Raw genomic sequence first — 70,515 nt, forward strand, 5'->3', positions numbered from 1 at the left:
CAATTTCCTAGCTATTGTGAATAGAATAGCAATGAACATGGGTATCTCTGTAGTATCTCTGTAGTAGGTTATGAAGTCCTTTGAGTATGTGCCCAGGAGTGGACCAGCTAGCTGGGTCATACGGCAGTTCTATTTCTTGGTGGGGTTTTTTGTTTGTTTTTGTTTGTTTGTTTGAGACAGGGCTCATTATGTAGTCTTGGCTGGCCTGGCACTTGCTATGTAAACCAGTCTGGCCCTGAACTCACAGAAATTTGCTTGTCTCTGCCATCTGAGTACTGGATTAAAGGTGTCCACCACCACACCTGATTGTTTCTTGGTTTTTGAGAAACCTCCAAATTAATTTTCAAAGTGGCTTCACTAATTCACACTCCCACCAACAGTGTATAAGAGATCCCCTTTCCCCACATCTATATCAGCATTTGTTGGCTTTTGTATCCCTGATAGAATCATTCTGATTGGGGTAACACAGAATCTTTTTAAAATTAAAAAAAAAATTTATTTATTATTTTTGTTTTATGTGTATGTATGTATTATGTGCCTGCATGTAGGTAAGTGTACCTGTGTCAGGCAGTGCCCTCGGAGGACAGAAGAGGCTGTTGGATTTCCTGGAACTGGAGTTATGGACAGTTGTTAGCTGCCATGTGGGCCCTGAGATTCGAACCCAGGTCTTCCGCAAGAACAGCCAGTGCTCTTAACCAGTCTGAGCCATCTCTCCAGACCCCAAAGATACAATCTTAAAGTCATTTTAATCTTGCATTTCCCCAATGGCTAAGGATGTTGATCACTTTTTAAAAGAGTTTACTAGCTGTTTGTATTGCTTCTTTTGAGAAAATTCTGTTCAGATTCATGGCTCATTAAAAAAATTTTTTTTTAAATTTATTTTTTTATTTTTTATTTTTGGTCTTTTTGAGATAGGGTCTCCCTGTAGCCCCAGCTGTCCTGGAACTCACTATGTAGACCAGGCTGGCCTTGAACTTACAGAGCTCCGCCTGCCTCTGCCTCCCAAGTGCTGGGATTAAAGGCATGCGCCACCATGCCTGGCCCTGTTCTTTTTATTTTATGTGTATGCATGTATTGCCTGCATGTAGGTAAGTGCCCCTGTGTTGTGCAATGGTCAGAAGAGGCTGTCGGATCCCCTGGGACTGGAATTACGAACAGTTGTTAGTTGCCATGTGGGTGCTGGGATTTGAACCCGGTTTTCTGCAAGAACAACCAGTGTTCTTAACCCACTGAGCCATCTCTCCAGCCCCCTCACAGCCCATTTTTAATTGAGTTGCTAATTTTCTTAATGTTTAGGTTTTAGTTTATATATTCTAAACATTAATATTCTGTTGGATGAATAACAGGCAAAGATTTTTCTCTGTCTGTGGGCTGTCTCGTCATTCACTTGACAGTTTCTTTTGCTGTATTTCTATAGTCTCATGAGGTATCATTTGTTAGTTGTTGGTCTTATTTCCCGTACTACTGGAAGTTCTATTCAGAAAACCCTTCCCTGTGCCTATGGATTGAAGTGTACTCCCTACTTCCCTACTTTTTGCTCTAGCAGTTTCATGGTTTCAGATATTATAGTGAGCTCTTTGGTCCATTTGGAGGTTTTTTTTTTTTTTTTTTTTTTTTTTTTTTTTTTTTTTTTTTTTTAATTTTATGTGTATGAGTGTGTTGCCTGCATGTAGGTAGGTGCACCCATGTTGTACATGCTTATGGAGACCAGAAGAGGGTGCCAGATCTCTTGGAACTGGAGTTACTGACAGTTGTTAGCTGCCATGGATTCTGGAACCCCAAGATCCACCTCCCTCTACCTCCTAAGTGCTGGGATTAAAGGCATGCGCCACCATGCCTGGCTACTGGAATATATTTTAAACAAGTACTTAGTGTTCTTTAAATATTTTTTCTTGTTGGGTATTTTTTGTAAAACCTTACAATTAACTGCTGTTAACATTTTATAAAAATATTTGCTCTTGATGGTTGTATTCTTGTAAAGCTTAATAACTAACTGGTATCTGTTAATGTGACTAGTCTGGCAGGAATGAGGGTATTCAGACACTTCTGTATTTCCTTTTGGATTTCAGACTACTGAAACAGTAGAACCAGGAAAACTGGGTCCCTAGAAGTCTCATGCTGGGAGAAGGAAAGGTGGAGGCTCTGGGGGCAGTGATGGGAGGAAGCCTGTCATTTAACCTTGCAGGAAAACTGAAGCCTAGACAATGTTGAAGCCATCATTGATAGGAAGGACCGTACCTCAACTGGGACCTACTTAGTCATGGGTATATTTTTGTCTTCTATTTCAACTTTGTGTCAGGACCTTAAAGATGGACTGGTAGGAAGGAGGGTCATTGGGCCTCTATGTTCTTCTTCCCAGTGTGGCTACATTTAAACTTGTTTTTCTATTTTTAAAATTTATTTTTATTTTATGTGTGTTGCCCCTGCATGCAAGTGCATCCATGCCTGCAATGCCCATGGAGGCCACAGAAGGCATTAGATCCCCTGGAAGTGGAATTATGGACCACTGTCAGCTACTATGTGGGTGCTGGAAACCAAACCTAGGTCCTCTACAAGAGCAGTCAGTGCTCTTAACTACTGAGCCATCTCTCCAGTCTCATCTCTTTTTTCTATTTTTCACTATTAACTTGCCTCTCTTTTTAAAAAAATTTATTTATTTAGTGGGCTGGAGAGATGGCTCAGTGGTTAAGAGCACTGACTGCTCTTAAGGACCCAGATTCAATTCCCAGCACCCACATGGCAGCTAACAACCATCTGTAACTCCAGTTCCAGGGGAATTTGACACCTTCTTCTGACCTCCCTGGGCATTGCATGATATGGGTGCACTTACACACATGCAGGCAATACACTCATACACATAAAATAAAAAAAATATTTTTTCAACTTTATTTAATTTTATTTTATATGTATGTTTGCCTCCATGTATGTAAGTGCACCCATATCATGCAATGTCCATGGGGGCCAGAAGAAGGTGTCAGATCCCCTGGAACTGGAGTTATAGATGGTTGTTAGCATCCATGTGGGTGCTGAGAACCGAACCCTGGTCCTCTGGAAGAGTAACTAGTGCTCTTAACCTCTAAGCTATCTCACCAGTCCCCCATATCTTTTTTTTAAGATATTTTCTTTATCATTTTTATTGTATGTGTATGAATGTATTGCCTGCATATATGTGAGTGCACCCATATTGTGCAATGCTGGTGGAGGACAGAAGAGGCTGTCAGATCCCCTGGAACTGAAGTTACGGACAGTTGTTAGCTGCCATGTGGGTGCTGGGATTTGAACCTGGGTCTTCTGCAAGAACAACCAGTGTTCTTAACCGCTGAGCCATCTCTCCAGCCCCCCCATATCTTTTTTTAAAATGTTTTATTTATTTTTATTTTATGTGTATGAGTGAAATGTGTATGAATGCCTGCATGTAGGTAGGTGCACCCATGTCGTGCAATCCCCTAAGAGGTCAGAAGAGGGCGTTGGATCCCCTGGAACTGGAGTTATAGCTGGTTGTCAGCCGCCATATGGGTGCTGGGAATTGAACCCTGGTCCTCTGCAAGAACAGCCAGTGTTCCTAACCACCAAGCCATTGCTCTAGCCCCCATCTCTCTTTTTTTTTTAAGATTTTTTTTATTTTTAATTATGTGTATGTGTGTGTATCTGTGTCTGTGCCTGTGTGCGCATATGTGCACATGAATGAAGAGGTCTATAGAGGCCAGCGGTAGATCCGCCTGGAGCTAGAGCTATAAGCATTTGTGAATGTGAGAATGACTTCTGGGAATGCCTTCTGTTACAAATGGAATCTTAACTTTATAATCAAAGATAATCTTATGTTTTGAGTCATTTAACACTATCTCAGAGTGGGGCATAGTGGTGCATGCCTTTAATCCCAGCACTCAGGATGCAGAAGCAGGTGAATCTCTGTAAGATGGAGACCAACCTGGGCTACATAGTGGGTTTCAGGCCAGTTGGGACTATAAGGAGATGCTGTCTCAAAAAAAAAAACCAATCCAAACAGAGCAAAACCAAACCAAACACTATCTCATCTTGTTTACAATATAAATAATCTTACTAGGCCTTGGGATCCCCTTGTAAACATATAGCATTAATCCCAAATGACCCTTCCTTGATCCTGATTAAGAACAGTGTGTGTGGGCCGGGTGTGGTGGCGCACACCTGTAGTCCCAGCACTTGGGAGGCAGAGGCAGGTTGATCTCTGTGAGTTCAAGGCCAGCCTGGTCTACATAGTGAGTTCCAGGACAGTTGGGGCCACATGGAGAACCTGCTTCAAAAAGACAATAATAATAATAATAATAATAATAATAATAATAATAGTGTGTGTTGTGAAAATATCATTGCTGAAAGCAGAAACTTTGAAAGCAACAAATTCCAGTTTGTGTTGCAAACAACAGTAGGATTATATTGATAGCATCTATTTGTGATTGTGTATGCTGTTTTAGGTCAGTAGGGAATCAGAAAGAGAAAATCTTTCTCTGAGAAGAAAAAGTTTCTCATTCCTGTCCTCATATCATGCTGGATGTACTGTTTCAATAAGAAGAGAGAAAGTCCTTCATTTAAGAGAACAGTTCTAAGAAAACTCAGATGGAGCAAGTTCTGAGGATAGGGTTCACTCTTTAGTTTTAAAGGACTCTAAGAATCAGGCTGTTCTTCCTCAGGCACTGCTATATTGTGGCATCTCCACATGTGAGCCATCTGACATGGGTGATGGGAACAAAACTTGGGTCCTCTGCAAAAGCAGCATATGCTCTCAATCACAGAGCCATCTCTCTAGCCCTTAATTTGTCTCTTTAATTGGCCTATTGAGGATGGGTAGCTAACAGATCTTTATGATGTGTGGCATAGTAGACAGTGAATTCTTTCTTTCTCAGTCAGTCTAAATAAAACACCATGGAGAGGTGGATCCTGGATCCTGAGTTGTAAACCTAATATTATAGCATACACATTTCCCCAAGAATTAACAAATCAACTAACTGAAAATTTCATTATAATGTTCATAATAGACTTATATCATGGGGTAGGGCTAGAGAGATGATTTCATTGATTAAGAGTGCTTGACTAGGCCAGTTGTGATGATGCATGCCTTTAATCCCAGCACTTGGGAGGCAGAAGCAGGTGCATCTCTGTTAGATGGAGGCCAACCTGATTTACATAGAGAGTTCCAGGTCAACTGGGGCTACAGGGATACCCTGTCTCAAAAGATGAATTAATTAAAAAAAAGAGTGCTTGGCTAAGTGTGGTGGTTGGATACCTTCAATCCCAGAACTCATGAGGCACAGGTAGGCATATCCCTGAGTTCAAGACCAGTCTGGTCTACATAGTGAGTTCCAGGCTAGCCAGAGTTACATAGTGAGACCTTGTCTTAAAAAAAGTAATTTCTGTGCAGCATAAGGACCTGAGTTTGGACCTCAGTACCCATATAACAAGATGAGTGTGGTCATATACTTGTCTGTAACTGAGGGAGATGGAGACAGGAGTATTTCTGGTGCTTGGTAGACACCAGCCTAACCAAAAACCACAGGCTCCAGGTCCATGGAGAAACCATGCATCAATAGAATAAGGAGGAGAGTGATAGAGGAAGACACCCAACACCCTCTTCTGGCCTCTGCAGGTGTATATATATATATATAGGTGCATGCACATGTACACACATGTGGTCATATACCACATATACCTCTCTGTCATACACACAAACACACACACAACAAGAATTATATCACGGGCATAGTCTTTAAACATCTAGCTATAACAGATGTAAAAGATGATTTTCTTTCCTTTTTGTGGGACTGGTATTAAAACATGCTAGGCAGGGACTTTACCACCAAACTGTACCCACAGCCCCTAAACCGCGATTTTAATAGCAATATCTTGATGATCTATGAATCTCTCCCAGTGTCTCTCAGGTCAGCCTGAGCTACAGAGTGCGACACTCTCAAAACAACTAAGAAGAAAGAAATAAAGTAAGAAAAGAAATTAGGGCTTCCCATGTAGCTCAGTGATAGAACACTTACTGATCACACACAGGATCCTGGGTTCAATCACCACAACTATAGTAAAGAAAAATAAAAGAAGAAATTAATGTGGGACTTGTGGGAAAGATAAATGAAATTGTGCAAAGGAGAAAGAGACTCAAAAATAGGCTATTTAGGAGATTTTCAGAGCAGTTTTTTTCAATGTCTGAGTCTGAGAAATTTGGGCAAAGCTCCTGGGATTGTAGATAAGGAGTGGTAGGTACAAACACAGGAATATTTGACAGCAGCCCTAAGGTGTGCATATAGCTCTCATAAAGCTCCTACATGGGGCACCTAGTCCTTCCCCAGCAGTGCAGAAAGATAAAAAGGCAGCCCTGAACAATAAACCAGTCTTGAAGGAGCTCACTTGAGCCATCACTGTTCTGAAATGGGAGTACACCTGAAAGGTCTCAGACACAATAGAGGACACTGAGAGGGAGATTGTTCCACCACAGCCAGCCAGCCAACAGCATGGTGGGGGCTCTGAAGAGAGGAAATCAGAGCCCATGTGCCAGAAGTGGGAGTCTTGTCTTACACCTTTCTGAGGATGGGGGAATCCATAGCACAAACCTGTAGCCAAGCTCTCTGACTCCCAGGTAGGCTTCAGGGAAGGGAGTGGGAACAGGAAGTGTGACCATCAGTAACTCATTTGACATAAATTTGAAGGGGAAAAATATATAATTTGTGCATTTATTTTATTCATATGATTTGTGTGCCCAATTCCCCTTACTTGATTTTGTATTTCTCTCTGTGGGTTTTTTTTTTTTTTTGGTCTTTTTGAGACAGGGTCCCCCTATAGCCCCAGCTGTCTTGGAACTCACTATGTAGAGCAGGCTGGCCTTGAACTCACAGAGATCCGCCTGCCTCTGCCTCCCAAATGCTGGGATTAAAGGCGTGTGCCACCATGCCCGGCGCTCTCTCTGTGTTTTATGTGTTTTAGGGCATAGTAACTGTCATGTGCTGCTTTACTTAGTAAATGCTTAACCAAAGTTGATAGAGCTGCTTTAATCCCAGCATTTGGGAGGTGGAGGCAGGTGGATCTCTGTGAGTTCAAGGCCAGCCTGATCTACATAGTGAGTTCCAGGACAGCTGGGGCTACAGGGAGACCCTATAGAATTAACAATGGAAAGCTCAGGATACCAGAAACACTAATTATCTGATGGCACCCTTGTTTAATAAATTCCATTGTAAGAATTTTAAGTGCTGCCAGTAAGCCTGTTTTTGTTGTCAACTTTTTTTTTTTTTTTTTTTCTTTTTTTAGACAGGGGCTCCTTGTAGAATCAGCTGTCCTGTCCTGGAACTCACTATGTAAACCAGGCTGGCCTTGAACTCACAAAGATCTCTTTACCTCTGCCTCCCAAATGCTGGGATTAAAGGCGTGCGCCACCACGCCCCGCCCTGTAGTCAACTTTTAGCTGCTTAACTAGGAAAAGAAATTTCTGAAATTGTCTTAAGACTATCTTGAAATATATAAGTAATTAAGTTGTAATGTATGGGAGGTTATAGTTTAAATCCACCAATGAAACAGGTGCTAAAAGATAACATGCAAAACCTGCTAACTAAACTGGGGTTCACCCAGAATTTCAGAGCATTAGCTCATCTGGGACTGTGAAAGTGGTGAGTGCTCCAACTCTCCAGGTAAGGTACTCGGTTTCTCTGCTGCCTGATATTCCATAACAAATTCACTTTTCCAGGTAAGAGATCCTGGCACCTGAATGTCTGTTCATTAGGGCCTCAATGCTTCAGTAGGGTGCCTATCAGTATCTATGAAAGGGGAGAGGCTGATGCTGAAGGTATTGTGGATGAACAGCAGCTAAATTCTAACATTATATTCTTACAGTACCCGCTTACCAGGGCTAGTTGAGCAGCTATTGTTCAGATAAATGAGTTCTCAGGAAGTTTCTAGAGGAAGTAATACAGTTATTTGAGAGCTCATTTTTGCCAGTAGTCAAATCTTGTTTAATAAACATGGCATAACTCTTCCAATGGGCAGTGTTCTGACACCTACAGGTTTCTGTCCTCATTCCTGAAAGTGTAATTTTTTTTAAATATATAAATGGCATGGCAAGTATTTTTATTTTTATTTTTATGGTGGTAGATCAAATCCAGGGCCTTATACCTGTTAGGTAAATGCCCTATCACTGAGCTCCATTTCCAGTCCTTATTTATGATTTTGAGACAAAATCTCACTAAATTGCTTAGTCTGGTCATCAATCTACTCTGTAGCCCAGGCAGGCCTTGAACTTAGGACTTTCCTGCCTCAGCTGCCTGAATAGCTGAATTGTAGGCCTATGCTACCAGGCCCATCTTTGGTATGTATCTTCTGGAATTTGTCCTTGTCACTTACTATCACACAGAGTTAGTTCTACATCAGAGTTCCTAGGTTGCTTTACAGATTGAAAGGCAAGAAATAAAAACAAGCATTCTCACACTTTAGCAATCAAACCCTTACCACGTGGAGCCCAGTCCAGTGAGTGATGTCTTATCAAAAATCTAGAGCTTAACTCCTAATGGACCATGGTACTTTATCCCAAATGGCCAATAGGAAATAAAAAAGACAACTGATGCTATAAAATTTATGACTTAACAAGACAGTGAGATGCCTACTTATTGTCCAGATATAGATCTCAAACAAACACAACATGAGATGGCTAGATAATTTGGGAAGTGGAGATGGGAAGTGGGTTGAGAAAGATGTGCTGAGATAAATTGTTCTTCAGGGTAAAAGATTAAGAGAATTACCAATGCTGCACACAGTGAAGGAGAAACATTAGACCCTGAACACGGAAGCAGCTGAAGATCAGTGCCTTGCATAATTGCCACCTTCTGGCCATCCTCCTCAATATGGCACAATCTTCTCTAATCACCTTCTTCCATAAAGCATAACCCTTCCTCCAGCTATCTTTCCCAATATGACACAATCCTAATTACAGGACACTTCCAAAGGAAAAAAAAGCATAAGAACCCTGAGTCTGTAAGAAAGGCTCTCTTCTTTTGGACCTGGGGCCAAAAGGAGGAGCCCTCTTGAGTTTATTTTCTGCCTAATAAACCTGCTTATTCTGCTGAGAATTCTTCATCTCTTTTTCTGTTTCCTATTCTTTTCTTTCTTTTTTTTTTTTTTTTTGGTCTTTTTGAGACCTGTAGCCCCAGCTGTCCTGGAATTCACTATGTAGACCAAGCTAGCCTTGAACTCACAAAGATCCGCCTGCCTCTGCCTCCCAAGCGCTGGGACTAAAGGCGTGCACCACCATGCCTGGCCTGTTTCCTATTTTCTTACACACAGTAAAATATGGTTCTGAAGAGAGCCTTCAGTTTCACTAGACAAAATTGTCAGTCCTTAAAGGTTTCTGAGGGAGGAGGGACATGCCTTACCATGAAACAGCAGTCTTAGTTAATGAGTAGCCTATACTATGTGCCTGCAGTCAGGTTGTTTGTGATTCCGAGGTAGAAGGGGGAAGGGAAAAAGATTCAGCCTTTTGTGAGAGCAGTGAGAAGAAAAAGACTACAGGGTCACAGCAGGTGACCTGTCATCTTCTTGTAGCAGCACCTTTGCAAGGGAGAAAGAGGTTGGGCTGACATGTGTGACTTGGTTTGTGAGGCCACATCATCTATGATCTAACAGAGATAATGTTGCAGGGAGGTCTCCGGTTTCCTCTGTCTCAACCCCAGCTGTAGTCTAGGTTCTTATGTTCCCCAAAGAGAAGAATTTAGATGGCACACAATTGTAGAGCAGACGCTCAAGAGTTTAATGAGAACAAGTAAGGAAACAATGACACACTCTTTAGAAAGAGTGAGCCTAGCCAAGCAACAATGGCACCAATCCTTGTGTTACTGGGGCTTGGAGGTCCTGTTACCTGCTGCCTCTACCAAAACAAATTGGGAGACAAAGATTGGGAGAGGAGATAGTTTTATTAAAATTCAGGGTTAGGAAAATGGGGTGGAAAAAATATACTTCACAGGAAAGCATTCTTCAAAAAAAATTTTTTTGAGACAGGGTCCCCCTGTAGCTCCAGCTGGTCTTGAACTCCCTAGGGAGGCCAGAAGGGCCTTGATCTCACAGAGATCCACCTGCCTCTGCCTCCTGAGTATTGGGATTAAAGGTAAGCACCACCACCATACCTGGCACAGTCCTCATTTTTGAAAGGGGAACTAATCTCAGGGATTTTTCGGGGAAATGGGTGGAAGATTCCTGTGCTTGGAGTTGTTTTCTCATGTAAGTTCCTTGAAGGGCAGGCCCTTGCTCTGTATTTTCTTTGAAATTATTCTTCAGGCTGAATTTCCTGTTAACAAACACTTTGTTTAAAGATACATTTGTTTCTATTTTATGTGCATGAGTGTTTTTGTCTGCATATAGGTACGTGTACCTGTGTCATGCAGTGTCTGAGGAGGCCAGAAGAGGGCATCAGTTCCATTGGAACTGAATTTCAGAGTTCTTAGTTGCCAGGCAGGTGTTGGGAACCAAACTCGTGTCCTCTGTAAAAGCAGTCAGTGCTCTTTAATTATTGAGTCATCTCTCTAATCCCTTATTTTTATTTTTAGGTTATGTATATGTGCATGTGTCTATGTGTGGGCATGTGCCCATGAGTACAAGAGCCTATGTATGCCAGAAGGTGGCATTGAATCTCCTGAAACTGGAGTTATAAGCGGCTGTGAGTCATCTGATATGGGTAGTAGGAACTACTTGGATCCCCTGCAAGAGCAGCATGGGCTCTTAACCACTGAGTGACCTCTCCAGGCCAAAACATACAAATTTTGTAAATGAAAAACATTAATAGGCAAAGGAACGATTTCTCCCAGGAACTCAGAGCAGGAGAAAAGGGTTGATTTTGTAAGGGAATGAAAATGATAGGTAAAAGCAAGAGATGAGTTTGCAAGTCTTTGGTTTTTTGAAAATATTTTATTTATTATTTTTATTTTATGTGTATGAGTGTATGTGTAAGTGTACCCATGTCGTGCAATGCCTGCAGAAGTCAGACAAGGGCATTAGATCTACCTGGAACTGGAGTTAGAGATGTTTGTTAGCTGCCATGTGGGTGGTAGGAATCAAATGGGTCCTCTGCAAGAAATCTTAACTGCTGAGCCATCTCTCTAGACCCAGGACTTTGCTTACATTGCATGTCAATACCAATCTAAGGAAAGGCTACTCCTTTCTGGTAAGACATACATCTTTCCAGCGGGGTGTGGTGGCACACACCTTTGCTCCCAGCATTTGGGAGGCAGAGGCAGGCGAATCTCTGTGAGTTCAAGGCCAACTTGGTCTACATAGTGAGTTCCAGAGCAGCTGGGGCTACAGGGAGACCCTGTCTCAAAATCCCCCCCACAAAAAAATACATTGCTCTTTTCTTAAAGATTCATTTTTTAAAAGTCAGGTGTGGTGGTGCACGCCTTTAATCTCAGCACTCGGGAGGCAGAGGCAGATGGATCTCTGTGAGTTCAAAGCCAGCCTGGTCTACATAGTGAGTTCCAGGACATCTGGGGCTACAGGGAGACCCTGTCTCAAAAAAGATGAAAAAAATTCATTTTTAGTTTTGCTCTAATTTTTAGTATACTTTGCTGCAGTGGCAGAATCCTTGTACCTCTCCTAAGGTGAACTAGGAAAGGGGCAGGCTTTCCTTAGAAGCCCATTTTACCAAAAATTCAGTCTAAGTTGAGGTATAAAATACAAGAATAGGCATATGGGTTTAAGTATCCCTAAAGTTGAAAAGTTGACCAGAGGAAAGGGTACCAGCACTCAGTGAGTGCTCCCCTGAGGAGGAAGTCTTTGAAGTTGCTTTAGCCTGGCCTAGCTAGGATTCCCCATTGTCCCTTATATCTTGTTTTTGGGATCCTGAATTGGCCCATCCCCCCTTCTTTTTATTTTATTTTAAAATATTTTATTATTTTTTATTTTATGTGTATGAATGTATTGCCTGCACTCATGAGAGTGCACCCATGTTGTGCAATGCCCACAGAGGTCAGAAGAGGGCATTGGATCCCCTGAAACTGGAGTTAAAGGCAGTTGTTAGCTGCCATGTGAGTGCTGGGATTTGAACCTGGGTCCTCTGCAAGAGTGGAGAGTGCTCTTCTAACCACTGAGCCATTTCTTCAGTCACCCCCCTTCATTTTATTCATCTGTGTGTGTGTGTGTGTGTGTGTGTGTGTGTGTGTGTGTGCATGTATACCCATGCCTGAGCAGTCTTCATAATGCACATGTGGAGGTCAGAGGACAGCTTGTAGGAATTGGTTTTCTCCTTCTACCATGTGGTTCCCAGTGATCAAACTCAGGTTGCCAAGTTTGATGGCAAGTGCCTTTACCAGTTGAACTATCTAATCAGCCCTCAATTGTTGTCCCTCCTTAAGATTTAAAATATTATAGGAAAAAGTGAAGCTATCTGGGCTTTGTTGGGACCCAGTAAAGGAATGTCATTTCCTCCTTGTCTAAAAGAATGGATTCTGAGTTCTACCTCTGGTCCTGAGTGGAGACATTCAGATCTTCCCTAAAGATTAGAACATTATATGCTATTGTCCCATTTTTTAAGAGTTAATGTAATTGGGGTTGGATGTGGTAGTGCACACCTTTAATCCCAGTACTCCAGAGGCAGAAGCAGGTGGATCTCTGTGAGTTCAAGGACAGTCTGTCTCCTTTATATACTGAGGTCCAGGCTACATAGTGAGACCCTGTCTCAGAGAACAAAAAGCAAGCAAGCAAGCAAGCAAACAAACAAAGAGTTAATCAAATTGAGTCTGTCTCTTACCTGACCACAAGGTTGCTCCTCAGGAAAGCTGGTTCACCTTAAAACATGATACAGATTTGGGAGGAGTAATTACCCTCTTAATGAGATAATATATCCCTGAATCCCCTCTCTTGAGGCAGTTACTCACAGATCTTGAGTGCCAAACCTGATTTTCTGAGTTCTAACTCAAATGTGTAACTTTGTCTTTTCCCTTTTCTATCTCTTCTTTGACTATCAGCCAAAATCCTAGACATGCTTTCCCTGACACACTAGACGTTCTCTGTTTCTTTGAAGGCCCAGGCCTCCCATAACTGCTTTAAAAACCTCTATTACTGACCCTAGTTCAAAAGGCATGACTTTCTCTCTTCTCCATCTCCAATCCTGGCAACTGCTAAGATTTTCATTTTGCTTGCCTTGTTATTTTTCTCTAAAAACTCTAATAAGATGGTCCTCAAGCTTTCTTCTGAGTTCACTTTTAAAGTGTTTTATAAATGAGAATAAGAACCCAAAAAGTGAACCCTGAAACACTTTTTACCCTGGTACTTTTGATTTGTCACCATCATTCCTAGCATGCCATTTTGGTGGCCTGGACAGAGAATTCTCTCTTGCTCGTGAACTTCCTTATGGTATAGGCAGATCTTCATATATACAACTGGAGATCTCTGATGTTCCTGTCCAGTGAGACTCATCAAGATAATTGCTTTTTTCCTTTACATATAACATGATAATCCCATAGCCATTTTGGAGTAGAGATTGCTGGGCCTGGTAGCCTTGGCAACTAATTGAGTAGACCAATACAATGATAGTCTATGATAATGGTAATGGCTCTACTGACACCCCCTAGTAGGAATAAGAGCTTTATTAGGAGATGGGGTCCTCAAGGAGGAGAATAGGCATTCAGGTTCAAAGGGTTTCTTTCGGAGGGAAGAGTTTCATACCACATGATCTAACTGTACAGCCCAGTGATCCGACTTTGGGTGTATTCTGAGACTTCAGATATGACAAAGGAGTGTCCCCTCCTTCCAGTCCTGGCCAGTCCCCAATTTCATGCTGTCTGTTTATACATCCTTCATCTCCTCTCTCGCCTTAAGCTGTGATTTGATCTAACCTTATCTCACAGGCCAGGCTTGTCCCAATGGTACTTCTCCCTTACTTCCTTTTACACTTCAGTCATAATGGTTGACTCTGGTCACTCTGAGGGACAATTCCTGTGAACACCACCAAAGGCCTTTGTCTTAGTCTATTCCTGCTGCATCCATCTTCCTGCTTGGTCCCTCTTCTGTTCTCCAGTTCAGCCTCTGCAACTCACACTGGCAGCTCTCTGCCTTGGCTGAAGACTGCCCTTGGTGCTACATCCAGTGCCCATGGGCAGGATCTGGTCTCTCCAACATTTCCTTCAGACTCAATCATGACCTCCCTAGCACTCAGATTGTTGGATCTCATGTCCATAACTTTGCTGACATCACCTCCTTGCAGAATACATTTCTTACTTTTCTGTCACACAGCTGGAGTCATCTCCTTCAGAAAGCCTTCCAGAAAAAAGTCCACCTCCATTGAGTGCCTTTCCCAGAAGTGGCTATATTCTCTGGGCCCTTTTCTAACACTTCAGGCAGCAATTAGAGTTAATCTAGAACAACATTTCTTTCATCTATTTTCTTCTCTTACCTTCCTTCTTTCCTCCCATCCTTCTTCCTTCCTTCCCTTCTCTCCTTTCAGACAGGGTCTTGCCACGTGGACCAGAATGGCCTGGAACTCAAGACCTCCTGCCTCAGCTTCCCAAGTGAATCACCATTTCCAACTCCAACTTCCTTTTTCACGAGGAACCATCTTCAGCAGCATCTTTTCCTCACAGTTCCCCTTTAGGACACTGCAGTCTTACTCTGTGGCCCTGGAACTCACTATGTGGATCAGGCTGGCCTTGAACTCACAGAGATCTGCCTGCCTCTGCCTCCTGAGTGTTGGGATTAATGGTATGTACCACCAAGTCCAGTTACAGCCTCTTTTGAAACTACAATGTGGGACCCTCAACTCATCTGTGAAGAGGCTCTACAGCTCAAATCTTGGATGCTGCTATAGGGATGGACCCTCAGAGTGGGATCATCTTGGAGGTGAGTAGAGAAAAGTGAATGCCTAAAGTCTCCTTAGGACAGCTGGGGACAGGGAAGTTTTGGGATTGGAAATCTGATTCACTCCAGAATCTCAGAAAACGGGAAAATTAACACCTGTTTATAAAGCCTTTTCCTGTCTTCTCTCTTCGGACCAGTGGGGGTGGGGTTGGACTCTTTAGATGTGTAGTCTACTTAAGAAAAGTACAATGAGGGCTGGATAGAGGGCTCAAAGGTTAAGAGCACTGGCTGCTTTGCTGAGGATCCGGATTCAATCCCCAGCACCCACAGGGGGCCAACAACCATCCCTAACTCCAGTTCCAGAGGACCTGAAGCCCTCCTCTGACTTCTGAGGGCACTGCACGACATGGGTGCACTTACATACATACATGCAGGCAATACACACATACACATAAAATAAAAATAGTAAGTAAAATATTTTAAAAAGAGAAGGAACAAGGGAATGAATGAATGAGTGGAGGGAGGGAATACGATATACCAAGGGAGGGAGGGACGGTAAGAGGAGGAAGTAGATTTACACTTCCAAAAGGCATTCGTTCCTTGTTCACTCATTCATTCGTTCCGCCACTCCAGGTGGTAGGCGCAGTGCCAGATGAGGAGGCGACCTTCAAGGTGGTCCTTCTCTAAAAGCCACCACAGTCCCGCAGTCCCCCGGCCGCACTTCAGCCCTGCCCCGCCGGCGCCCCCTGGCGTCCACTTGCGCCGGCGCGGTGCCCCACGTGACCACCAAGGCTCCGCCCTGTCTCCCGCTTCCTGAGAGTGCGGCCTCAGCTTGCGGCAGCACCAGGTCAGCTGTGAGGCGTGGGCTGTGTGGGCCTGGCGGGCTGCTTCGCGGAGCTCCGGCTGCAAGCTCTGGGCAGCGGCGGCAGACAGGCGGCGGCCTCCGGGTGGGCGAGGGGCGAGGCAGGACGAGGATTGGCGCAGGCCGGAGGCGCGGGGGCGGCGGCCCGAGCGAGCCGGAGGCCTGACGTGGCGGGGCCGGCGGGCACGACCCCCGGGCATCCGGGCTCTGGCCGCTGGCTCTATGGCGGGGGCCGTGGGTCGCGGGCCTCCGCGCGGATGGGGAGAACGATGGTCCTTGCCGTCAGGCCGGTCGGGCCCTGTCGCCGACTGAGCGTGGCCTCCCTCCGGGGACCGCGACCCTCGGTGTTGCGCGAGTGGGACCTGCAACAGGCGGGCGGGGCGGGCCTGGCAACCGCGGGCCGCGTGACCTCGGACTTGAGGCGAGCGTGGGTCCCGGAGCGGAGTCTCAGGGCTATGGTCGAGGGCGGGGGCTGTTGCCGGACAGCCCGGGAGAAGCCGTGGCGCTCACGCTGTCAGTGCGGAGTCGCCTAGGCCGTGAAGAATCGACCTCATCCTGGTCGCATTGCTTAGATCGTTTTAGATACTGCGCTGGCAGAACGAACGAACCCGGGCCAGGCGCGGTGGGGCGCCACCCTTTGCTTGGGGCTGCTTCGCGGGTCAGGCCTGGCGCACGGAGATGCTCCTAATCTGCGCCATGGGAAGACAGTCCACAGAGCGAGGGCGCACCGCTTGGAGGTTCCTACCCTCATAGATATTTGCACCCGCTCGCTCTTCTTTTCTAAGCTGCCCCCTTTTCCTTTGTTGCTCATGTTATTGCCAAGGATTAAGATGCGTTGAGGACAGATACTGGTTGATTTGGGTCTTAGGATTGAGGATATCTTTTCAGTAAATGATGAAGATTCCTCTAAAATGTTTTTCTGTGCACAACTGTTTGCAGTAGCAAACAATGGGAGGAAACACAGCTGTCTTGACTAGGATTGGTTATATAAAACGTGTATACATACGATGGCCTGTGGGAACTGTAGGGAGTTATAAGAAAAGCTAATGGAAAGCAGGGAGGAATATTGCAGATCGGCATTCATTAGTCTCGCTTTCAGTACCTCCTATAAGAGGACGTAGGAAAGTGAGGTAGTGGCTTTGTATAGGGGAGGAACTGGTTGGGACATGAGGGAAAGGCAAGTTTAATTTTGTGATATTTACTTTTATACCTTTTGAATTTGAGTCATGTAGCCGTGTCTTTAGTCCCAGCACTCAGGAGGCAGAGGCAGGTGGGGCTCTGTAAAACAGAGGCCAGCCTGGTCTACCTAACTAGTTTAACGCCAGCAGGGGCTACAGGCAACCTTGTCTTCAAAAAACAAAAACAGCTGGTCGTGGTGTCTCAAAAAGCCCCCCCCCCCAAAAAAAATTCGTTGAGACTAGAGAGATGGTTCAGAGAGCTTACTGCTCTTGAAGAAGACCTGGGTTCATTCAGTTCCTAGTACCTACATGGCAGCTCACAACTGCCTGTCTAGTTTCAAGGGATTTGGCACCCTCTTCTGGCCTCTCCAGGCTCCTGTATGCATGTAGTGCACATTAACTCACATAGGCATACGCACAGAAATGAGTATAAATTGTGTGTGTGTATAATATATTTATATATAATTGTTGTATGTGTACACGATGTGCATGGGGTAGGAGGGAGTTTCCATGGCCCTTGAGCAGAGGTCAAAGGACAGCTTTCCTAGAGTCCAATCTCTACTTCCATCCTTAATGTTGTATCTGGTGATTGAACTTAGGTCTCTAGGTTTCTACAGCAAACCTCCTTTACTTGCTGAGCCATCTCTCACTGGCCCTGTTTTTCATATTTGCTTTGAAAGACAGTAGGGAATTGGGGTGGGAAAGTGAGGTAGCATGAGGAGAAGGTAGATGTTTATGGCCTTCTGAATGACTGTTCTGTGCTAAGAAAGCATGTGGTTGGTCAAAGGCTACATCTTAGTATCCAGACTGGCCACTTCCTGGCCTCAGGTAGCTGGCTGTGCACAGTTGTTTATGGTTCATTCTTAGTGTATGTGTTGGCAAAAGGGTGTTTGTAGTAGATTTGTTTTCCTGGTTGAGTTTCTAAGGCTTCTTTTTAAATCAGTTTGCAGTTTTTGAGCATTATGATCAAATTATTAGAAGGTAATTTTTCTTTTGAGGCAGGGTCTCCTGTAGTCCAGGTTAGCCTCAAACTCCCTATTCAGCCAAGGATGACCTTGATCTCTTAATTCCCATCCTCTATCCCCTAAGTACTGGAATTACGGATCTGTGCCACTAAACCCGACTTAGAGGATAATCTTGACCTTAAAATGTGTGATGTGGCTACATAGTGAGTTCCAAACCAGCCAGGGCTACGTAGTGAGACCCTGCCTCAATAAATACATATTTAAATAAATAAAAAATACATTAAATAAATAAAAAAACAATAGCTAGTTATGATTTTGTGATTTTTTTTCTTTTTGAAGCAGGGTCTCCCTGTAGCCCCAGCTGTCCTGAACTCACTGTGTAGATCAGGCTGGCCTTGAACTCACAGAGGTCTGCCTGCCTCTGCCTCCCAAGTGCTGGGATTAAAGGCGTGCGCCATCACACCTGGCTGATTTTTTTTTTTTTTTTTTTTAAAGACAGAGTTTTCCTGCAGCTCAAGCTGTGCAGGAACTGACTATGTAGACCAGACTGGCCTTGAATTGAGATCCACCGACCTTTGCCTCCCAAGTGCTGGGATTAAAGGTGTGCACCACCGCCTGAAAATTTTGTGATTTTTTTTTAAGTTGCAGTCATCAAAGGATATCATTTACAGTCCAGATAAAGCAAAGTTTGAAAATTAAGTTATGGAGGCTGGGCGTGGTAGTGCACAGTTTGAGTGTCCAGCATACCTGTAACCCCAGCTCTGAGGGAGGCAGAGGATTGCTGAGTCTTGCTTGCTTCCAGCCTAGCTCAGATATGAGCCCCAGGTTCAGGGAGAGACCCTGCCTCAAAGGAATATGTGAAGAGTTTGGTAGAGAACACTTGAAGCTCTTTTCTGGCATCTCTGCGTGTGTACCTGTACATATATGCACATACATAATTTTTTTTTTTGTCTTTTTGAGACAGGGTCTCCCTGTAGCCCCAGCTATCCTGGAACTCACTATGTAGACCAGGCTGGCCTTGAACTCACAAAGATCCACCTGCCTCTGCCTCCCAAGTGCTGGGATTAAAGGTGTGCACCACCACACCCGGCACATACATAATTTTGGGTGGGGGTCTTTTTGAGACTGGGTTTCCCTGTAGCTCCAGCTGCTCTGAAACTTGCTGTGTAGACCAGGCTGGCCTCAAACTCACAGAGATCCGCCTGCCTCTCCCTCCCAAGTACTGGAATTAAAGGTACGCACCACCATGCCTGGCTTCATACACAGTTTTTAAAAATTAAGTTAAAGAGTGGGCTTATTACTCATTTTGGGGTTAATTATTTTTCTTAAAGAATTTCCTTTGTACATGAAATTGTAAAGTGGTTTATAAGGTGCATTGTTCAGGGTTAGGGATAAGAAAGGAGTGTTGCCCAGTGTGGTGGTGTATGCCTTTAGTCCCAGGCAGAGACAGGTGGATCTCTTTGAGTTGTAAGGCCACTACAAGGAGACCCTGTTTCAAAAAGACTTTAAAAAAAAAAAAAAGAAAATGCTGATAAAAGATAAACTCAAAGACTTCATACATTTAGCCTTAAGCAAAGTTCATTGGCTGTTTTAACACTCTTGTTTTAGATATCTCTCAGAAAGGGGATTATTGTCTCTAGGCTATCCTTGGTGTTTTGTCAGTTGTGTTGAAGTTTTTAACTTTCAGCCAATGAGAAACATAAACCTGTTGGGGGTGAGAGGCTGCTTTTTCTTCCCATGTTCTTTTTTACGTCTTTCTATCCTCCCTGAGTCTTCTCCTAAAACCCTTCTCCCCCTACTTCCTGTGCTAGGTATCACAACTTAGGTCTTACATGTGCTAGGCAAGTGAGGCCTATCTTAGAGTGATCCTCTTACAATTTTATTTTGAGACAGGGTCTCTCTAAGTTATCTAGGCTGGCCTGGAATTTGTGATCCTCTTGTCTCAGCCTCCCAAGTAGCTTGATGGGATGAAGAACCTTGGGGGACTAAAGAGACCCAGGTTATGAGAAAGAAGGCCAAGTGTGACCAGGGCTGGGAGAAAACAGGGAATAGAGGCTTTGGGTTCACAGGAAAGCCACAGGTGAGTTGGAGGAAGTCGTAGCAGCAAGTGCCACAAGGTGCAAAGCTGTCAGCCTGTACGTGGCTCCAGTGCCACCTGTCTGCTCACTCCTTGTTCCCTCTATCTTGCAGCTGACTACAGTGGTGAGGGCTGGTGTGGTTGTCAGGATGGCAGAGGAGCAGGAGTTTGCGCAGCTCTGCAAGCTGCCCACACAGCCTCCCCACTCGCATTGTGTCAGCAACACCTATCGAAGTGCGCAGCACTCCCAGGCCTTGCTCCGGGGGCTCCTTGCTTTGCGGGACAGTGGCATCCTCTTTGATGTTGTCCTGGTGGTAGAGGGGAGACACATCGAGGCTCATCGCATCCTGCTGGCTGCATCCTGCGATTACTTCAGGTAAGCTATTTATACCTATTTTTCAAAATGTTTTTATTAGCATATATTACTTGTATATTGTGTATATATATCTTTTTGAAACAGGGTCTCCCTGTAGCCCCATCTGGTCTGGAACTCATTGTGTAGACCAGGCTAGCCTTGAACTCACAGATTTAATAATAGGTTTTACTGTGACATTTCCATACATGTATGTAATGTTTTGATCATATCCCCAGGACTCCCTCTTGTTCCACCCCCACTGATCCCCTTCTTCCCAACTAGTCCCTCTCTACTTTCTTATTTCCTAAAAAATTTTTTTGAATTTATACATGGGTAAGTATACAGAAGCATAAACACCTTGCCAGTGGCTATTCCACTTAAGAAAATGTCTCTCCCTCCCTCAGCAACCATTAACTGACTATAGATCCTCAAGGAAGGAAGGGGCATCATGAACCCCTCTCCTTATAACTTTTTCTAAGGCTGGATCACAGGTCATCCTGACTTCACTAGGCAGGAGTGCTGGCACTTAAGGTGACTTGGTCTGCTTTCCTTGGAGTCTCTCCTGCTGTCTGCTGTGGAGACTCCATCAACAAGCCTGATACAGAAGAGGTTTGTACTTCAGTTTGGCTCTCTGTTGGGAATGTTCTCTGTTTTCAGAACTTAATCATGATTAACTTTACTTGTACTGTTCTGTTTTATAAAATGAATGTTCTACTGCAAATGCAGTATCTTTGTGAGAAACAGGTTTAGTTTTCACTTTACTCTAAATTTAAAATCTATGGAAGTTGAAAGAATAGTGTGTAATGAATTACAGAATACATAGTAATTACTAATATTTTGCCATACTGCTTTCTGTTTTTACACACACACACACCTGCTTTATTTATTTATTTATTTTTTGATCTTTTTGAGACAGGGTCTCCTGGTAGCCCCAGCTGTCCTGGAACTCACTATGTAAGCTAGGCTGGGCTTGAACTCACAGAGATCCACCTGCCTCTGCCTCCCGAGTGCTGGGATTAAAGGCGTGTGCCACAACGCCCGGCCAGTATACACCTGCTTTTAAGATATTTTAACAGTTTACCTTGAGTCCTTCACTACCCCTCACCCATTATAATGCTAGCTCTAAGAGGTTCACGTGAGCCATGGTTTCTCTCCTCTGGTACCCTCTGAATACTATGGTCCAAAGCTGGGGAGTTATTACTGTATATATATATTGTCCACATATCTACATGATGCCAACAGTTACCCTCTGTTTTATAGCTACCATCCTCAGGTGTTGTCAGCCTCTGGCCTTCCTAATAGGCTTTATAATCCCTCCAGTGTTTGTTATGGCTTCCTGTATGATTATATGTCAGTACTTGGCACATTAGGAAGAACTGGGGTTTGTGTGTCTCACATACTAGGGCTGGAATCTGTCACTTCTGTTGCAATTCCTAACTTATGTTATTAGTCAACATTCTCCATTCAGATAGAGCCAACACAATATCAATATATTGGAGATTAGAAAATCTCCAATTGACTCATGGTTGTGGAGATTGAGAAATCCTGTGACAAGCCACTTATGAGTGGAAGACCTTGAGATATCAATAGGTGTAGTTCAGGGAAAATCTGAAGACCTTTGAACCAGGAAGGCCAACAGTGTAATTCTCAGTCTAAGGTTCAAGGCCTGAGAACCCCAGGGAGTTTGGTGTAAGTCCAAAGTCAGAGAGCCTGAGTTCAGATGTCCCAAGGAAGTAGACAAAAATATGTCTTCCCATTCAGTCCACTGACTTTCACACCAATCTCCTCTGGAAACAGGTATTCCTCTAGGTATTCCTTCATCTAGTCAAGTTGACACCTAAAATTAACCATCACAGTGGTCATGACACAAATATTCAATAGCCATGGCTTTTTTTCTATGTGCATTATTTTTATTTTATGTGTACGTGTGTATTGCCTGCATGTAAGTAAGTGTACCCGTGTCGTGCAATACCCGCGGAGGTCAGAAGAGGCTGTTGGATCCCCTAGAACTGGAGTTATGCACAGTTGTTAGCTGCCATGTGGGTGCTGGGATTTGAACCCAGGTCTTCTGCAAGAACAACCAGTGTTCTTAACCGCTGAGCCATCTCTCCAGCCCCTCTATGTGTATTTTATATGTGTATAAGTGTTGGTGTATGTGTGCACACATGTATATACTCAACACTGGATATCTTCCTCAACCCCTTTCCACTGTATTTTTGTGGGGGTTTTTTTGAGACATGGTCTCTTGCTGAACGTGGACTCACTGATTAATCTAGACAGGCTGGCCAGCAAGCCCCAGGGATCTTCTTGTCTCTGTTGTCCCAACATTGGCTTACAGGGACATGCTACCATGTCTGGCTTTTTCTTCATGCTTATGCAGCATGTACTTTACTAACTAAGCCATCTCCCAGCTCCTGTTTTGTTGTCTTAATCCCAGCATTCGGAAGGCAGAGGCAGGCGGATCTCTGTGAGTTCAAGGCCAGCCTGGTCTACAGTGAGTTCCAGGACAGCTGGGGCTACAGGGAGACCCTGTCTCAAAAAAAAAAAAAAAAAAAAAAAATGCTTTCTCTTTGTTAAAACTGTTTATTCTTACCATGTCTGTCATCTTGACTTCAAACCTGATATTCATTTTCTTTTGGTCTAGACCCTCAGATGTTATTTTTTTATTAACTTTTTAAAATTTATTTTTATTTTGGGGCTGGAGAGATGGCTCAGTGGTTAAGAACGCTGGTTGTTCTTGCAGAAGACCTGGGTTCGAATCCCAGCACCCACATGGCAGCTAACAACTGTCTGTAACTCCAGTCCCAGGGGATCCGACAGCCTCTTCCAACCTTCCAGGGCATTGCACGACAGGGGTGCACTTACCTACATGCAGGCAATACACACATACACATAAAATAAAAATAATATATTTTTTAAAATAAAATATAAATAAATAAATAAAATAAAGGGCTGGAGAGATGGCTCAGCAGTTTAAGAGCACTGCTCTTGCAGAGGACCTGGGTTCAATTCCCAGCACCCACATGGCAGCTAACAGCCATCCATAACTCCAGTTCCAGGGTGTCTGACCTCCTTGTGCATGGCACGGCACTTACACTCATACACATAAAATAAAAATAATAAATAAAATGTTTTTTTAAAGTAGGGATTGGGATTTAGCTCAGTGGTAGAGTGCTTAGCAAGTGCAAGACCCTGGGTTTGGTCCTCAGCTCCAAAAATAAAAATTTTTTTTTAAAAAGTGATAAGTACACCATGCATATGCAGTGCCCACAGAAGCCAGAAGAGGACATCAGATCCTCCATCAGATGGATTTCAGGGTGGCTCTTAACCTCCATGTTGGTGCTGGGAACTGAACCCAGGTCCTTTGCAAGAGCAGCAAATGCTCTTAACTTCTGAACCATCTCTCCACCTACGAGTCTCTTATTTTTGAAGTTCTTGGTTCAGAGTTTTGCCTTCTGATCAGACATGGTAAAGGTGACAGCAAGTGGCCTCAGATAGGGAGAACCCCTCTCTGGAGCTTACAAATCTTATCTCCCACCTTCACCATTTAAAAAAGGATTTAAAAAATATTTTTCTGTATGTGTGTGTGTGCACATGTGAACATGCATGTAGCACTGTATACATGTAGAGGTCAGCGGACAGCATGCAAGAATTGATTCTCTCCTGTCTTGTGGGTCCCTGAGTAGCAAGCATTTTTACTTGCTAAGCCATCTCACTGGCTCTTGTCCTACCATTTTTTTTTTTTTAATGTGTATGTGTATATTGCCTGCATGTTAGGTAACTGTACCCGTGTCGTGCAGTGCCCATGGAGGACAGAAGAGGCTGTTGGATCCCCTGGAACTGGAGTTACAGACAGTTGTTAGCTGCCATGTGGGTGCTGGGAATCGAACCTGGGTCTTCTGCAAGAACAACCAGTGTTCTTAACCACTGAGCCATCTCTCCAGCCCCGATGTCCCACCATTTTTAACTGGACAGTTCTGTACTGTTAAGCACAGTTACACTATTGTGGAAAGTCTCTGAAGGATTTCTTGAAAAATTGAAACTATACTCACTAAACTGTAGTTCCTCATTATTTCCTCCTCACCTGCCCTGGGAACTACCATTTTACTTTCTATTTCTACTGATTTGACCACTCTAGGTACCTCCTGATAGAATCACACAGTATGTGTCTTTGAGACAGGTTTATTTCACTTAGCAAAATGTGACAGTATTTCCTTCCTTTTTAATGCTGAATGATATTCCACTGTGAGGAAATGTCACTTTTTATGTTTTTTTGTTTGTTTGCTTTTTGAGGTGGGAGTGTTTCTGTATTCCTAGCTGGTCTGGAACTCTCAGTGTAGACCAACCAGGCTGGCCTTGAACTTAGTGAGATCTGCCTGCTCTGCTGGGATTAAAGGCCTGTGACACCACACCTTACCTCCACTTTTTGTTTATCCATTTATTTGTTTTTGGGTATTGGGGCTGCTTCTACTTTTTAGCTGTTGAGATTGGTGCTGCTATGAACATGTGTATGTGATCTTTGAGATTATTTTCACTTAGCTCTTTTGACCAGATTGACTAGACATCAAAAAGTGGGATAGGTGGATCCATTTGATAATTATGATTTTAATTTTCTGAGGAATCACCATAGAAGTTGCACCATTTTACATTCCTACCAACAATGCCCAGTGGTTCTGATTTCCCCATGTCCCCGTCAACACTTGTTACTCTCCCTGCCTTCCTTCTTTTCCTAATGGTGGTTGCTTTTGTTTTTGCCATGCTTGAGAATTAACCCAGGGCCTCACTCATGCTAAGCAAACATTCTACCACTCAATTATATCCCCATCCTCCTTTTAAAATTTATATTTTTACCATAATTTGAGTTATGAGAAAGTTGTAAATGTATAAGAATGAAATGTTCATTTCTGAGCCTGATATGGCAGTACCAGTCTATAATCTCAGCACTCAGGAAGCTGAGTCATGAGGATTGTGAGTTTTAGGCCAGCCTGGGTTACCTAGGAAAATGCTGTTGCAAAACAGAGGAACAAAATGAATAAATGTCCATTTGGGGGTGAGGGGTCCTAAACTCACTATGTAGACCAGGGTAGCCTTGAACTCTGCCTCCTGAGTGCTGGGATTAAAGGTGTATGCCACCACGCCCGGCTTAAAATAAATGCCCATTTTTTAAAAACGTTAATTTTTGGTAAAAGTGAAAACAAAAAGGAAGCCAGGCATGGTGGTGCACACCTTTAATTCCACCACTTGGGTGGCAGAGGCAAGGGAATCTCTGTGAGTTCAAGGCCAGCCTGGTCTACATAGTGAGTTCCAGGCCAGCTGGGGCTACAGGAAGATCCTGTCTCAAAAAGACAAAAAAAAAAACAAAAAACAAAAAAAAAAACACCACACACACACTCAAAGGATTAGCTGAATATGTTATTTTTGTTTGGGGAATTTTTTTCTACCTGAATTTTATTTTTGAATGATGTTGATCCTTTAGAACAGTTGAAAGGCAAGCACAGTGAACATCTGTGCCTTTAGCCTAGATTCATCGGTTATGTACATTTTGTAAGATTCATTTTAGAGGAACTGCAGACACCATGACATTTTATTTGTTTCTAAATACTTCAGTGTGTCTAAGGATGTTCTCTTACACATTTATAATACCATTTTGAGTCTAGGAAAATTTAGTTGGGTTGGGGATACACCTTAGTTGGTAGAATGCTTGCCCAGCTTGCATAAAGCCCTGGGTTTGATCCCTAGTATTACATAAACTGGGCAAGGTGGTAATTGGGTGGTAGAGTCAGGAGGAGTATCTTCAATTACATACTGAGTTTGAGTTCTAGGCCAATCTAGGCTACATGAGACTATCTCAAAAAAAAAAAAAAAAAAAAACCCCAAAATCCCCCAAAACCCCTACACAAACAACCCAGACCAAAAAGGGAGGAAATAAAGTTTATAATCATTTTATATTTTTCCTGATATTGAATCTATATTCTGATTTTTAAAATAGTCTTTAAACTGTCTTAGTCTTCCCCCCTCCTCTTCCTCAATTCTAGATCTAGTCAAAAGTCCATGCAGTGGATCCTTTCTATTGTTCATTCTTTCTTTTTTTCGGAGGTGGTGGTAGTAGAGGGACAGAATCTCATGTAGCCCAGGCTGGTCTTCAACTCTTGATTCCTTGACTGGGATTACAGGTGTGTATTACCATGTATAGCTTTAATTTTGGGTTTTTCAGGTAAGATTTTAGTTTTTAGCTCAAGCTGGCCTCATAGTCACTGTGTAGCCCAGGCTGATTTCAAATTTGCAGCAATTGCCTGCCTCAGCCTTCCACGTGCTGGAATAATTACATGTGTAAACCACTCATCAGCTAGTAGTTGTTTGTATCTGTTGAGACAAGGTCTTGGTTTGTAGCCTTGGCTGGTCTGGAACTTGCTGTGTTGACAACAAGCCTGGCCTAAAACTTGGCAACATTTCTAACACTGGGGGTGGTGATCTGCACCTTTAATCCCAGCCCTAGGGAGGCAGAGGCAGGAGGATCTCTATGAGATCAAAGCCAGTATGGTCCACATAGCAACTTTCTTGTGGGCTGTGACTAGGGGAGACCCTGGCAAAAAAAACAAAACAAAACACCAAAGCTAAACAGAAAACAACAAAAAAAAACTGGGAGCATTTTTCCAACTTCTGTTTCTTGAGAGTTGGGATTATAGGTCTGTGTCACACAGTGATCCTTTCTTATGGTAGTTGAATCTGTGTCCGCCCAAGTGCCCACACCTGCTCAGGGGGCAGTGCTCATGGTGTTCCTGCTGTTGCCAGCCCCCTGGAGGTCTGGACAGAGGAATCAGACAAGGGAAGTACATGCAGTAGCACAGTTCTGGGAAGTCTAGACCACTATAAAATGGTGGGGAAACTACAAGAGGCTGGCTAAATGCAGAGTAAAATGTTAGTAAACTTAACTGACTTGTGTTTGGTCTATAGGACTTTGGGGGTTTGTTAGGCCTCTGAAGAGACCCTCAAGGCTTTCTAAGTCATGTTGCTCAAAGGATGTAATTTGCAACAAGGATTAAATCTTAATCAAAGCTTAAGATAAAAATAGGTCCAGTATGATAGTTCAGTGGGTAATGGCTCTTGCCACTAAGCCTGGAGACTTCAATTTGATCCCTGGGGCTCACATGGTGGAAGGAGAAAACTAACTCCTGCAAGTTGTCCTCTAACCTCCACGTGTGTGCTGTGGCACACAAGCACATACACTCAAGAATTAATAAATAAAGAAATAAGCTGGTTTATATTTACTTATTTCTCTTAAAGAATTTACTTTGTTTTTTGTTTTGTTTTTTGAGACAGGGTTTCCCTCTAGCCCCAGCTGGTCTGGAACTCATTATGTAGACCAGGCTGGCCTTGAGTTCACAGAGATCTCTGCCTCCCAACTGCTGGGATTAAAGGTGTGCACCACCACATCTGGCAAGAATTTCCTTTTATAAATGAAATTGTGAAGTGGTTTTATGTGGTGCATTGTTTAGATTTAGGGAGAGAGTGGGGAGCTAATACTATAATGCTCAAGGTTGAACATTCTGAACATTCATTTATTGTTTTTAACATCTTTGAGATGTCTTTAGGAACTATCTCTGTAGGAAAAGTGCATGTAGGGTTCCCAGGAGCCTGAGCAAAGGGAGCCAGGTGTTTCTAGTGCTCAGGCTTGGTCAGGCTCCTTCCATGGACTGCCCCCTTTGCAGACTGTTTATTCAGAGCACAGAGCAGTCAGCATGCAGACTGCCATCCAGCTCTGCCACTAGCATTTGGTCCTTTCTGAATGTTTTTTGTGGTATAATTAGTATCCTGACTCCAAATGCCTTGTCTCTTTGCCTTGCAGAGGAATGTTTGCTGGAGGATTGAAGGAGATGGAGCAGGAAGAAGTCCTGATCCACGGTGTGTCCTACAATGCCATGTGCCAAATCTTGCATTTCATATACACTTCTGAACTAGAACTCAGCCTGAGCAATGTGCAAGAGACCTTGGTTGCTGCCTGCCAACTTCAGGTGAGGCTTACCCTGTTGAGCAAGGCAGACTCATACACCACGGGAGTTTCCCCTAACACCTATGATGGCTGCTGGACAGCTGCATTGGTATGAGGTAGGTCAAGAGGGCAAGGACATCAAGCAGTGAGGAATGGCACAGAACAGAGAAGGCACCTTCATGTTGACCCTTGGCCCTGGCTTGCCCTCCTTCTGCCCTTGACCCTTTTTCCATAGTCTTACTTGTTTTGTTTTGTTTGAAATAGTGTCTCACTCTGTAGCCCAGGCTGACCTGGAACTTACTGTATAGCTTAGGATGGCCTTCAACTCACAGCAGTCCTCCTGTCTCAACCTCCAGAATGCTGGGATTACAGGCATGAGCAAGCATCCCTAGTTTGTCCTTTCATTTTTTTTTGGTTGCTTCCTTCCTCTGGCCTGATTGCTTTGCTAGGAAAATATCCTAACTTGGCCAACCCAACTTTTGTGATGGCCTGTGTGCTATGTTTTCTGGTGATACTGAGAATTCCTTGCCCTGCTGTGCACACAAGCCATTTCTGCTCACCAACTGTCATCTCTTATCATGTTGCTTATACAGGCCTTAAGTTCACAATCTGGCCTCAACTACCTGAGTAGCTGGGATTATAGGTACGTGTCAGTAACATGTAACAGTTTTTCTGTGAAACTGTTTCTCTTTCAAATGCATATTTTCCTTCACAACTCAGAAAATTTTCTGAGACTTCGATAATGTATTTTAGATTCTATGACTCTTGGTGGTATAGGTATTGGTTATAGAGGGCCTGCAGGTGTCTTTGACTTGCCAGTTAGAGACCCATTCTAACTGAGTCACCTCTTCTTTCTTGAAAATGATAGTGGGGCTGGAGATAAAGCTCAATTGGTTGAGTGCTAGCCTAACTAGCACAAGGCCCTGGGTTTGATCACTAGTTCTGTGTTAACAGAGCATGGTGGCACATGGCTGTAACGTCTGTACTCAGGAAGGCAAGAGTTGAAAGTCATCCTTGGCTACATAATGAGTTTGAGGCCAGCCTGGTGTGAGTTAGGGAAGGGAGGAGAAAGAGAAAAACAGCACTAAAAAATTGAATTTGGGGGCTGAAGAGATGGCTCAGTGGTTAAGAGCACTGGCTACTCTTCCAGAGGACCCAGGTTTGATTCCCAGCAACCACACAGCAGCTAACAACTATCAGTAACTGTAGTTGTAGAGGAATCTGACGCCCATTTCTGACCTCCATGGGCATTGCACGGCATGGGTGCACTTACATGCATACAAGCAATATATTCATATGCATAAAATAAAAATAAATTTTTTTTTTTGAGACAGGGTCTCCCTCTAGCCCCAGCTGTCCTGGAACTCACTATGTAGACCAGGCTGGCCTTGAATCACAGAGATCCACCTGCCTCTGCCTCCCAAGTGCTGGGATTAAAGGCATGCACCACCATGCCCAGCATAAATAAAATACTTTTTAAAAAACCCAGTGTGGTGGTAAGAAATCCCCATGCTGAACTCGCTCTGTAGACCAGGCTGTCCTTGAATTCACAGAGATCCACTTGCCACTGCTACCATATTATTATTATTATTATTATTATTATTATTATTATTATTATTGTTATTCGTTTGAAACTTTATGTAGACCAGATTGGCCTTGAATTCACAGAGCTCTGTTGACCTCTGCCTCCCAAGTGTTGAAATTAAAGGTGTGGATCAACACACCTATTATTATTTCTAATTTTTAATTTTTTTGGTTTTTTGAGACAGAGTCTTCCTGTATCCCCAGTTGGCCTAGAACTTACTATGTAGACCAGGCTGGCCTCAATCTTTCTCATAGAGGTCCACCTGCTTCTGCCTCCTGAATTCTGAGACTAAAGGCCTGTGCCACTACACCTGGCCAATTATTATGTTTTTAATTAATTTTTTTATATCTATTTATGGATTGGACAAGGGTATAGGAGCTATGGCATGTGTAGAAGTCAGAGGGAGTTGATTCTTTCCTTCTACCATGTGGGTCCCATGGATCAAAGTCAGGTTGTCAGGCATAGATAAAAGCGCCTTTACCTGCTGATCCTTCTCATAGGCCCTATTACTATTATTTAAATACTTTTTTATCCAGAGTGTAGGTTTTTGTTTTAATGTGATGCTCTATGTAAGCACTCTTCATCACCGAGCTACACTCCCCCCATGTACCTTACTGTTTAGTAAATAATCACAAAAGCTCTATATGTTAAGTACGATGTAAATAATCACAAAAGGTCTGTGTTCATACTCCCCCCAACTTGTCCTCTGACCTCAGAAAGTATGGTATGATACACATGCACCTTTTGGAAAGGTAGATTGTTCTAAAGAGTAACAAGGTGGTGGCAGGGAGTGGTCACGTGCCCCTTCTCAACAGGAATGTCTGACACAGTGACAGTTTGTGCTGTTTTTTGCTTTTCTGGAGTACTTTTGATAAGAGAGGTGCCAAAATCAGGAGTTCTGTGTCATGTGGTTTTTGTGCACACATCCTCAGGCTGATCTTCCTTACTTTATTGTTTTATAGATAAGAAAACTGAGAGGGTTAAGAATATGTCCTATGGGGCTGGAGAGATGGCTCAGTGGTTAAGAACACTGTTATGAACACTGGTTGTTCTTGCAGAAGACCTGGGTTCTAATCCCAGCACCCACATGGCAGCTAACAACTGCCTGTAACTCCAGTCCCAGGGGATCTGACAGCCTCTTCTGACCTCCGCGGGCATCGCACAACACGGGTGCACTTACCTACATGCAGGCAATACATTCATACACATAAAATTAAAAAAAAATAAATTAAAAAAAAAAAGTTCTATGTTTCCATACCAGGATTTAAACTTAAGTCAGCAGTTTTCTCTGTTGGGAAAGGTTGGGGACAGTTAAGGGGAGTTTCCACTTTGCTTTTCCTAACCCCAGAGGGCCAGCTACAGGGACTAACCAGCTATCTTAGTCTGATTTCTGCTGTCATCCTGTTTCTCACCTCAAATGCTGTTCTCCAGCTCAGGCTTGAACAGATGTCCTTCTTTTTACAGATCCCAGAAATTATACACTTTTGCTGTGACTTCCTCATGTCTTGGGTAGATGAGGAGAACATCCTTGATGTCTACCGGCTGGCAGAGCTCTTTGACCTAAGCCGCCTGACCCAACAGCTGGACACCTACATCCTCAAAAACTTTGTGGCCTTCTCGAGGACTGACAAGTATCGCCAGCTTCCCTTGGAGAAGGTCTACTCCCTCCTCAGTAGCAATCGCCTGGAGGTGTCCTGTGAGACTGAGGTGTATGAAGGGGCTCTGCTCTACCATTACCCCCCAGAGCAGGTTCAGGCTGACCAGATCTCACTACATGAGCCCCCCAAGCTCCTGGAGACTGTGCGGTTTCCCCTGATGGAAGCTGAGGTCCTCCAGCGGCTGCATGACAAACTCGGTCCTAGCCCGCTGAGGGACACAGTGGCCAGTGCCCTCATGTACCACCGGAATGAGAGCCTGCAGCCCAGCCTTCAGGGCCCGCAAACAGAGCTGCGCTCAGATTTCCAATGTGTCGTGGGCTTTGGGGGCATTCACTCCACACCATCTACAGTCCTCAGTGACCAGGCCAAGTACCTGAATCCCCTGCTGGGAGAGTGGAAACACTTCACTGCCTCTCTGGCTCCCCGCATGTCCAACCAGGGCATCGCAGTACTCAATAACTTTGTGTACTTGATTGGAGGGGACAATAATGTCCAAGGATTCCGAGCTGAGTCTCGATGCTGGAGGTAGGAAAGGGCATTTGTCTGTCATTGCCTTTATCTGCAGGTGCCATCATGGTGCAGGAGTTGTGGGCTATGAGAGCTGTTCAGGAGATATATTATCAGGGGTACACCACTGTAGACCTTTCCCCCATCTGTCTTCTGCATGAGCATTACAGCTTCTCTGGGGTGCACTTGTTTCATGTAATAAAATCTAGATGAATTCAGAGAAGGTGGACCATAGTGAAATAAGGAAAAAGGGCATCAGAATTGCTTTCTTGCCTTTTTCTATCCTTGCTACCCAGAAACCTACTTATCCTGGATCCTGGCTACCCTTGCTGTCTGGAACAGGTCACTCCAGCTGCCTGTGTTTGTGGAGCATGCATTACAGTAGGAAGGAGCTGGAGAGTGCTGCATGGACTGGGACAGCTGTTCCTGCCATTTTGTTCTGTCTAGCGCGTCCAAATCTTGTTTCAGCTTCCTTGCTGGTATGGTCTGCTCCTACTCTCCCTAACTGTAGGCCTGGAGAATGTCTTCTGGTTGCTGCCTGCGGGAGCCCACATTTGAGTATAGGGAAATGGGAAGGACCAGCAAGCATTGTTGAGCCTCCTGCTAAATTCCCCCTTGGCCCTATGGTCAGTGAGTATTCATCAGATACTCTGGAAGGAGACACTTTTCCAAGAGGGATTTTGTGGACTACTGTGATCTCCAGGATGCTTTTAGTTCTACCAGTCAATTAGACTATGATCCTGAAGATCCATTTTTTTGGACAGAACAAGAGACATTAGTTCAAGTTCTCAGTGGCCTCAGCTGCGAATAGATTTCGAGGGGCTTCGCCATCATACTTGGTGCATGTAGGAAGCCCCCCCACACACACACACTGGAGGCTAAGGGCTGATGCTATAGAGAGCAGATCTGGGCAGGGTACTGACCTAGTTCATGTTAATATTCATGTTCTGTCTCTGGCTATAAGGGTGAGGGTGGGGTCTGACCTGGCCCTGCCACTTGAATCAAGCATAGTGATCCTGACTAGGAAGAAGACCACCATTCCTTGGGCCTTTTTGGTCTCCTGGCCTGAGGAAGCAGTCAACCTTGATAAATTGGTGAGACTTTTTTTTAATGTGTATGAGTGTATTGCCTGCATGTATGTGAGTGCACATGTGTTGTGCAATGCTGTGGAGGTCAGAAGAGGACATCGGATCACCCTGAAACTGGAATTAAAGATGGTTGTTAGCCAGCATGTAGGTGCTGGGAATTGAACCTGGGACTGCAAGAGCAGTCAGTGCTCTTAACTGATGAACCATTTCTCCAGTCCCTGGTGAGACTTTTTTTTTTTAATTTTTATTTTATGTGTATGCATGTATTGCCTGCTTGTAGGTAAGTGCACCCGTGTCGTGCAATGCCCAAGGAGATCAGAAGAGGCTGTCGGATCCCCTGGGCCTGGAGTTACGGACAGTTGTTAGCTGCCATGTGGGTGCTGGGATTCAAACCCGGGTCTTCTGCAAGAACAACCAGTGTTCTTAATCGCTGAGCCATCTCTCCAGCCCCTCTGGTGAGACTTTTTAACCTGTTTATAATATATTGTAGTTAGTTAAGAGTTCAGAAAGACAGAAATAACTCATTTCCTTCCTATCTGAATACTGTCTCCAGTGAGTATAGCTGTCTTTGGCTTCTCCCTGGTCAAGCCTGAAAGCTTCTTTCTTGAGGGTTCAGTTTCTAGCTGTGTGGCCAAGACCATGAGCAATTCATAGAGCTGCAGATTTCTCCAGAGTACTGACCTTTGGCCCTTGGGAGCTTGGAGTTAGCTCACCATGCCAGGTGGTATCAAGGGAACAGGATTTTCAAGGTAGGACCAGGGTGTCTGTCATCTCTATAGAAAAAGCTTCATCCATCTAACCAACTCAGAACTTCCAAGGCTGAGGGTAAAGTTCAGTATTAACTCAGGGCCTAGCATGGGTTCTGTCTGTGTACTTTTTATGTTTGATTTTTGTGGGGGGGGTGTATTTTTTGTTTGTTTGATTTGTGTTTTTGGTTGAACTTGTTAAGTAATGGGGGATGACCTTGAATTCCTGATCCTCCTGCCTCTACTTCCCAAGTGCTGGGATTATAAGCATGTGACACTGTATTTCCTGAACTCTACAATTTGAATGTTCTAAATTTGGTTCTTTCTCCCTATTCACCTTTCATAGTTTACCAGTCTTAGAATCTATGAGCTCTCAGAATATAAGAGAATAAGATTTTTTTGTCTTTTTGAAGCAGGGTCTCCCTGTAGCCCCAGCTGTCCTGGAACTCACTATCTAGACCAGGCTGGCCTTGAACTCACAGAGATCTGTCTGCCTCTGCCTCCCAAGTGCTGGGACTACAGGTGTGCGCCACTATGCCCGGCTAAGAATAAGATTTTTATAGTAAATGAAGTTTTGCATTCTGAGGAGTTAATACCAGATTATGTTTTAAAGCTCTGATAAGAGAAACTAAAAGCCGGGCGTGGTGGCGCACGCCTGTAGTCCCAGCACTTGGGAGGCAGAGGCAGGTGGATCTCTGTGAGTTCAAGGCCAGCCTGGTCTACATAGTGAGTTCCAGGATAGCTGGGGCTACAGGGAGACCGTGTCTCAAAAAGGCCAAAAAAAAAAAAAAAAAGAGAAACTAAAAAATTATCTCTTGAAGCAAATTTATTTTGCCTCTGTTCCTACTGTTTTTTATTTTTTGAGTTCATCTATATTACTGTATTGGTTTCACCTCACTACAATGAAATATCTGAAGTAACTAATTGATAGAAAGAAAAGATTTAAGGCCAGGTGTGATGGCGCACGCCTTTAATCCCAGCATTCCGGAGGCAGAGGCAGGCGGATCTCTGTGAGTTCAAGGCCAGCCTGGTCTACATAGTTCCAGGACAGCTGGGGCTACAGGGAGACCCTGTCTCAAAAAAAAAAAAAAGATTTAGGGGCTAGAGGGACTGCTCAGCAGTTAAGAACACTGAATATTCTTGCAGAAGACCTGTGTTCGATTCCCAGCACGCACATGGCAGCTAACAACTGTCTGTAACTCCAGTTCCAGGGAATCTGACAGCCTCTTCTGTCCTCCATGGGCATTGCACTGCAGGCATAACACTCATACACATAAAATAAAAATAAAAAAACTAAAAAGGTTTATTTAGTGTACACTTAGGGAGGTTGAAAGTCCATGCAGTGTATGGGATATGGCCACTGCTCTGTCCTCTGTAAGGGTGGATGGCAGTAGTGGGAGCCTGTGTTGAACCTGGTGATCACACCTTGATCCTGGAAAGAAAGAGAAGAGACTAGGACCACACAGTTCTTTCTCTTCTTCTTCTTCTTCTTTTTTTTTTTCCCACATAGTTTTAATTTCTAGGTTCCTTTCCATTCTTATCTATCACTTCTCTCTTTCTTTAAAACCATAAGACGCGGGGCTGGAGAGATGGCTCAGCGGTTAAGAACACAGACTGTTCTTGAAGAAGACCTGGGTTTGACTCCCAGCACCCACATGGCAGCTAACAACTGTCGGTAACTCCAGTACCAGGTGATCCAACAGCCTCTTCTGTCCTCCATGGGCATTGCAGGACACGGATGTACTTACCTGCATGCAGGCAACACACACATACATATAAAATAAAAAATATATTTTTTAAAAATACTAAGGACAAAGGAAGGAAAACCATGATGATTATAATCTTTTTTTTGGTCTTTTTGAGACAGGGTCTCCCTGTAGCCCCAGCTGTCCTGGAACTCGCTATGTAGACCAGGCTGGCTTTGAACTCACAGAGATCTGCCTGCCTCTGCCTCCCGAGTGCTGGGATTAAAGGCGTGTGCTGCCACGCCCGGCGATGATTATCATCTTTATAATATATGTTTAATGTTATAAATGTATGTATATCTTTTTCTTACATTTTTAATTGTTTTTTTACAAATCTTTTACATCTTGATCATGTGTGTGTGTGTGTGTGTATATATATATATATATGTATGTATTTTTTTTTTATCTTTTTGAGACAGGGTCTCCCTGTAGCTGTAGCCCCAGCTGTCCTGGAACTCACTGTATAGATCAGGCTGGCCTTGAACTTGCAGAGATCTGCCTGCCTCTGCCTTCCAAGTGCTGGGACTACAGGCATGCACCACCATGCCCGGCTCATCTTGATCATATCTATACCCCCTCCCCTATTGATTCCTTCCTATAGCCCCCCACTGGTTTTCATACCTATCATGTATGTTAAGGCCCATCAAGCCAAGTTTCTGTTCCCTAATGTCTCTTAGTGTGAATCTATTCACTGGAGCCTGGTCAGCCTATTTAGCATCACTTCCTTAAAACCAACTCTCCCTTTCCCTGTAGTTATCTATTGTCTGGAATTTCTCAGCTAGGCTTGGGGCTTCTTATCCATTTCCCCTTTTCTGTACTGGGTTTTTGTCTAGTTTGAACTTTCATGGGTCTTGTGCATTCTGTCACCCTTGCTGTAAGTTCATATGAGTAACTTCCCAGTTGTCTGGAAAAATAACTGTTTCCTTGTGATCTTCTACCACCCCTAGCTCTTACAGTCTTTCTGCCCTCTCTTCTGCAATGGTACCTGAGCCGAGGTTTGATATAGGTGTCCTACCTAGAGACACGTACTTTGTAGTCTCTTACTCTCTGCACTTTGGCCAGTTGTGATTTTCTGGGTTAATCATCATCTCTTACATGAAGAAGTTTCATTGGTAAGAATTGAGAGATACATTAGTATTCTTTCTGCCTCCTTTTCCACTATGCTCCCTGAGCCTTAGGTGTAGAGACGTTACATTGACTTTTTCTTTCTCATTTTTTTTTTAATCTTTTTGAGACAGGGTCTCCCTGTAGCTCCAGCTGCCCTGGAACTCACTTTGTAAACCAGGCTGGCCTTGAACTCACAGAGATCCGCCTGCATCTACCTCCCAAGTGCTGGGATTAAAGGTGTGTGCCACCATGCCTGTCTTTTTTTTTTTTTTTTTTTTTAAGACAGGGTCTTACTCTGTAATTCTGGCTGACATGGAACTCTGTAGGCCAGGCTGGCCTCAAACTTGCAGTGATTTTCCTCCCCCCTCTGCTACCCTAGTGTTAGGTTTGAACAACTATGCTTGGCCACATGGGTTCCCCTTGAGTGCATATTCCCAGTGGCCAAAATAGATCTACAATACATTTTTCAAACTGCCACCTTTAGGACCAGACCTTTACATATGGACCTTTGGAGGACCCTCATCCAAAGCATGGCAGTTAACCATCTCATTCTTTGTATATTTTCCATAGCTATAACCCTGTAAATTATTGAACGCTGGCTGTATGCTGTGCATAGTAGTACCCAGTCCTATGTTGCATGTGCTGTGACCCTATCTAAAATAGTATTTCGTGTTTATTTTCCTTAGTAATTTCCATGTACATTTAAAATTGTTAATGCCTTAATAGATTTTAAAGCAGTAACAGTTAGACCTGGTGGTGTGGGCCTGTAATCCCACCTAATTAAGAGGCAGAAGGATCACCAGTTTAAGACCTCCCAGGGCTACTGAGAGAGTACAAAGCCAGCAATTTGGTGAGATCCTTTAACAAAATAAAACATGAAAAGGAGCTGGGAGCTGGGCATGGTGGTGCACACCTTTGATCACAGCACTTGGGAGGCAGAGGCAGATGGATCTCTTGAGTTCCAGACCATCCCGGGCTACATAGTGAGACCTTGATTCAAAAAAAATGCGGGGGAAGACTTGGGCGGGGGATAATATAATTCGGTGGTAGAAGTTCTTACCTAACATACACAAATCCCTAAATCCCTAGGTTTAATCCCTAGTACTACCGTGTACATGCACACATTAACAGTAATGGAAACACAGGGGAAAAAACAATTTACTAAATTTGACAAGGGCCTTTAGAACATTTTTGAAGCAGCTCTAGATTTTACCTCTCAGTTTTCAATAACAATTCAAATATTTGAATTAAAATTATCATCTAGTTAATTTTGACTGCTATAACAAATACCACAGACTGGATGACTTAACTACCAAACACTTCTCATAGTCTAAGTTCTGGAAAGTCAGCAGACTGATTTCTAGTAACGGCCTTTTCTTGCTCTGTTCTTATATAGTAAGAGACAGTAATTCTAGTTTCTTCCTCTTAAAAGGCACTAATCTCATCTTGGGATCTCTACCCTCAAAACCTGATTACCTCCCAAAGTACTGTCACATTAAGTATTAGGGCTTCCAGATGGGCATTCTGTAGAACCCAAGCATTCAGTCCATAGCAATGTTAAACTAGCTTATACCTACCTGTGCCAAGTACACATGTGGAAGTTGGAAGACAATTTATGGGAGTTGGTTCTCTCCTTCTACCATGTGGGCTTCAGAAATCAAACTCAAGACGTCAGGCTTGGCGTAAGCACCCTTACCCACTGAACCATCTCATCAACCCCTGAAACATTTATTAGAAAAAAATTACTAAAAGGTCTATTCTGACAAAGTAGAAAATCCAGGTATGGTAGGTCATACCTGTAATCCCAACATTTGGGAAGAGGAGGCAGAAGAATCAGGCAGGATCATTGTTGGCTACATAGGGAGTTCAAGGCCAGACTGGACTTCATGAGACCCTGTATCATAAAAACAAAACAGCCCTCAAAATGACTCAGTGGGTAAAAGCACATGTGTGTCAGGCGTGGTGGCACACACCTTTAATCCCAGCACCTGGGAGGCAGAGGCAGGTGGGTCTCTGAGTTTGAGGCCAACTTGGTCTACATAAGTGAGTTCCAGAACAGCTGGGGCTACAGGGAGACCCTGTCTCAAAAAGACCAAAAAAAGAAAAAAAAAAAAAAAAAAAAAAAAAAAGTTGCATAAGACTGGCAACCTGTGTTCAATCCCTGGAACCATGTAAAAGTAGAAAGAGAACAGGAGCTGCAAAGTTGTCCTCTGACTTCTATATATGTGCTGCTTGCTGCATGTGTGCCCCCCCTACATACATCATAATAATGCAAACAAAACCAAAAAATTATTCAATAAAGAGGAACTTGGGGATTGGAGAGATGGTTCGGCTATTAAGAGCACTGGCTGTTCTTGCAGAGGACCTGGGTTTGGTTCCCAGCACCCATATGGTGCTAACAACCATCCCAAATCCAGCTCTAGGGGACTCTGACATCTTCTGACCTCTGTGGGCATTGTGTGCATGTGGTACACTTATATACATGCTGGCAAAACACTCATAAACATAATTTTAAAAAGATCTTGGTCAGCTGAGCATGATTGTGCAGACCTGTAATCCTAGCACTTGGAAGGCTATGGCAGGAGAATTGGAAGTTCAAAGGTAGTTTGGTCTGCATAGCAAATTCAAGGCCAGCCTTAGTTATGTACTAAGACCATGTTGAGAGTGTGGGTGTGGTTGTGGGTGTTTGGGAGGGGAAGGTCAAATACAGACAGGACACAGGAATAAGAAATCTATAAGCTTATTAGTTTCAATGAATATTATGTGTATGTTTCCTTAAGCCCAATGAATGTTATGTGTATGTTTCCTTAAGCCTAAGGAACTCAGCAAGATCCAGGAGAACTCAGCCTAAGAAACAGTGCTGGAGACCAGTAAAAAGCAGGCAGAAACATTTAGGTGGTCTTGTTTCACTCTCATGGGGAAAGCAGATTCTGGTGTGGGCTGAACTGAAAATAGGGAAGAAGAGCATATACATAAAGGAGCGCTACAGGAAAGGCTGTAGATAGCCCCATCTATCAGTTGACAGGGTATTTGTGAGCCTGGATTGTGGGGCCTTAGCCAGATTCTCCCCTGGGTGGTGCCCCAGGTATTCAGGTCTTAGACAATCCATTCTTCAAGAGGAATTTCCTGGTGGCTAGAGGAGAGCTCTGCCTCCCATGACCTACTGATGGATAGACCATGGTTGCTACCTACTTTTCTTTCTTTATGGGGTTTGTCTTTTTAAGAAGTACTGACTTGTTTGTTCTGTTTAGCCTATTTCTCCTTCTGTAAGAGAAGAGGGGCCCTGGTCTCTCCAGTTTCTTCCTGGGTTTGCACTGATCACTGTGCCTCATCCATACTAAGTAGCAAGTTAATACTTTTCTTTTAATATATTATTATTATTATTTTACGTGTATGTGTTTACTGCCTGCATGTATGTAAATGCACCTGTGTCATGTAGTACTGGTGGAGTTCAGAACAGGGCGTTGGATCTCCTAGAACTGGAGTTGCAGCTGGTTGTTAGCTACCATGTGGGTGCTGGGATTCAAATCCGGGTCTGTACAACCCAGGCTGGCTTTGGACTCTGAATCCTCCTGCCTCAGCCTTGCAAGTACTGAGATTCAGACATGGAACAACATGCCCAGTTCCTCATGATAGCTTTTCTTGGCAGGCAGTGTTGGGCAGGTACAGAAACAGACTAAAGTTGGTACCCAGATATGCCCAGCTAGATGAGGTAGAGTCTCTTCTGATGGCCCCACCTCTTGCTGTTTCCTATATTCCTGTTTGATGAGGATGAGCAAGGAGCAGCAGTTGGAGAGCATGTTTGACTAGTGCTGTGGATAGAGGATGAAACAGATCTTCACTAGCAAGCATAGGGTGCTCTTCTGATCCAGTAGAAGTTGGACTCCTCTTTGCAGTGGCTCTTCCTCCCAATGAAAGCATTCATGTGGAAGAAGCTGCAGCTGTCTGTGGGCCTGGGCCAAGGACACCTCAGAAGTGGAGTTGAGCAGTTGCTGGCCACTGGGTGGTTGCTCTAGGGGTAAAAGTCAGGTATGGATTGAGGAGAATTGGAGGGAGGGCCATAGGCTCACAGATCTTGGCCTCTTTGTTGTTCTGAGGCCATCTGTGTTCACCCAACAGCATGCCTTCCCACATGTGTGCCTGGAGGAATTCCAGGCTTGGGCACAGAAACAGCTGAACCTGGAACAGGGGTGCTAGAGAGGTGGGATTAGCCCAAACCAGTAATACAGGCCTTTAATCCCAGCTACTTGGGAGGCTGTGACAGGAGGATCAAAAGTTGCAGCTTCAGCCTGGGTAATTTAATGAGACCCTGCCTCAAAACTTAGGAAATGTAGCCAGGCGTGGTGGCGCACGCCTTTGATCCCAGCACTCGGGAGGCAGAGGCAGAGGCAGGCGGATCTCTGTGAGTTCAGGGCCAGCCTGGTCTACATAGTGAGTTCCAGGACAGCTGGGGCTACAGGGAGACCCTGTCTCAAAAGGATGAAAAAAAAAGTTAGGAAATGTAAAGAAGGTTGGGGATGTAGCTTGGTGGTAGAACACTTGGCTAGCATCCAGAGACCACAGGTTCAATCCCCAGTATGGCAGAAGGAAAAAAAGGAAAGAACATGAGGACGGACTTAGGCTGAGGAGGGATTCAGGTGTGGGCTCATGTTTGAATTTCAAAGTGTATGAGTGGGCTTTACTGATGGCTGGTGTTAATGGGAATAGAAGGACATGGGGGAACTCGGGACTCTTGAGGATAAGTAAGTGAACTAGGTGGAGGTGGCTAAGACGTGTTTGCAGAGTGAATCCAAAGTACAGTAGAGACCGATGGGTGAGAGTTGGCATGCTGGGTGACTGAGAGTACCCTGGTGGGGGATTGGAAGCTCTGTGCAGCCAAGAGCAGATGGGGAACAGAGCAAAAGGAAGGGAAGGGCATCTTGGGATGACTGTAAGGTTGGACAGCAAGGACAGGGTTGGCTCTTTACAGACGTGGATGATGCTTGCTGCTTAGGGGTTAGATTCTTTTACTGTGAGTATATTGCCTGCATGTATGTAAATATACACGTGTCAAGTAATGCCCTCAGAAGTCAGAAGAGGGCATTGGATCCCAAGAACTGGAGTTACAGATGATTGTTAGTCACCATATGGGTGCTAGAATTTGAACCTGGGTCCTCTGTAAGAGAAGTCAGTCTCTTAACCACTGAGTCATCTCTCCAGCCCTGGGGGGTAGGGGAGGGGTCAGACTTTTTTACAGTTGTCAGGGAATGAATGATCAGGCAAAGCTGTTTTAGTGGGATCCCAGGAATCACAGAGTCCTGCCCTCTGGTGACCGCAGTTCAAGGTGAAAGTTGCATCACCATTTCTATATGAGGAATGCCTTGGGAGTATAGGTAGAGAGGACATCTCCAGCTGGGGAGGTCAGGAAAGCCATGGAGTAGGGAACAGGACAGTTATTTCAGATATATGGAGGGGACTGTAGGGAGCCTGGCACACTGAATATGACAAGACCAAGGGTGCGATGGTACACAGGGTGCCTCTAACAGATCTCACATGATAGAATGGTAGAGGAGGCTGTTGCACCCATCTGATTCAGAGATTGTAACTGGGGCCTTCCTGGAGATGAGTAAGATGAGGATGGCTATAGGAGCACCTGTTTGGCAGTCTTGGGTGGGCTATAATCCACTCCAGAAATTACACCTAGAAGGGGCCAACATCATAGGCAAAACGCCAGGCAGTTTCTGTCCACATTTCCAGGCTATGTATGTAGGCATTTCTGTGTTCAGGTGTGTTGCACCAATTGGCATGACAATGGATCAGCCTTTCCTGGCTGTTAGGAGCTACCAGGATGGAGGTATTCAGACAAGGTTGCAGTAAAGAAGTGGAGGAGTAGGAAGTATAGGCCTGAAGCCAAGTTGTTTTGCTGGTCAGTGACTTACTGTTTTCGTGTCCTCCAAAGGTATGACCCGAGGCACAATCGCTGGTTCCAGATCCAGTCCTTGCAGCAGGAACATGCAGACCTGTGTGTATGTGTCGTGGGCAGGTACATCTATGCTGTGGCAGGCCGTGACTACCATAATGACCTAAATGCTGTGGAGCGCTATGACCCTGCCACCAACTCCTGGGCCTATGTGGCCCCACTCAAGAGGGAGGTAAGAAAGCCCTCCAACAGGGGCCTTCCCAATTTCCTTCCATGGGCTGCACACAGAGGCCCAAGTGTCAAGATTCTGTATGGCGTGTGTTCTGTCAGCTTCTCAGGAGGTACTACATTGAATGTTCAGCCCTCATTCCTCAGACCAGTGCCCCTCATGAGTCTCATGTGCTGCCACTGCCACTAACCTTGTCCCTATGAGTACTGCAGTATAGGCAGAAACTTCCCCCTTAATCTGTCCTAGCTGGCACAAGCTGGAACATTTCTAAACATGTCAAAGAGAAGGAATCCTGAGAGACTGGAGGGCAGCCTGGTTCACAGTCCTTTTTCCAGACTTCCCTATATGACCCCAGAGCTGAGGGATCTTCCAAAAAAATAAAAAATTTTATTTTGTGTGTTTGAGTGCCTTTGCCTGCATGTATGTGTGTACACCATATATCTGGTGCCCACAGAGGAGGGTGTTGGATCCCCTGGAGCTGGATTTACAGGCATTTATGAGCCGCCATGTGGGTGCTGGGAACCAAACCTGGGTCTTCTACAAGAGCAGCAAGTGCAGCAAGTACTCTTAACTGCTGAGCCATCTCTCCAGTCTCCTTGAGATTTTTTTTTTTTTTTTTTTTTTGAAAGGGATTCTTTAAAAGATCTGATGTGAGAGTCTTCCATGTAGAAATAGTAAATGAAGCTTTGAACCGAAGTGCCGACAGATCCTTACTCTGCGGGCCCCCCCCCCCCCTTCCCTTGTATTTTTTTTTTTTTTTTTTTTTGAGACAGGGTCTCCCTGTAACCCCAACTGGCCTGGAACTCACTATGGAGAGCAGGCTGGCCTTGAACTCACAGAGATCCACCTATCTCTGCCTTTCAAGTGCAGGGAATAAAGGCATGGGTCACAGGCCTTTTTTGTTTGTTGTTTAGACAGGGTCTGGCCTTGAACTCTATGTAGACCAGTCTGACCTCTAACAGAGATTCCCCCTGCCTCTGCCCCCTGAGTGCTGGAATTTAAGGTATGTGCTATACACCTGCCTTGAGGCTTTATTCTCTTTTTTTGGTCTTTTTGAGACAGGGTCTCCCTGTAGCCCCAGCTGTCCTGGAACTCTCTATGTAGACCAGGCTGGCCTTGAACTCACAGAGATCTGCCTGCCTCTGCCTCCTGACTGCTGGGATTAAAGGTGTGCACCACCACGCCCGGCCTGAGGTTTTATTCTTATTAAAGACAATAATCATGCATATACAGCACAATAGTGCCTTGGTTTATTCTAGTTTGAGATGTTTAAAATTACATATATTTTGCAAAGAAAATGCTTTAGGGCGTGCTTCTCATTTTTTCTGTGGCTCTAGGGTACTTTGCCTTGGTCCCGTACCAGCCTTGAGATCCCAGGACAAGGAATAGGTCTTCTCTGCACCAGCTCCAAAGCCCCAGCCTCTGATAAAAGGTATCAGCAGAGGTGTTTGTTAAGCACCTACTCTAGGCTAACACCCTCAGGGATTCTGGAGCACGCCAGAGTCAAGATGGAATGGTGGTCGTATATATAAGCTCTGCCCTAAATGAGGCTTACATTCTTTCAGGGACCTGGGGAGGAGCTCTGGCCTTTGGAACTGCTTTCCACTGCCTGCCATCTTTTTCCCTCACCCTTCCCTAAACCTCTAGGGACTGAGACTTTGACTTCATTGTGTTGGGATTGGGATCTCCATGATGGGTTTAACTCTTACTCAAGTTACAGCACAGACCAGGCAGATTCCTGCCATCCTTCCTATAGGCAGCTGTGTGTTCCCAGCCATGGCCTGATCCTTACTTTTTAGCTTCATTGTGGGAAGCCATGCCCTAGTTCTAGTTCTTAAGACTTAAGAAGCAGATTTTGCAAGAACTGGTTTCATGAGCTCTATTCCAGGAGTTTGAGAAAGGCCTGTTGAGGAAAGGCATGGGCTCTTTGTGTGGGGCTGTGGGCAAACTCACAGTTCTTCAGTTGGCCACAGAGTGGCAGTCTTGAACTTCACCCAGATTCACTCTGGCAGCCAGTCAACTTCATTCTTTTTTGCATGCAGTCATCCCTTCCACTGTTAACCAGCTATTATATTCCAAATCATGGAAATTCATTGGTGACAAGAAATAATAAACAGGCTGCAGAAGAGACTGTTACTAATCACCCTACAAGTCACTAAAGTAGCTACAACGGTAGTAGGTAGAATGAAAGAAATGAAGAAGGGATTGAGCTGAACATGTTCTGGAGGAGTCAGGGCTCTTGAGGGGTCATTAGAGAGACACTGTTTGAGGGATGTCCATTTGAGGAGGTGTCAGAGCAAGGCTTGAAACAAAATGGCCATTTGTAGGGGGACAAGGATCTTACTGGGCAGGGGGTGGGGGCTTTGTAGTCTATTTTGAGCTTGATGAACCCTTGTGAAGAGCAGAAAGACTGAAGGAGCCTGGGTAGAAGCAAGGAGAGTAGTGTCGGGACTTGTGGTGGGCTAGGCCTGGACAAGGGCTACAGAGGTAGAGGGAAATGGAAGACCTAAGGAATGGTTTGAAGGATACTCAGAAGTGGTTCACATAGACTTAAATGTAAAAGATAAAACTAAATCTTAGGGCCAGGCGTGGTGGCGCACGCTTTTAATCCCAGCACTTGGGAGGCAGAGACAGGCGGATCTCTGTGAGTTCAAGGCCAGCCTGGTCTACATAGTGAGTTCCAGGACAGCTGGGGCTACAGGGAGACCCTATCTCAAAAAGACCAAAAAAAAAAAACCTAAATCTTTTAGAACAAACAAAACAAAACAGGAGCCAGGTGTGGGTGGTAGCACATACCTATAATCCCAACACTGGGAGGCAGAAGCAGGAGGATTACAACAAGTTTGAGATCAGCCTGGTCTATATAGCAAATTCCTGGACAGCTAGAGCAACATAGCAAGACCCTGTCTTCAAAACAAATGAACAAGGGTCTGGAGAGACGAATCAGCAGTTAAGAGTACTGGCTGCTCTTGCAGAGGACTGGGGTTTGATTCCCAGCACTCACATGGCAGCTAACAACCATCCTTAACTCCAGTTCCAGAGGATCTGATGCCTTCTTCTGACCTCAGGCATTGCTTGACATGGGGCACTTACACAATGCAGGCAGTACACTCATACACATAAAAATAATAACAGAGTGGTGAAGTAGCTCAGATGGTAAAGGTACTTGCTGTGCCCCTGCCTATGCACTTACATACACACACATACACACACACACACACACACACACACACACCTAAATTAATAAAAATTAAACAACAAAAAAACAGAAGAAAATCTTCAGGATCTAAGGCTAGATAAGTTTTTGGACTTGATGTCAAATACCCAAAACATGGAAACAAAATTGATAAATTAGATCTTTTTGAAATTAATTCTTGCTCACAAAAGACCTTTTTTTGTTTTTGTTTGTTTTGCTCTTTTTTGAGACAGTGTCTCCCTGTAGCCGCAGTTGACCTGGAACTCACTATGTAGACCAGCCTGCCCTCAATCTCACAGAGATCCTCCTGCCTCTGCCTCCTGAATGTTAGGATTAAAGTCGAGTACCACTATGCCTGGCTTATAAAAGACCTTTTAAAAATTAACATTTTTCTGTGGTAGAGATACATGTCAAGGTCAGAGGACAGCTTGTGGAAGTCAGTTCTCTCCTTCTACCATGTGGGTCTTGAGGATTGAACCTAGGTCCTTGGGCTTGGTGGCAAGTACCTTTACCTACTGAGCGATCTCACCAGCCCAACAGAAGACCTTCTTAAGATGATGAGAGAAGGGGCTAGGGAAGTGACTCAATGAATGAAGCACTTGCCATGCAAATGTGAGGACCAGAGTTCAGATTCCCAGCACCCATGTAATTGCTGGGCAGGCATGGTGGGTTCCTGTAATCCCAGCACTTGGGAGACAGAGATGAATCTCTGGAGCAAACTGGCCAGCTACAGTAGCTAGAATTGCTGAGCTGTGGTTTCAAGAGACTCTGCCTCAATAAATAGTGATTAGTGAAGATGCCAACTTTGAGTCTCAGACATGCACACACAAACACACACATGCATACGTACCCTATGCACATGCTCCCACAGATAAGAACATGGATACACACATTCATGCTCTCCACACATATACATAAGGGTTTTTTTGTTTTGTTTTTAAGAAAAAAGATGGAAGAAGCTACTGAGAGAAAATAGATACAAACCACATATCTGACTAAGGACTAGTATTGAAGAGGGTAAGTCAAGTGTGGTGGTACAGGCTTATAACCCCAACACTGAGAGGATCATAAGTTCAAGGCCCCTCTGGGCTATATAGCAAAACTCTCTGAAAAACAACAAAGAAAGAAGGAAGGGAGAGAAAGAGAAGCCGGGCATGGTGGCACATACCTTTAATCCCAGCACTTGGGAGGCAGAGGCAGGCAGATCTCTGAGAGAGAGAGAGAGAGAGAGAGAGAGAGAGAGAGAGAGAGAGGAGAGAGAGAGAGGTGGGGGGAGAGAAGAAACAGGTGAGGGGAACAAAAGACTGGAAGAGATTTGGCTGAGGAAATAGACAGATGGAAAATAGGCAACATCATTCACCATGGGGGAAATGCACGTAACGCCACAGTGAAAGCCACCTATCAGAATGACTGAAACAAGTTGTGACTCCACCAAATGTTGGTGACCATCCATGCAGGGCAGTTGAGTTGCTCATGGTTTGCCTATGAGAATGTAAAATGGTATGCACTGTGGAAGAGTGGCATTTCCTTCCAGTAGCCATGTACCTCAGCAGTTGCCATCATTGGGATTTATCCAAGAGAAATGAAGACTTTTTTTTCATACACAAATATTAATAGCAGCTTCATTAGTAATAGCCAGAAACTGTACAAATCAGATGTCCTTCAACAGGAGAATGGGTAAATAAACTGTGGTAGATGCACAGCAATGAAAAGGAAAGGAACCGACCATAGGTAACAGAGAAACCTGGATAGGGCTAGAAGGCCAGTTGTATTAGGTTCTATATTTGTATGATACTCTTGAAATGACAGCATTGTAGAAATGGAGAAGAGATTGGTGGTTGCCAGAAATTAAGTGTAGGGGTTTGTGGGAGGAGGGAACTGGGTATGACTATTGCCAACTTAAATTGAACAATAGAGAGACCAGTACTTCAGAGCAAAGTGTTTATTCAGGTATAGCAAGGAGTTGCAATCTAGGAACACGTGCTGTGGTGGGCCACAGGTAGGTGTGAGCAAGGGGAAGCCTTTAAATTAAAGACAGAAGTCCAGGGCTGGTAAGATTGTTCAGTGAGTAAAGACAATTGCCATGTAATCCTGACAGGCTGAGTTCAATCCTTGGATCCCACAGTGGAAGGAGGGAACTGATCCCCTACACATGCACAGTAATAAAGACAGAAGCACACATGAGCTGTTGGAAAACAAACCTCATTGGCTATGGGAGCTCATTGCAGGAGTATGCAATTAATTTTTTTTTTTGGTCTTTTTGAGACCATGAGTCTCAAAGTACACTCTCACTTCAGTGAGAATGTGTGTGATAAGGAAGGAAAATAGATCCATTGCTAGTGTTCAGTGCTCATGGACTTTCCACCCCTGTTTTGGCAGCTGTTTCCCTGGGGCCTACCCACTAACCATTACACCTTCACTGGGCTCCTCTAAGCCTTACTCATACCCAGCAGGCCAACAGAAGACACGGTTTATTTGAGGAGAAAGGGGTATGGAGACTCTAGGGCTGTGCCACAGAGTCTAGCCACCAACACTTGGGGCACATAGGTACCACAAGAAGCTGGCGAGGTACAGAGCAGCAAGCAGGACATGTACTGAGGGTTTGGATCTTCTCCCATCACTGGTGGCAGTCTGGAGAGTTAATTTTTTGAATTAAACTTTCAAGAGCAGAGGCAATGCACATGGGATGGGAGAAAAAAATAGACATCCTATGCCCATCCCCTTCAAGCAGTTTCTCTCAATGATAAGAATTTGTATAACTGTTACAACATTCTCATCAGGTTGCTGACATTGATGCAGTCCCACCAGCATCCTCCAGGTGTCCTTTTAGAGTATAAACTAAAGTGGAATCACTTATGTCAAACCCAAACAAAATGGAGCTGAAAGTCCATGAAGAGTCTCCAAGCATAGATGCAGACAGTAAGATACATTTGGACTCTGAAACCAAAAATTTCAGAAGTCATTCCAAAAAAGAAACCACTCCAGTCACAGACTGCTTTATCAATAATTAATTACCTACTCCTGGGGTTGGAGAGATGGCTCAGTGGTTAAGAACACTGGCTGCTCTTACAGAGGACCTGGGTTCAATTCCCAGCACCCATATGGCAGCTAACAACCATCTGTAACTCCAGTTCCAGAGGATCAGACGCCCTCTTCTGACTTCTGCTGGCACTGTATGACATGGGTGCGCTTACATACATGTAGATAATACACTCATACACATGAAACAATTTTTTTTTGAGACAGGGTTTCCCTGTAGCCTCAGCTGTCCTGGAACTCACTAGGTAGACCAGGCTAGCCTTGAACTCACAGAGATCTGCCTGCCTCTGCCTCCTGAGTGCTGGGATTAAAGGCGTGCACCACCATGCCCAGCAAAACTTTTTAAAATATTTTTTATTTATTTTTATTTTGTGTGTATGTGTGTATTTGCATGTAGGTAAGTGTACCCATGTCATGCAGTGCCCTCAGAGGACAGAAGAGGCTGTCGGATCCCCTGGAACTGGAGTTATAGGTAGTTGTTAGCTGCCATGTGGGTGCTATCTCTCCAGCCCCAAAACAATATTTTTTTTAATTGCTTAGCAATTAAAATCCCAGTACTTGGGAGGCAGAGGCAGGTGGATCTTTGTGGGTTCGAGGCCAACCTAGCCTACATAGCTAGTTCCAGGCCAACTGGGGCTACAGGGAGACCATGGTGTTAGGACTCTCCAAGAATAGTAAAATCCATGAGGTTAAAGTGGCATAGTATTTGTGTAAAACCTACACATCTAAGCCCACTCTGATGACATAAGCCTATAGTCCCAGCTATTTCAGAGGCTAAGGCAGGAAGATCAAATGTTCCAAGGCCAGCCTAGGCTACAGAGTGACTTGAAGGTTATTTTCTCTAAGAGTAGGGTCTAGGGATGTAATTTGATTGATAGAGTGCCTAACATGCATGAAACCCTGGTTCATTCCCCAGAACCCAATAAACCTGGCACATACCTGTAATCTTAGCATTTGAGACGTAGAGGTGAGAAGATTAAAAGTTTAAGGTTGGGGCTGGAAAAATGGCTCAACAGTTAAGAGCTCTGGCTGCTCTTGCAGAGCTCTACATTGGCAGCTAACAATTACTCATAATTCCAGCTCCAGAGTATCTGACGCCCTCTTCTGACCTTTTTGGGCATTGAACGACATGAGTGCACTTACATACATGCAGGCAATACACTCATACACACAAAAAAATTAAAGTTAGTTAAATAAGTAAAATTTTTTAAAAAATTCAAGGTCATCCTTAGCTACATAGCAAGTTCGAGGCCGCCAACCTGGGATACATTATAACCTGCCTCAAAAAATAAATAGATAGTAAAAAGAGGCCTGGGATACAGCTCAGTGGTAGGAAAATGCCTCCAGATAGAAGGCCCTGAATTCAATCCCAAGAACCACTCAAAACAAATAAAGTAAGGAACCACCCCTGGATTCTTAAAATTCCTAGTAAAATATAAATGATATATAAATCAGTACATAATAATTAGTAAATACTATACTGATTAGGGAAAATAGACAATGAATAAAGCACTACATATTCAGTACAGATGCAATATAGTTGGGCATTTTTGATCCATATTTGGTTGAATCCAGAGATATAGCTGGCTCGCCACATCCCTGGGTCCTATATTTGATTGTGTGTCTCATTTTTGTCTTCCTTACATCTGATTTCCTGTGATTGGGTACTATCTACTGACAGATCTGGAAGGTGTGGCCCCTGAGGGAAAGTTCTCATTGCCTGTGTGCTGTGGCCTTCTTGGGCAACTTAGGAAAGAGGCCTTGATTTTCTTGGAGTTCCACTATCCAGACATTTCCTTTAGGAGCAGAAAAAGACAAATATTACATTTGATCTCTGGGTCTGTAGATATGTCACCTGTTGGGAAGAGGTCAGTGGTCAACAGGTAGGACAGGATGTCCAGACAGGATCTAGGACACATTCTCCTCAGCATGTGAGAGCACATTGGATGTAGTGAATTCTTGATACCTTGTCAGGCAGGTACAAGGTACAGGGTGGTGGTGGCCTTAGAGGTTGCCTGGCCACCTTCCTTACTGCCTTCTTGCCTACTCCCTGTCCTCCCTGGCTCTCTTGGTGGCTCCAAACAGGTGTATGCCCACGCAGGCACCACACTGCAGGGGAAGATGTACATTACCTGTGGTCGCAGAGGAGAGGACTACCTGAAAGAGACGCATTGCTATGACCCAGGCAGCAACACATGGCATACCTTGGCGGATGGGCCTGTGCGACGTGCCTGGCATGGCATGGCTGCCCTTCTCGACAAGCTGTTTGTGATTGGAGGCAGCAACAACGATGCTGGCTACAGGAGGGATGTACATCAGGTGAGCTGGGCCAGGGCTGCCCACTTAGGTTTTCAGAACGGTTGTGGGTTCACAGTTAATTGAGTAGGAGGTCCAGAGAATGTCCATGTACCCTCTGCTTGCATGCATGCACAGCCTCACTGCTATGGGCATTCTCTACCTGAAGGGCACTTGTGTCAGACTTGTTGAACCTATATCAACAAAATAATAAAGATCAGAAAAAGATAAGAAAAAATACTTATACTTGAGCCCCTGTACCATTGCTTCTCAGTCCTCCAACCTATGACTCAATTCTGGCGATTCATAGTCAAGGAACAGCCCAAGCTAAGGGGTGGTGATGCATGTCTGTGTCCCTGGCACTTAGAGGCTGAGGCTAGAGGGTCACGAGTTTGAGACCAGCCTGGGCTATTAGTGAGACCCTGTGTCAAAATGAAATAAAAGAGCATTTCAGCATGCTCCTCTCAGCAACATTTGTTCCAGGCATTCTCCAGTTTAATGTTCAGTGGTGTTGTGTGTATATGTTTTATTGGGAAATTAAACCCAGAATCTCACACATGCTAGGCAAGCACTCTACTACTGAGTTACGTCCCCAGATGTCTTTTTACTTTTTATTTTGAGATAGCGTTTCACTAAGTTGCCCAGGCTGGCCTGGAACTCACTCTAGCCCATTCAGAACTCTTAACTTGATGGTCTTCCTACCTTCCCCTCTTAAGTGGCTGGCACTATAGACCTGTGCCAGTAGGCCTTGTTGACAGTTTTCATAACTGCTGCCTGTCCTTACTCCAATAGCTGTGTAGCATTTTGTTAAACCAGTGCATCATTTGGGTTAGTCTAAGCTTTATTCCACATTACTTTCTGAATATTTGCTTTGAGAAGCTTGCTTGGTATTTTGAATTCTCTTCCCAGGTTCATGAAGTGGTTCTCAAGGTTCTCAGCCTCCACCTGAGACCATTGATTTGGATGCTTTGGGGTAGGGCTTGGCTACCTGGATTTAACAGTTCTTCCTATGGTAAAAATTTTGCCCGGAGTATTGGTTTCCTGTTGTTGTCATCACAATCACCATAAGCCTAAATAACATTATTCTCATAGTTTTGTAGATGATAAGTCCAGCAGGTTGACCTCAGGGTATCACCAAAGCATTCTTCCATCACGATAGACTGAAGGAAGGATCTGCTCACTTGAACTGTTGACAGAATTTAGTCTCTGGGGCCTGTAGGACTGATGTCTTCGATTTCTTTACCTACTGTCTGGAAGGCCTTTCTTGGCTGCCCATCCCTGAGCCAGTAACACTTTTATCTTCAAGCAAGCAAGGGCATGTGGAATCCTCCTCCCTGCCCCCTGTCCCTTCTGTCTGGCTTTCACTGTCTCATTTTGAGTGCTTGTATAACTAAAGGCAATCCTCCATTTATGATAGGGTCATATCTCTATAGTCTCATAATTGAAAATATCCTATTTCAAAAATGCATTTAATTGAGCTAAAGAAATAGCACAGTCCATAAAGTGCTTGCTATGCAGGTATGAAGACCTGAGTTTGATCCCCCAGAACCCACATAAAAAGCTGGTCATGGTGGTGTAATCCCAGTTCTGGGACACAAAGAGAGACAAATCCCTGAGGCTTTCTGGTTAGCCAGCCCACCCAACGGGATCATTGACCCCTAGGTCCCAGTGAGAGACCCTACCTCAAAAAAAACAAAAAACAAAAAACAAGATGAATGGCTCCTGAGGAACGGCACATGAGGTATGAGGTTGACCTCTGGCCTCCACACACGTATAGATGCATTTAACCCACCTGACCTATGGAGTATCATCACTTAGCAACACAGGATACTACTGTAAAGACTCAGTTGTTTCTCTTTGAGATGGAGTGGCTGACAAGAGATGCAGCTTGCCCTCTCTGCTCAATATCACATACATAAGTATTGTACCATGTATCACTAGCTTACCAAGTTCTGAACCGTACTGAATTTTACAGCAACATAAAAGTCAAGAATTGTATGTGGAACCTTCTTAAGTAAAAACTTTCTGTAGATTACGCATGGTGACCTACTCTTGTAATCTCAGCAGAGGCAGGAAGATCTCTGCAAATTCAAAGCCAGCCTGGTTCTACATAGAGTTCCAGGCCGGGTAACTAGACCTTGTCTGAAAACCATAATAAACAAAACAAAACAGAAATCTAAGTAGATGGGCCTGCCCAGAAAATACTCTCCCCCCAAAAATACTCTGCCCAAGACCCTTAATCCCATCTGTAAAGCCAGTTTTGCCTTGTAATATGACATATTCATAGGTTCCAGAGATTAGGATGTGTACATCTGGCAAGGGAGGGGAGGAGGTGGGCATTATTTTGCCTATCATAGCTAGAAAACCCAAAGTTACTGATCAAGAAAGTAAAATTTTGAGCCATTGTGGTTGTCCATTCCTGTAATCCCAGCACTTGGAGGCAGGACTGCTACAAATTCAAGATCAGTTTGATCTACATATCAAATTCTAAGCCAGCCAGGACTACATAGCAGGCCCACATCTGAAAGAACACAAAAGAGACACTATTTTAATGTCTGTTAATACATACTGCCATGTTCCTTTTCTGACATGTCAGATACACAGTGGATTTACCACACATTCATCAACATTGGATTTTATAATTTTTCCTTCCCTCAGTGGTTGTTAGATAACTTGGTGATATTTTGGTTTTGTAGTTCTTGAATTACTAGAGGGTGGAACATTTTTTCAAGTCTTTGTTTACTATTTGGACTTAGTTTTTTGTTTCGGCTTTTTTTTTGTTTCAGTCTCCCTATAGCTCCAGCTGGCCTGGAACTCGCTATCTCACAAAGATCTGCCTGCCTCTGCCTCCCAAGTGCTGGCACTAAAGGCATGTGCCACCATGCCCAGCAATTTGTTTCTTTTTTTTTTTTTTCCAAAAGAAGGTTTATGGTTGTGATTAATCAGCAAATAACTGCTTCCACATATACTCCCCATAGTGAAGGAGGATACTATGAAGAAGGAAAAGATGTTAAATGGGGTCCATGACCTCAGCTTCAGTCTTGGGAAGGGGAGAGAAGCAGGACCAGATATGAAAATGCTGAGAGGGAGATGCCTGTACACTTGGGAGCTGGAGGCTGGGGAGGCTGGAAGATGGCCCGTGTCTGAGTGAGGCTGACATAGTGGCATTCCAGGTAAGGGGCCTCAAGTGGGCCTGCTGTAGACCAACTCTAGAACAGAGTATCATCCTGGACCATACACATAATGTTTCAGAATTGGTCCTGCACTATTCTAAGAGCTTAACAGAGTAGGAGGTGATAAAGGCCACCTGTGGTGGGCTGGCAGCCTGCCCCAGCAGCTGCCTGGGTTGACCCTGGCCTTGGCTTTGCAGGTGGCTTGCTACAGCTGCACATCTGGGCAATGGTCATCGGTCTGCCCACTCCCAGCTGGGCATGGTGAGCCTGGCATTGCTGTGCTAGACAACAGGATATACGTTTTGGGCGGCCGCTCTCACAACCGAGGCAGCCGCACAGGCTACGTGCACATCTACGACATGGAGAAGGACTGCTGGGAGGAGGGGCCCCAGCTGAACAATTCCATCTCAGGCCTGGCAGCCTGTGTGCTCACGCTGCCCCGCTCCCTGCTCCGTGAGCCAACCCGTGGGACCCCCAACCGCAGCCAGGCTGATGCAGACTTTGCCTCTGAGGTGATGAGTGTGTCAGACTGGGAGGAGTTTGACAACTCCAGTGAGGATTAGGGCTCTGGTGCCTGTTATTAGAGATGGTGGCAGGGGCAGTGAGGCCCATGGGGCCTGGTCTAGATCACCTGGCTCTAGGGTAGAGGCCCTCAAGGCTCACCAGCTGCCGTTTCCCTATTCTGTTCCTTCAGCCAGTCTGCTATTGGCATTTACAAACTCCATGGCTGTGAATTATATTACAATGGGAAGTACTCCTGAAAGGCTGCTATCATGTGAAGGAATGACCAGGCCCATTGTGAGTGAACCCAGAGGGGTTCTGTCTTGACCTCTTCCTCCTCCTTCCCTGAGTCTGGTCCCTGATGGTCTAAGAGCCCTTCTACAAAAGATTCTGGGGACTGGCAGCCCTGATCACAGGCCGAGTCCCATGGCTCCCTTCTTTCTGTGAACAGAGCAAGCTGGTGAGTAGCTCCAGCTGCCCACAGCCAGGGCTTTTAGCAATGGGGAGCTCTCAAGAGGCAGAGAGGAAGCAGAGGTGTGTACCTGGGACTTGTCCTAGGGATGAGGAGATGCCCCCATTGTTGGGTGTTTCTGACCCAATGTTGTTGATAAATGAAATAAAGCATTATGCAAAACGTGTTGACTCTTCCTATGGCCATAAGTCTCCATTTCTTTCCTTTCCAGTCAGTGCCAAATGTGGTGGCATACACCTTTATTCCTAGCACTCTGGAGGCAGAGGCAAGCAGATGTCTGAGAAATGAAGGCTAGCCTGGCCTCCATATCAAGTTCCAGTCCTGCTGGGGCCACAGGGAGACCCTGTCTTTACTGCCCCCCCACAAATCCAGTCAGTGTCTCTGAGGGGCATGAGTACAGGTTTCAGGTCAGCTGCCTGGGGGATGGACTTTGGCATAGGAATTGAGGCCTTCCCCTGAGCCAAATGGCACCAGATCACTACCCTGCTTCAGAGGAAAGTGTGGTAAGGTCCTCAAGTTGAAAGGGTGACAAGTAACTGTCATTCTCCCCGTCAGGGCCTCCAGAACATTTGTGCTGTGGCTTACCAGCTCCTACTGCCCTGTCTCCAGTCTAGTCTTTGGCCAGCCTGCCACTGGCTAGTGTAGATTCTGACTGCTGTGCTGATAGAATAACCTAGTCCCATCCTCCTTGGAGACCCCAGGATGACTTCAATGGCTGTCTTAGCTCCAGATCTGAAGACTTGGGGTGCAGCTCAGTGGTAGAGCACTTGCCTAGCAAATGTTGTATCTCTGAGCTCCATAACACTGCAAAAATGAAGTCCTTGTGGGGCAGAATAAATAAAGCCCTGGCCTGGATCAGGAGATCTAATATACCTGAGGAGGCAGTATGTGTCCCTGGAGACCAAAGCACAGACTCAGTTGTGGGATACCTGTACAGGACCTCTCCTCTCATTTCCCAAAGGTTTGACAGGTGATTCTTGGGTTGTGATGTTGGGGGCTAAGTTGGTGTAGCAGATGAAATCTCTAGCAACCTCTAGTGGTGTCTCTCCCACCCTCTTGGAGCTGCCTGAGAGAGCCTGTGCCTGACATGGATGGGCTCAGGGTCTAGCACAAACCTTGTTTTACCCCACCAGAGCACCTTTCCCACTGCAGTCTGCACCTGCAAATTCCTACCACAGGGCTCCCAGCAGGGAATGATCCCTAGATAGTTAGGTCCTACATGCAGCCCCAAGGGTAGAGGTCAATTCTAAAAGTCTCCAACCCACAGTCTTCAGGGCTTCAGGAAGGAGTCAAAAGTGACTAACCACCCTTCCCTACCCAATTTCTTCATTACACCACCCCTCTGTATCTCTCCCTTCACAAGGCATTAGTAGGAAGACTCTGGTGCCCACTCTGCCCAGAGAGAACATGACATCACACACAGAAACCTCAGTGGCAAAGCCCTGCAAGTGTTGACCCTTCGTCACTCCAATAGTGCCAGATGGTCACCCTCCAGTGTCATCTCCCCTCTGGTAGGAACACCATTTTGCAGGTCTCAGTTCTATGTCTCTGCTAGCACCTGACACCCATCCCTGAAGGCCTCCCTGCAGGACCCCATACCTTTCTCATGTTGCCAGTCTGCTGGCCCCCCTGCCACCCAAGCCAAGTGTGGCCAAGACTTACAGAAGGCTCCTGGTCTGCCAAGGAGTATAGAGAGCCCTCTGGGGAGTGGGAAGCACACGAAGGGGTGGAGAGTGCTTTGGCAGTGGCCGATAGGCCTGCTCAGTATACATGGCCACCCCTTCCTTTTGCCCCTGGGTCTGAGCAATCCAGCTCAGGCCCTCTAGTTTGGTCATCTTATTGCAAAATTCACATCCTTCAAAGCCCACTTCCTTCTAGAAGCCACCATATTGTGGACAAACCCACCTTGTCACAGAGCTACTCACTTGGCCTGCACAGTGGTTAGTCTGGGTGCCTGTGAACCCATAGCTACACTACTTCCTGGTATCCAGCTGGTTCTAGGCCTGGCAGGAGGATGGATGATCCATCATTCCACCCATATGAGTTTCCTGTTTGGGGAGTGGTGACAGGGACAGGGAAGACCACTGCCTATGACACCTGTAATGGTTATTCTCAATTGCGAGCTTGGTGAGATCTAAAATCACTTGGGAGGTGATGAATCTCTGGGCATGCCTTTGGGCAATTATCTTGATTAGGCCACTTGTGGTGGGAAGACATGCCCACTGGGTGGCACCATTCTCTGGCCTAGGATCCTGGAATACATAAAAAGAAAGTGAGCTGGGCATCCATTCATGCTCTCTTTTTCTTGATTGTGGATGTGACCAGCTGCCTCAAACTCCCGCTACTGTGACTTCCCCACCATGATGGATTGCACCATGAACTGGGCCAAAATAAACCCTTAAGTTGCTTTTGTCAGGTATTTTGTCATAGCAACAGGAAAAGTAAGACAACAGTTGAAACTGCAAGGCTTCAATGTGTGCCATGTACCAGGTAGGAGCCTGGCCTGGCTGAGGGAGAGGAGTAAATGGGGTGCTAGAGTTGGGAGTGGTGACACGGCATTGATAGGGGACATCAAAGACCTTAGACACTTTGGTGAGTTGCAGGCTGGAGGCATGGGACTGAGAAAAGACTGAAGACAGGCCTTGTCCTGAGTTAAGTGGGGAACAGCCAGATGTGAGATCAGAAAAGTCCATATGTAAACAAGTGGTTGGCTTGTTTACACAGATGAGTAGGGAGAGCTGTGGGACACAGGCGCCCTGGTAAGGAGTGTGAGGTCAGGATGTCATTTCGGTTGTGCTCTTCACAGACATCAGGAATGGGAGCCAGTCTAGGGGAAGGGGACATGGTGAGGTTGGAGGTACCTTTCCATGATCTTGGCCCAGCTGAGGCAAGTGTCTTCTCCAGCATAGTATGGTCAGTGCCTATAAAGCATGGGACAAACTGCAGCCCCAGAACCTCTCCTGGCCTCTGTTGATAGCAGCCACCATGGGGAGGGCACTGCTTAGGGCAGGGTTGTGATCAGGCTTAGCTTCCCAGAAGTGGTTGGTTTGTTTACTTGTCTCCAGAAGTGTTTGCATTTGTGACTGTGTGAGAAGACTTTGAAGCCCTTCTACCCACCAGGCTTCTCTTCCTCCACCAGCCTAACCTGGCTGAAGGCTGAATGAGAGGCTTGAGGTCCCACACCTTCCCCTACAGCCTGTCAATGCCCATGGCCTTGGGCCTATCCATTGCTCTAGTTCCAAGCCCTGTCCTTTAAGCCCCCTTTCCAAACCACCTGCCCTTGCTGGTCAGGGCACCATGGTCCTGCTTACTACCCAAGGGGAAGCAGGTGTTCAATCCCTCCTTAAGTCGGAAAGACAAACTCCTCCTTGTTGGGACCCAGATGCCCATGTGGGCCTATGCATTTCTTGCCCAGGATCTGGAGTAGAGCCTGTCTCCTGAGCCCTGCCACTCCTCAGACCCCAGAACTTACTGCATTGTATTTTCTGGGCCTATGCATCTCCAACCCTCTCTGTGATCTAAACTATAATAACCATAAACAATTGTGGTCTGCTGTCACTGGATGAGGTCAGTGCCTCAAGACAATGGTGGGTGGAAAGCTTCATTATGAAGGACCAAGAGAGCTCCCACCCTAAGCTTCCATCTTGCCTAAGGGTCTCATTGCTAAGCTTATATAGGGAATTGGGCTGAGGATCTTTTCAATCATAGCCAGGTGGGCACTAGGATGGGCACTGATTCTGCAACAACCAGTTCCTTCTATGGAAATGATATCATATTAAGGTTTCCAAAGTTTACTTTGACAATTAATTAGGGAGTGAGGTACAGAAGAAGCAAAGTGAAAAGCAGATTTGGTAGAGACAAGTCAACCTACTTAGTGGCTTTCCCATGGCCCTGCCTGGCCTGATATAGGGATCTCCATTCTCCAACTCTACCCTCTGGACTTTCCCTTTTGGAAACCAATAACCTTTTCCAGCAGAACTCATGTTCTGGGCACCCCAGGTTCTTTCACTGGGCTGCTGCTGGGTTTCAGGTCCATCTCCAATGTCCCCTTCTCTGCCTTTACCTCCACATTATATTGAAGTCCTGGGCTGGTTCCTTCTACTCCCTTCTCTCCCATTCTCTGCAGAGAGCTCCTTTCCCCAGGCTTCCTGTCCAGACCAAATCTACCCCACAGGTCTTTGCTTAGCATCTTGCTAAGTCTGTCTCTTGTGGTCTTGTACCGTGCAGGAGATGCTGAACACACACCACAGGACTACAGGGGCTTCGAGGCGGGAGTCTAAGGCCAGCTTGTGGCCCAGGGCCTTTTCAGGGCCACCTCCCCCTGCTGGGTTCCGAGGCGCTAGAAAAGCGGGTTCTCGCGTCCCTGCATGGCCCCATCCCCCTTCCCGTTCCCGGCCTGGCTAGCTCAGTGAGGGCTCAGGGCTAGCTCCTAGGGCTGTCTGGGAGGGGAAGGAAAGACGCGGGAACCCGGGACTCCTTCGGCGGGCCCCTGCAGCTCCTCCCTCCCCTAGAGTTCCGCAGGCCTCCACCAAGTTCGCCCCCAAGTTTGTGAGTGTCCAGGTGGGGGCGGAGGCCACGCAGAGGGGCGGTGGCGCGGCCGGAGGGTGGGGTCTGGAGCACTGGGCGGGCGCTGCCGCCTGGCCGGCCGCGGCTGGCCCAGGATCAGGGAGCCGATGTGGAATTTCCTGCCCGGCCCGGCGCCCCTCCTGCCGCCCCCCGCCTGGCCTCGCACTCCGCTTCCGGCCGCTCTCGTCGCGGCTGCACCCGCGCCCACGCCAGCCCCGCGCCGCATGGAGGGCGCAGGGCCCTGGGGGGCCGGGCCGGAGCGGCGCCAGGGAGCCGGAGGTCCGCTGCTGTCGCCGCCGCTGCTGCTGCTGCTCTGGCTGCTGCCCGGCCTCGCGGCACCCCAGGAGTTGAACCCGCGAGGCCGCAACGTGTGCCGCGCGCCCGGGTAGGAGCCCGGCCTGTTTGAGGGATGGGAGCGAAGGGATCTGGGATGGCGGCGCCCGGCTTCGGTCGGTGGTACCCAAGACCTCCCTAAGCCAAGCGCGCGCGCCCTTCGACCGCCCTAGCCGACTCGAGCTCTGTTCCAGGCCGAGCCAGGCTGCCGCTGGCGGTGCATTCGAAGGCTGTCCGGATCAAATATCCCTGAGGGGATAACGGACTACAGTGGGAGCCCAGGGGGGTGATAACGAGGTGTCCGAAATGTCAGGAAAGAAGCTAAAAGGGAGACTTCCGAAGCCAAGGAAGGGCATTCCGAGGGAGGGAACGGTATATGCAAAGGCTCCAGAGCCAGTGGCTTGAGCCTGGAGTGGGGTAAGGGGAAGGGAGCGTACCCCCGGAGAGCTAGGAGCCAGAGAAGTGGAGGCAAGCGAGGCTTGGAAGCACAGATTTGTCCTAGAAGAGCGGGCGCGGGGTGGGAGGAGGACGGTGGAAGTGAGCACCGAAGAGCCAGTGGACCAGAAACGGGAGTCGGGAGGACAATGATGGACGCGCGTGACGGGAGGGTGTGGGAACCGCTGCAAACTCCTGGGGCAGATGCTGGGAGGTGGGTGGCCACTAGATCCGCTGGGGAAGTCATTGTGGGACAGGCCCAGCGGGAGGGCGGTGGACCCGGAGCTTGCGATGGTGAGGAGCAGACGCCAGGAGTTAGACACCGAAGTCTAAGGGACCTGGCGGCTGGTCTGAGGCCACGACGAGGTCAAGGACGGCTGCAAAGGGGCGAGGAGCAGGAGTGGGGCGCATCTGCGGGTGCTGGGTGCGCTGCACCCGCTGGCATCTGGAGAGACTGCCATGGACTGCAGGCTGGGTCCCCGGGGGCGTTCTGGGTCACAAGTCCGCGCGCGGGACGCCGAAATGTCGTCCAGGGTTTCGGGATTCAAAGTAAGTAGGGGCTGCTAAGGGACCGCATAGGGTTTCCGAAATCCAGTTGAGAGGCGTGCAGACTTTTGGCCGGGAGCCCCGCCTTCGAGGCGGGGGCCTGCCTGGCCCGCCATCTGCTTCGCATCGCCGCCGCCACCACCGCCTCCCGGGCCTCCCCGGCCCCAGGAATGCAGCGGCGGAGGCAGGCGGGGCCCTGCCTGAAGAGGGGGAGGGCGTGATGGCCGCCTGGCGGGTCTGCCCGCACCAGGCAGTCTCCAACCCTAGCCGAAGGATGGGGATCTGGTGGCGGATCAAGCAGGGGAGCCACTTTACTGGCTGAGAGACCTCCACAGGAGGCGGCCTGTTTCTGTAATCTGGAGCTACAATTTGCGTTTGCGTTCATATCCTGGCGCCAGGCCGCTCCAACTGTCCGGGTCTGAACAAATCCTTAAACTTTCTGGGTCTGTCTCCATCTCTGTAAAATGGGGTTGTAATGGATCTCACCTGCTGAGGGTGGGGCCTGGATTACTATGACTGTGTGTGTAAGGTTGGTGGGTGAAGGAAATTGTCACAATATTGGACCCCTGAACACCGATGTCTGGTCCCCTGACCATCCAGTTCTATATTGGGGACTTCCTCTTTCCCCCTACCTGGGTGTCCTGATGGGCCACACGGACAAGTCCCAAGAGAAACCACAATAATGGCTGAAAATAAATGTCCCCTATAAAAGACTGACCAGTCCCTATGCCCCTTGCAGTTGCCTCCATCCTGAGGAAATACTGCTGGCCCTTGCTGTGCTAAATAAACACAGACTCCTTTGTTGAGGTCGAATGTGGTCACTTTCTCTCCTATTGTTCCTATATTCTGTGCTCCAAAATCTAACAGTGAGAAGGACAGTCACTGGACAGGGCCCACCTGGGGCCTGAACCATCCCTTTGATTACACTGCATGAGGTTCAGGAGAGAGGGGTGTGAGCTCACTCAATATGATGTCATGGACCTACTGTGTGCCAGCATGTGTTAGTGCAGGGACTCAGCAGCAGAGACCAATGTCTGTCTAGCAAGTGGGGTCTGGACATGGCTGGGGAGGTGTTAAGGATGTTGTTTCCTTTAGCTGATCTGGGAGGACCCACTGCCTGAAAATGATGAGCACATGCCTACAGGAGAGAAGAAGGGAGTCTTGAGGGTTTCTATAGCACAGTCCCCTATCCAGAAGGTACATTGGAAAACCAACAGGTGCTTGGGGCTGTGTAGGTTTCAGGAGAGTGAAGAGACACTGAGGTCACATAGGTGTATCCACTGTCGTGAGAGTGAGGCTTTCTTTCTGAGTGTGGGAATTCAAGGAGCTTTATATGGATGGGTATCTGACCATGAAGAGATGAGCTTTGAGACAGGAGGGCAGAGCTGGGCCAGCTAGGAGGTGAAAGGTGGGTCTCAGGAGTCTGAGACAGGACAAGGGAGAAAGGGGTCCCAACCTAGATGGAGTCTAGGAGAGAAAGTAGTTCTATTTCTCAGTGGATCTGGTGTGGCCATGGTCTCAGCTTCTCAGCATGGAAGGACTAGGAGGACCTGAGATGGAGGCGATGGGATACAGAGGAGGTTAGTTTGGGGGCACTCTTGAGCTCTCCCTGTGGTGATATCATTCACTGGGCAGCTGTATTGACAGGTTTAGCCCTGAGGAGCAGACTCTATTGGAGGACCCCCTGCCATTGCTAGTGACCTGATGGGACCTGGGGTAGTCCCTGGAGAAACTGGTGTGCATAGGACAAAGGGGCTATCTCCTGGGGGCAGGAGGAGAGCTAGACAGCTGGGGACTCAGGGGCCAGGTGGCAGGCACTGAAGCCTCCCTGACTGGATCTGGGAGTGACCAGGGGCAGACAGAGATCTCATGAGCAGACTCTTAAGATGAGAAAAAAATAGTTGGCTGTCATCACAGCAGTGGTAGTGACCACTAGTGTAGATGTCTTTTGGGGTCTGATCCCCCAAGGTGGCACTCACTCAGAGAGCAAACACTGCTTTTGTAAGACTATGCACAAGCTGGTTCACCAGTCTGTCTTCCTCTATCAGCCCTTGCAAGACCAAGACTTGTTCTTGATGAACCCAAATGGGCTTGGGTCTACTGGTGGGTGCCAGCTGGACTCAGAGGCTCCCTGGAGCCAGTTCTCACCATTCCCAGGTCAACAGGGTGGAGAAAAGATAGTACTGTAAGCAATTTGCTGTGTGATCTCAAAGGAACTTAGCATCTCTGAGTTGCAGGTTCCTTAGCTAAAGAATGTGGCCTAGGGCCACTGAGATGACTCAGTGGTAAAGGCACTTGCTGCCAAACCTGATGATCTGAGTTCAGTCCCCCAAGGTGGAAGGAGACAACTGACTTCCCACTTTGTCCTCAATCTCCACATGTATGTAGTAGCTCATTCCTGCACACATCACACAAAAGATAAATAAATGTTTAAAAAATGGACCCATGGGTTTTGGCAGAAGGAAAGAGCTATGTATAGGTTTCTGTGTATGAAGAGCTCCACCATGGTTGCAGTTTACGGTGTAGTCTGCTCTCCAGCCTATGCTGACCTGTATATTTATCAAACACAGTTCAAAGTGGCCCATAAACCAGGCTTCCAGCCACAGAACCATGTAGTGGACCAACCAGGGAAGATGGTGGTCAGTGCTGGGTCATTCTAGCAGGCCATCTGGCAGAAGTGCTTGCAAGACAAACAGCTGAGGATGAACTCTATCTGGAGACTTAAGAGCCAGGCAGAAGTAGGGGAGATGGGCTGGTGGGCTGGGTCTTCTTGCAGAAGGGATCCTTGGAGCTTCTAGGTTAAGGCCAGATGGGTGGTGACAGTGTGTGTGTGTGCGTGTGTGTGTGTGTGTGTGTGTGTGTGTGTGTGGGGGGTGGGGGGTAGGTGAGGCCTGTTCTGTATTTTATGTGATTTCCAGTTTTATTTGTAGAAGATAGGCAAGGCTCATTTCCCTGGTTAGAGATTTTATGTCTTGTTCCCCAGGCCCAAATTTGGCCTGAGGGAGAACCAAACTCTTTGGGCAGGAAGGGACTCTTTGAGGCTCTACCCATAGTTTGACTGGTAGCCCAAGCTAGGCTAGGCAGGACATCTGTAGTCTGGGCAGGAGTGTGCAGGACAGTGTGGGGCAGCTTGGGCCTTTCCTTTCAGTCTGTCCCATCCCTCATACCAAGGTCTTCGGCCCTCCTCCTAAGCTCTTTTCTCATCACCACATCCTGGTTCTAGATTCACATGCTTTAGAAGATGCACACTCATTTTCTCTAAAGTGTAAATGGATTCTACCTACATTCCTGTAGGATTGAGGCAAAATTCTTATGGGACTCCAGGAAGCTGCAGCCTTTTCAGCCTCATCTGCCTCAACCATCATCACATCCCAGCTCAGTCTCTAGGCATCCTCCCTGGCTTCATTTGGACAGGGCCACCAACCTTTGTACTCTATCAGTTGAGGTCTTTCCAGGTTGTACCATGAAATGCTGCAGTAAGAAACTGCTTTCTAGAGTCTGGGGTGTAACTCAGGCTTTCACCCTCATCAGAGTCCCCCTCAAAAATGATGTGCTGAGGTATCATTGGGTACTTGTAATTTCAAAATTAAACATGAATAAAACAATATACACACATGGGCATTCCAGCCTCTCCTTGCCTCTTGGAGGCACCAGGCCTCAGCCTACCTTCCTTATGCCCAGGGATGGCACCTGTGGGTGGCTCCCCCTAGCCTAAAGCAACACCCCTCTAGAGAAACTGTGCTGTGTCCATACTCAGCCTACCCCATCCCATGTAGATACTGTCCATCCACACTTCCATTTAGCCCTACCAGTGCATCCGGGTGTCTCTGGGGCCCATCTGGCTGTGATGCTATCGCTTTTGTCCATCTAGCTAGGTACCTCAGCCCTGAGAGATGTGCTGAACCTGTTTCAAAAGGTTATGGGGGGCTAGGTGGCTCCCTAGTCCCCACCCCACTGCTACCCCTTCTGGGCTTCACTGGGCTCCTCTTCTTAGCCTTGTGGCTGCTATAATGGCATAGAGGTGGGCTGAATTACTGGGGAGCCCTTATGGGTGTCAGTTCTTGGAGGTGGGTTGTTTGGGTGTGCCCTCTTATTCACTGTTAGTCTCCACACCTATATCAGTGCCTGGCACACATCAGGGCCTTGGTAACTACTTCCCTAGGGCAGAGCAGTTGGTGGAAGGGGAGAAGGGAACTTGTGTGAAGGCCCTGAGAAATGTGCAGGCAGTAAGGGTTAGGGAAAGGTTGTAGGGGAAGGGTGTCAACCTGAAGTCCTTCCTCTGCTTGAAGTTCCCAGGTGCCCACGTGCTGCGCTGGCTGGAGGCAACAGGGGGACGAGTGTGGGATCGGTGAGTAGGGCATTCTGGGATCCTGGGCAGGCGGGTGTATGGTGGAGGTGGGGAGAGCAAGTGAGGCAGCTCAGTCCTTCTTGTCTGCAGCGGTTTGCGAAGGCAACTCCACGTGCTCAGAAAATGAGGTGTGCGTGCGGCCTGGCGAGTGCCGCTGCCGACATGGCTACTTCGGTGCCAACTGCGACACCAGTGAGCGTGTGGCGAGGCGGGGTTGGGTACTGGGCATCTTGGCAGGAAACTGGAGGCATAGGGCGGAGCGTAGACCGGGAGGCGGATCCGGGGTGGGGCGAGGTATGATCTAGCTCAGGACTGGCCTGGGGGGCGGGTCCCTTGAGGCGGAGAGGGTAGGGTGCCACTGCAGAGAAAGACTGAACCTCCCACCTGGTCTTTACAGAGTGCCCGCGCCAGTTTTGGGGCCCCGACTGCAAGGAGCGGTGTAGTTGCCACCCGCATGGACAGTGCGAGGACGTGACGGGGCAGTGTACGTGTCACGCGCGCCGCTGGGGTGAGCGTTGCGAGCATGCGTGCCAGTGCCAGCATGGCACGTGCCACCCGCGGAGCGGCGCGTGCCGCTGTGAACCCGGCTGGTGGGGTACGCAGTGTGCGAGCGCGTGCTACTGCAGCGCCACGTCGCGCTGCGACCCGCAGACTGGCGCCTGCCTGTGCCACGCAGGCTGGTGGGGCCGCAGCTGCAACAATCAGTGCGCCTGCAACTCTTCGCCCTGCGAGCAGCAAAGCGGCCGCTGCCAGTGTCGCGAGCGCACTTTCGGCGCGCGCTGCGATCGTTACTGCCAGTGCTTCCGCGGCCGCTGCCACCCTGTGGACGGCACGTGCGCCTGCGAACCCGGCTACCGCGGAAAGTACTGTCGCGAGCCGTGCCCCGCCGGCTTCTACGGCCTGGGCTGTCGCCGTCGGTAAGCGCAGGGCGGGGCCGGGAAGGCGAGGGAGGAAGGGTGGGCCTGGAATGGAGGCGGGGGTGAGGCGGAGCCTGGTCCTCCGCAGCTTCCTGCCCCTAGGTGCGGCCAGTGCAAGGGCCAGCAGCCATGCACCGTAGCCGAGGGCCGCTGTCTGACGTGTGAGCCCGGCTGGAACGGAACCAAATGCGATCAGCCCTGCGCTTCTGGTTTCTACGGCGAGGGTTGTGCCTACCGCTGCCCACCCTGCCGCGACGGGCACGCCTGCAATCATGTCACCGGCAAGTGTACGCGCTGCAACGCGGGCTGGATCGGCGACCGGTGAGCAGCCAGTGCTTGCTGCGGCCCAGACACGCTGCTCCCTAGTCCTCGCTAACGAAGGCCCTGCTCCTAGGGCTCTGTGGGCTTTGGGCCTTCTGTTTAACTTTCTGCTGACACCTCCTCTCCTGGTTCCAAGGTGCGAGAACAAGTGCAGTAATGGCACTTACGGCGAGGACTGTGCCTTCGTGTGCTCCGACTGCGGCAGCGGCCACTGTGACTTCCAATCGGGGCGCTGTCTTTGCAGCCCTGGTGTTCATGGGCCTCAGTGAGTAGGGACCTAGAGGAGGAGTAGGGAGTATGTTGCCAACACGGGGGGGGGGCTCCAGCCAGACCTCAAGGACCCAGGAGGTGGGATCAGGCTGGGTTGCTCTACCCTTACTCCAGTTAGGGTGTGCCAACAAGCACTTTGGGGCAGTGTCTTGCTCCAGTGTGGAGCCTGCCCTCTGACAGCAGTCCAGCCAAGCGCCATTCTGAGGGTGACATGGATATAGTAGAGCTAGTCAGTGGTCTGGACTGGGACTCCCGCTTCCCCCAGAAGTCAGTCTCAGAAAAGGGCCCTGAGGCCTGGTTGCCCATGCCTCATCCTCCAGACCTCCTCCTGCAGATAGCGCACACATTCTTTTCTAAACCGTGCCAGCTAGCCCGCAGGTGGGGGTGGTCTTCAGTCCCTAGAGAATGGAGTAAAAAACCTCAGGGACCCAGGACTTGACCACTTTGGCCGGGGCAAGGAAATGAGGCATTCTGGAGGGCCGCTGCGGCCCTCCTTGACCCCGAAATTTTGCAGCTGCAATCTAACGTGCCCGGCCGGGCTTCACGGCATGGACTGCGCCCAGACCTGCAGCTGCCACGAGGATTCATGCGACCCAGTCACTGGTGCCTGCCGCCTGGGTGAGTGAATGAGTGAAGAATATCGGGTCAGGGAGTGAAAAGCAGGGTGCGAGATCCCGCGCTGAGCTGGTGCTTCCCACAGAGACCAACCAGCGCAAAGGTGTGATGGGTGCGGGCGCGCTGCTCACCCTGCTTCTCGGCCTACTGCTTTCGCTGCTCGGCTGCTGCTGCGCCTGCCGCGGCAAGGACCCGGCGCGCGGGTGAGGCAGGTCCCTGGCCAGCCCCCACCCTCCACACTGTGACTGGGTGTGCATCCGGGACCCAGACCCCGCCCCCGCGGCATGTGCCCGCCCCTTGTCCCCTTTCAGGCCCTTCCTTTTTCGTCCCCGCCCGGATCAGACCGCCCCTCCCAGTCCCGTCCCGCCCCTTCGCTCAGGCCCCGCCCCCACAGGGAGCTGTCTCTTGGAAGGAAGAAGGCACCGCAACACCTTTGCGGGAGCTTCAGCCGCATCAGCATGAAGCTGCCCCGGATTCCGCTCCGCAGGCAGAAGCTGCCAAAAGTCGTAGGTGAGGAGGAAGGCTCGAGGCCTCAGGAGGAAACATCTCCCAATACAGGAGGCCACTAGGAAATGGTGTAAAGGGTACAAGGTTCAGTATAGAAGTGGGGGACCTTGAATTTTGGTGGAGTGAGAGTGGAGAGATTCGATTGGAGGAAAGGAAGGGGGATGTTAAAGACAAGGCTGTGAGGAGAGGCAGGAGTACTAGATATGTGAGCAGATGTTGGGGAGTGTGCAGGAGTCGTGGGGACCTGTGAGTGATCCCATCCGGATTGTGTGGATGACACCTGAACCTGGCAGGCCATTTGGTCTGTAGGACTTTACTATGCATTTGAATCCAGAGCTTCGGGAGACTGCATGGCACTTGTGCATGGGAATGATCAGTCCAAAGATGACTCACCCTGCCTGGATTCCCAACAGTGACCTAAGCCTTTCTGGAGAAACAGCAGTCTGTCCCTAACCCCAGGGGCTCTGGGGTGAGGGGTCTAACTGCTCCTTCCTTTGTTGACATGCAACTAGGGTGGACCCTCTCTTTAGGCAACTTCTTTCTGGAGATTTGTGGGGAAGGCTCAGTCTCTTCAGAAGTAAAGGAGACAGGAGAAAAACCCTTTAGTTCACTTTGGCATCATGAGGCCTATGAAACACAGGTGTGAGGTGGGCCTTGGGATGAAGGTGGCTGAGACAGACTGATCCTAATAGCAGTTTTGGACTGTACATTTGGGCTCAAAAGTGCTCCAGGGCTCCCCAAATTTCACAAGGCAGAGTCCAGAGTTGACTTATAGGACCTGGTGGTCTTTCTAAGTCAAGTGTTTTCTCCAGCAACCTCTTTTTTTTTTTTTTTTAAGTAGGGATTGTGTACACCAGGCTGATCTGGAATTTACAGAGACCTACTAGCCTCTGTCTCCAGAGTGCTGGGATTAAAGGAATATCTCATTATGACCTCTTCCTAACACTTCAGTTCACTCTTTTAACTCCTAGACTGACTGCACTTGCCTTGCATCTTTTTAGCTTTTCTTTCTTTTTTTTTACGTGTATAAGTGTATGGCCTGCATGTGTGTAAGTGCACTTGTGCCATGCAATGCCCAAGGAAGTCAGTAGAAGGTACCAGATCCCCTGGAACTGGAATTACAGACTGTTGTTAGCCGCCATGTGGGTGCTGGGATTCAAACCCAGATCCTCTGCAAGAGCAGTCAGTGCTCTTAGCCACAGAGCCATCTCTCCAGCCTTTTTTTTTTTAAAGATAGGGTCTCAGGGGCCAGTGGTTAAGAACATTGGCTGTTCTTTGCAGAAGACCTGGGTTTGAATTCCAGCACCCACATGGAAGCTAACAACTGTCCATAACTCCAGTTCCAGGGGATCTGACAGCCTCTTCTGTCCTCCTCATGCATTGCACGACATGGGTGCACTTATCTACATGCAGGCAATACGTGCATAAACATTAAATTAAAAAAAAATAAATAAAAGTTAGGGTCTCACAATATATGCCAAGTCTGCCTGGAAGTCACCTCGCTATGTAGTCCAAGCTAGTCTTAAGTTCACAGGGATCCTTCTTCCTCAGCCTTTCAAGTGCTGGGATTACAGGCATGTATATATGCTCAGCTTCCCTGTTTTCTTCACCTGGCTTGCTTGCTACACATTTTCCAGCTCTAGTCTAGTGTGACTGACGAATTTTGTATCCCACACCTGCAGTTTTAGGGCAGGAGCTGTCACGATCAGTCCATTCACATTTAGCTAATTAAGGGTACAGGAGCAAGGCAGGACCCCTAGTAACTCTGCCTCATTACTCACTATTTCAGTGGCCCATCATGACCTGGAAAACACACTCAACTGCAGCTTCCTGGAACCACCCTCAGGGCTGGAGCAACCCTCACCATCATGGTCCTCCAGAGCTTCTTTCTCATCATTCGACACCACAGATGAAGGCCCTGTGTACTGTGTGCCCCATGAGGGTGAGTATGGCCCTGCATGGCCATCCTTCTATCACAGTAAAATGGTCTGTCTATGACCTCTGTGCTGGAGGTCATAGGGAGGAGTGGGGATGAAGGGGAAGTAGAAGTCAGCACTAGGAGTTGTTGGCCACAAACCTGCTGCTAACAAAGCTGGGCTCTACTGTTTAGCTAGTGTAAGTTATGTAGGGATAGGTGGGCTCTCCTGCTATTAGTCATGAGCCATGTTCACTTCTGGGAGAAACCAGGCAGAAA

General features: G+C 46.7%; 2 protein-coding genes across 9 annotated transcripts in view; both read left to right on the top strand.

Moving 5' to 3' along the window:
* Positions 1–15,509: 15,509 nt before the first annotated feature.
* Positions 15,510–55,631, top strand: Klhl22 (kelch like family member 22). Of its 5 annotated transcripts, none has more exons than XM_008842288.2 (7): positions 15,510–15,643; positions 19,992–20,254; positions 28,080–28,245; positions 31,273–31,991; positions 42,598–42,790; positions 51,108–51,341; positions 54,688–55,631. In XM_008842288.2, exons 2-7 carry the CDS (start codon positions 20,028–20,030, stop codon positions 55,051–55,053), a joined length of 1,905 nt encoding a protein of 634 aa, XP_008840510.1. In that variant the 5' UTR covers positions 15,510–15,643; positions 19,992–20,027; the 3' UTR covers positions 55,054–55,631. The 5 variants fall into 5 exon arrangements, with proteins under 5 accessions (XP_008840510.1, XP_008840511.1, XP_029423727.1 ...); XM_008842289.2 differs by having other exon boundaries at positions 15,639–15,743; XM_029567867.1 differs by lacking the exon at positions 54,688–55,631 and adding an exon at positions 52,227–54,130 and having other exon boundaries at positions 15,639–15,743.
* Positions 55,632–60,069: 4,438 nt separating this feature from the next.
* Positions 60,070–70,515, top strand: part of Scarf2 (scavenger receptor class F member 2) — a 12,560-nt gene continuing 2,114 nt past the window's right edge. Inside the window, exons 1-10 of one of the 4 annotated variants that reach the window (XM_029567877.1) lie at positions 60,076–60,414; positions 65,633–65,691; positions 65,782–65,883; positions 66,089–66,608; positions 66,711–66,929; positions 67,066–67,194; positions 67,714–67,817; positions 67,900–68,017; positions 68,194–68,324; positions 70,111–70,263. In XM_029567877.1, coding sequence (XP_029423737.1) covers positions 60,137–60,414; positions 65,633–65,691; positions 65,782–65,883; positions 66,089–66,608; positions 66,711–66,929; positions 67,066–67,194; positions 67,714–67,817; positions 67,900–68,017; positions 68,194–68,324; positions 70,111–70,263 — 1,813 coding nt within the window. In that variant the 5' untranslated portion in view covers positions 60,076–60,136. Of the gene's footprint in view, positions 60,415–65,632; positions 65,692–65,781; positions 65,884–66,088; positions 66,609–66,710; positions 66,930–67,065; positions 67,195–67,713; positions 67,818–67,899; positions 68,018–68,193; positions 68,325–70,110; positions 70,264–70,515 lie in introns of all 4 variants that reach the window. The other 3 variants (XM_008842292.3, XM_029567878.1, XM_029567879.1) reach the window with 3 other exon arrangements.

This window comes from Nannospalax galili, unplaced genomic scaffold (genome assembly GCF_000622305.1).
Source record: "Nannospalax galili isolate Female #2095 unplaced genomic scaffold, S.galili_v1.0 scaffold321, whole genome shotgun sequence".
Taxonomy (NCBI): domain Eukaryota; kingdom Metazoa; phylum Chordata; class Mammalia; order Rodentia; family Spalacidae; genus Nannospalax; species Nannospalax galili.

Excerpts from the sequence above, each read along its gene's own strand:
- Klhl22 (XM_008842288.2), top strand. The coding sequence starts at position 20,028 with ATGGCAGAGGAGCAGGAGTTTGCGCAGCTCTGCAAGCTGCCCACACAG. Across the intron at positions 20,255-28,079 it reads GCATCCTGCGATTACTTCAG|AGGAATGTTTGCTGGAGGAT; the intron begins GTAAGCTATTTA and ends TTTGCCTTGCAG. Across the intron at positions 28,246-31,272 it reads TTGCTGCCTGCCAACTTCAG|ATCCCAGAAATTATACACTT; the intron begins GTGAGGCTTACC and ends TTCTTTTTACAG.